The following is a 72089-nucleotide window of genomic DNA, read 5'->3' on the forward strand; positions in this document are numbered from 1 at the left end:
TTCGGTCCACCATCGCCACTTAATAGATTTCAACAATAAAAAGTATCACCTTTAAAATTATCTTTTTAATTAAATAAAAATGCAAGCATTATTTTTTTTATATAATAAAACGAGATTTAGATATAATAGAAACTAAAAATAAACTGTTCTATGTTAAGTTGATTGAGTATATTTCCATAAAAGACAATACATAACCAAACGATGCTGCGTGTAATGGATTAAAAACGTAAAGTCATCATTTGTGTAAATGAAAACATACTTTTTTTGGTAAATGTTGCCATTATGTAAACATTTGAGAATTAGAATCCAGCAGAGATGTAAACAAACACTTTCATACACAATTACACCATAATCACTTACGTGTTCATAATATCATACACATTATTTAACAAGCCCATGAAACCAACTTTATTTTCACGTTTAGATAAGTTTGAAATCAATCTTTGAAACAAATTATTTTGCAAAATACGTGGACGATGAAAATTTGTGAGACTTGTCAAATTGACTTGACGTTTAAAATCATGTGTTATCTCCATATTGTCTATGACTTGTCTCTGACATATCAGTGCTGTAACCTGTGAGTCATAGACAATAATCTGTAAATTTAATCGATATTATTTTAAGTATTCACTTATTCCGATTACTGATTAATTTTAAATAAAAAATATACGATACTTTGTTTAGTTTTCCAGCGATAACTTCGACAATATTGGAGATAACGTAAAATTATTTTTCTACTTTTAGTGTATACTTTTTCGGAGTCAGTTAAATTTTTATAGCCTGACCAGGAACATAAAAACCCTCGCCATGTTGCGGAAATCTAATGGTACCAATTTCTTTTAATGGCAACAATAACTAAAAACTTCATTGACATGTCACCTTGCATGTCAGTCTATTGCTGTCAAAGTGTAAACAAACTTTATTTTAAATGTGCGCAATTGAGTTTGTGAATGAAATTGCTAAAATCTTTTTATAGTCGTGAAAGAAAAGTGGTTCATAATGTGTTAAAGTATTTGTCGAAGAGAAATACTAAGGATTCGGACAATATTTTCATTGAATAATGTTTCCAACAAAGGTTGTCAAATTGACTGACATGTTTATCGTATAGTACAGTCCACTATGAAAATTAGCTGTGGTTTGTTTCAACTACCTATTTTAAAGTTTTTTGTCACTTTCTAAGTGTTGAATTTTATGGAATTGGGAAAGAAGTACCGAGTTTGAAGCGTTCATGAGCAGACATTGCAGTTGAATATTCAAGTTCTGAATTTGATTATTGATGAATAATAAAATAAATCCTACTAGCTCGATTGATGGTTTCATTTAATTTATTTAAACCAGGTTACCTATAATAATATGTTTTCGTTAATTTATGAAAATATTAAATTAGCCCGTAATCCTGAATCCTGATACATAAAGTTAGCCTATTAATTTAACACAGGTACGACTGTACTCAGTGTTGCACTATCAAATGCAATTGATGCGCCTCTATGCCAGGGTTTTTATGTTCCTGGTCAGGCTATAGTCGGTTTTATTTAAACGAAATTATTTTACTTTTTTATGCAATTATGCTTACGTATTGTTCCATTGCTTATTTTCCTATACATGTAAATAAAATTAAAATCGTCTTTCAATTGATGGCATCTTAAATTACCTCCCTAGCGGAATAGAGCAACAAAGAACTGAGCGAGCGCGATGTCACTAGTAGCAACACTGTCAAACAGAACTTTTTGCAACTATTTGAAGTTTAATAACTTTACGGATATCATTGATTGTTTTACTGTCCAGTGTGTTTTTTGATTACATCTGTGCATACAGTTTGTTTCCTGTTCTCGAAAATTTCATAATCAGTTCACATTCAATGTTGCGACTTTGTTGCATATTTTTAGTATTTTGACGATCACCCGGCGATGATACGCAAGTACTACAATAATTTCACTTCGCGATTAACGAGAGGTTTTGTCGCATCACTAGTTCACAGACTAAAAATATTTTTATGTCAGTTGGCCATTTTTGATGACATTTCTGCTGATTTCTAAAAAATTAGACTTTAATACATAGGAAATAGAGAGCCCTCTCTGTCACATTTTTGAACCTACTAATTGACAGCCTGGTGTTAAATTCCCTGTACTAAACCTACGTACGTAACGCTCACATACATACATAAAGTCCACGCACACATACATACATAAAGTCCACGCACACATACACACAGTTCACGCACACATAGGCCCTCATAACCTTCAAGGAATGAGGATCATTTCGATTTTTAGCTGTGAATGCAGATTTATAGGGCTAAGAAATCCTTAATACACAGTCCAAAAATTTTTGTTCTACGACAAAAATTGACGAAGTTATGGCCAAATTACTAAAAAAGTTCACTGACCGCCCGGCGCGGGGACGATGACGTCACTATATCCGATCCGAACGCTGCGGCGTACTGCGTGGATAGAAAATATTTTTTTCTAGCCAAACTATCAGTTTTAGAGAAAAACTTGTAATGACATTTATTCATCAGAATAAAGTAAGCTATCGATAGGTAATTTTTAAAAATAGAAATTGTGAAAAATAACGCAAAAAATCCATACGCTCACACGATTCAATGGAACGCAGAGACGCGATTAGGGTCTCCGCGGTGGTATATTTGGCGATTTATTCAAATAAAGTGTTCATAAGTGTTGTCTTCGGAAGAAGACAACAACTTGGAAAAGTAAAATATAAAAATGTATAAGTATTAATTTATTTACTTCTAAGAATAAGGTATAGCTGAGGCAGATACACTCTGCCTAGGCTACAAGACATTGCTATGAAGATCATTTCGATGTACACGCAATACCTACCTGTTATTTAGTTTTTCTGAGTTAAACCTACGTACCTACCTATCTATTCGCCGTTCCCATGGGTGGGCCAGCCGCAGCTGCAGGAAAGGACAGCTGCTCCCTCCTGGAAATCTATTTAATCTTAGCCTAGAAGCTGGGTATGACTCCCCCGCCCCCCTCCTCTCCCCAGGTCATAAGCTGGGCATGACTTCCCCCTCGGCCAGAAGTTAAGTTGGGTATGATTTACCCCCCCCCCCCCCCCCAGGCCCGAAACTGGGTATGACTTGACCCCTCCCCCTCCCCCAGGCCATAAGCATAAGCTGGATATGACTCCCCTTCGGCCAGAAGCTGGGTATGACACACCCCCCCCCCATGCCAGAAATGCCAGAAACTGGGTATAACTTGACCCCCCCCACCTCCCCCCAGGCCAGAAGCATAAGCTGGGTATTACTCCCCCTCGGCCAGAAGCTGGGTATTACATACCCCCCCCCCCCCAGGCCAAAAACTGAGTATGACTTGCCTCTCCCCCTCTCCCACCAAACTGGTTATGACTTGACCCCCCCCCCCAGGCCAGAAGCTGGGTAAGGCTAGCCCCTTCCCCCAGTTCATAAGCATAAGCTAGGTATGACTCCCCCTCGGCCAGAAGCTGGGTATGACTTACCCCTCCCCCCCCCCAGGCCAGAAACTGAGTATGACTTGCCTCTCCCCCCCCTCCCACCAAGGCCAGAAGCTGGGTAAGGCTTGCTCCTCCCCCCAGGCTATAAGCTGGGTATGACTTATCCCCCCCCCACCCCCCCCCCCCAGGCCAGAAACTGGGTATTATTAGCATCATTATATTATGTATTATTATGTTCAATACAAACAATCATTAAGTTACACTCACCCCAACCGCGTCTCCGCATTGCATCGAATCCTATGAAAATGTGGTTTTTGGACATAGCGATATTTATTTTTCGATTCGGATATAGTGACGTCACGCGGCCCTGCGTACGTTGACTTTTAGCGGCAAAAACGGCCTATGTTTATTACTTAATATCTTCGTAAGTAATGGTCCGATTTGTATAATTCAAAAAGATATATCTTTCTTATGTCTTAATTATGTCTTGACTAACGTAATTACTAGTTTTATTGAATTTTCTACAACAGTACTGATCCTCATTGTTGTTTTTATGATGTACAATGTAGAATTTTTCCAAATCCATTATTTTGAAAATATTTATCTTTATGGTGTACTTATTGTATTATTTTCAAAACAATGGATTTGGAAAAATTCTACATTGCACATTGAAATGCAAATAAACAAATACTTTTGAATTTAATAATTTTACTTTATTTATGAACACACATAATATTATACACCAAAAGCGTCTTTTCGCAAAGTTTTCAACAACACTAAAAAGCATTTGCACATTGAGAAAACTCAGATCACTTGTGAACATAACAGAAAGTTTCTTCGCGATTCACGAAGGAACGAACAAAACTCCGATGAACCAGAACAGCAGCAGGTACGAAGGAATGAACTTGAATTTGACTCGACTCTTCAATACTTTAATAGGGCCACAGAACACTTAAACGATGGCTAAGAAAACAAGAATGCATTTAATTAGCAAAATTAGCAAAAACAACACACCGGCCATTTTGGAGGAAAAACAAAGTTGCCATATGTTAAATAGTAATTTCTACTACTCTATTATGTAAATTATAACAAAAAATGTCACCGTTCAGTTTTAAATTAAAACAAATTAATTTCGTTTTAAAAAAAGTTTTCACAATGTAATTAACAACATTCTCAAATATATTTTAATTAAGAAAAAAATGAAAATATGAAGGAAACAGGAGCAGCGACATCTAGAGCGTTTTAGGGTAGTTAAAAAGTATTTGAATTTATCCACCGATGTCGCTGTTTGGAAGCAAGTTTCACTTCTATGACCGTAGTATGGAAGTTTCCGCACCCTGACTGAGCCCCTAGGCCTAGACAGACGAGTGCCAACAAGTGCCAAAACGTCACAAACGTTGTAATTTCGGCATAAATAGGTACTTCCAGTGGCATAAAGTTAGTTATTCCTTCGGAAGTTCATCTTTACTAAATGAAATACACTGTGACAGTTAGTGTAGTTCCACCCGTGACATTGACAGGGGAGCGCCACCGTCAATACCGAATCGTTGGTTCCGATTTTTGCCATGTTGGAAACTCTATATTTTATAGGCTTTACAAAATTCCATCCTGTATAGTTGAACGAAGGTGGCGCCCTCCTGTCAATGAGATTGGTGGGATAGTTCAGTGTACTACGGTACTACTGTAGTGGTAGTACTGTGTTCACGGCCACACTGTTAAGTACCATCGGCAACAGGGTTAACTATCCATTGCCTGTCATGTCGTCTCGTTCTATCGCAAAGAATCACCATTTGCTGAGAGCGAGAGCAAAAACGGAAATGGATAGTTATAGTGGAGAGGAAATATTGATCTATACAAACATTGCTTAAACAAAGAAGAACGGTCATCTGTGACCCAGGCCCGACAGAAACGAGACATACCTCAGTTTTTTTGTCATGTCTTAATTAGTTAAATTATATATTTTTTATATTCGAAATCTATGTATAACACCAAAATACACTTGCGAGCAAAAGTATGGAATCACTTACATGAAGTTGTTTCCAAGCGATCTTGTGAACTAACGAATTTGTTAGTAATAAAAAAGTGGCACCATTTTAAAGATTAAACTTTTAACTTTAAATTGATACCAAATTCATTTAAATCACACCAGTATTTAAAAAGATATCCCGGCTGATGTAAAGAAGTAAGGAAAAAGACATGTATCAACTGTTTGATATGTCGCGAGTTGCGGCCTATTTACCCCCTATAAAAGCACGTGTTTTCGGATTTTTGCTTTCACACGTTGATCCTTACACATCTCCGCTTCTTTTGACACTTTACCTGGGATTCTACACCTTCAGAAGCAGCACAAATCGTTGCACTATTGCAAGAAGGGCTCAGCCAGCGGGCTGTCGCACGTCAGCTCCACATAAGCCAGTCTTGGGTTTCTAAAGTTTTAAGACGCTTTCAGGAGACTGGTGGCTTTATCCCGAGACCAAGTTCTGAACAGCGCCGGTGCACATCGCAGAGGGATGACCGTTTTTTCATGTCAAACTCTCTATGAAATCGTTATTTGACTGATATCGACGTCCAGCAAGAGCTCAGAAATGTTCGTAGGATAGCTGTTAGCGAGTGGACAGTTCGTCTAAGATATGAGCAATAGAATTTGACTCCAAAAAGGTCTGCCACAGGCTCGAAACTGACGGCAAGTCACCGACTAGCGCGCTTTCAATTAGCTCGCACTTATTTTGATGGGAAGGCGAGTAATGGAGGCGAGTTTTGTTCTCCGATGAATGCAGACTGTGTTTGCAGTGCAGCAGTCGAAGAGGTCGGGTCTATAGGCGGCCTGGGGAGAGATTTGTGCAGTGCTGGTTCGCTGAAACAGTGGCTTATAGGGGTGGCTTGCTCGACTTCCCATCGAGATGTGTACGAGCAAATTGAAATCGTGCTTATCGGTGACCTGCCGTCAGCTTCGAGCCCGTGGCAGGCCTTTTTGGAGTCAAATTCTATTGCTTATATCTTAGACGAACTGTCCACTTGCTAACAGCTATCCTACGAACATTTTTGAGCTCTTGCTGGACTTCGATACCAGTCAAATGACGATTTTATAGAGAGGTTGACATGAAAAAACGGTCATCCCTCTGCGATGTGCACCGGCGCTGTTCAGAACTTGGTCTCGGGATAAAGCCACTAGTCTCCCGAAAGCGTCTTAAAACTTTCGAAACCCAGGACTGGCTTATGTGGAGCTGACGTGCGACAGCCCGCTGGCTGAGCTCTTCTTGCAATAGTGCAACGATTTGTGTTGCTTCTGAAGGTGTAGAATCCCAGGTAAAGTGTCAAAAGAAGCGGAGATGTGTAAGGATCAACGTGTGAAAGCAAAATCCGAAAACACGTGCTTTTATAGGGAGTAAATAGGCCGCAACTTGCGACGTATCAAAGAGTTGATACATGTCTTTTTCCTTATTTATTCACATTAACCGGGATATCTTTTTAAATACTGATGTGATTTAAATAAATTTGGTATCAATTTAAAGTTAAAAGTTTAATCTTTAAAATGGTGCCACTTTTTTTGTTACTAACAAATTCGTTAGTACACAAGATCGCGTGGAAACAACTTCATGTAAGTGATTCCATACTTTTGCTCGCGAGTGTATTACCCTTTGTTTTTGTTCAGGAGTTATACAAAAACTAATACAAAATGCCTATTTATCACTAAAATTGGTAAATGTATGTACCTAAATGTCTATTACAGCTGCTAGCCTGCTATGGAATGTATCTAGGTGACCTGGAGATACAGCCGGATTATACAGGGTGGAAACGAGAAGTTACAAAATCCAAAAATTCAATGTTACCAGCTTCCACATTTACCAATACCAATTTTGTTGATAAATAGGCATTTTGTATTAGTTTTTGTATAATGCCTGAACAAAAACAAAGGGTAATATTTTGGTGTTATACATAGATTTCGAATATAAAAAATATATAATTTAACTAATTAAGACATGACAAAAAAACTGAGGTATGTCTCGTTTCTGTCGGGTCTGGGTTTTTTTGTATGGGGCGTGACCGTTCTTCTTTGTATATCAAATCGACATTAATGACAAACGGCTGTTTATCTCTTTCTAACTTACCCATGGTGACGTATGAAAAAAGAGATAGATAATGTTTGATCAGTACTCATTCTGGCAACATTTTCATGTGACGTGCTGATTGCCATGAAACGATTGCCTATATTGCGGCCATGTTGTTTTCTTAAATCGTGTATGTATCTTGCACGTTTATTTTATGGTTACGCAAAGTCCATGAGATATAATACGTCAGTGGATTCTGTGCATCCGCGCCTCCCTCCCCTCCAGAAATTAATGCTTCCCTCCCTCCGATAGTTGTCTGTGGTTGTTGTCATACTTGTCATCTCATCTGTGCCTCTGTCTGTGGTTGTCTTGTCTGTCAGCTGTTGTTGACATTTTTTTACAATAGTGATTGTTGTTCATCACAAGCAAAAAATTTAATTTAATCTTACCAAACCTAACTGGTCTTATTTTTTAAGTAGATAATTATATACAGTATGGAAATGCTTTTGTTGTGATAGTTTATTGTAACGAATCATTCAGTGAAAAGAATAAAATAAGTTGTTCGTAACTTCAGTGTTCAGTACCTACAATGTTTACAATTCATGAAGGCGAAATTGTTGTTAAAGAAAAATATGGTTCAAGTCCTAACGTTAGGTATTATGTTAAACCTCCAGGTAAGACACTTTCATGTTTCACAGGAAATATCGGTATGCTGAAACATTAGTTTTTTTGTGTCAGCATATCTTTTATGTATATACGTGGCGATTCAGAGTAGGCGCACACCGTTGATTTTTAGTTGGCCGATAGTTGTGCCCGATTTTAAATTGTATGAAGAATCGGCCAAATCGAATCGGCGTAGTGTGCGCACTCCCATACATGCCCATACTGATCAACTGCCCGACTAAACTATCGGCCGACGAAAAATCAGCGATGTGCGCCTACTCTTAAAGTATCAGTAATGTTAGTTTACTTTAATTTAAAAAAAAATATTATTATTTCAGAACAAAGTAACATAGTTGTATTAGATGAACAGAAGTTAAGCGATGTTGCTGGCTGGTTCACCAAAATTTTTTTACCACAAGGTTACCCGGATAGTGTGAGCAAAGATTATATAGCTTACCAGGTTTGGGATACTGCACAAGCTTTTTGTAGTACTATAACAGGTAAGACTCGCTTTACTTTGAACCTGAAATTCTAGTTCATGTTTTACTGAAGTCAATGTAAACTTTTCAGGCACTTTGGCCACACAGGAAGTATTACGGGGTGTGGGAGTGGGAGACACGGCTGCGACTCCCCTGGCTGCCACTGTCACTTGGGTTATTAAAGATGGGTGTGGTCATCTTGGTAAAATATTCTTTGCTTTCAGTCATGGGTATGTCATTTACCTTTTAATGCACTCCTGCTCTAGGGCAGTGTTCCGCAAAGTTGTTCAAGGTACATCTAGGAAATCAATTTTTTTTAAGGTACAGTAGAATCTCGATTATCCGGATAAATTAAAACCAGGGGTGTTCCGGATAATCGAAAATCCAGATAATCGATTTCAAAGTAAAATCAAACAATATTTAATAGAAAGGCTTTTCAATACATCATTTAGAGTCTAAAAATATAAATTTTAGACCATTGGATAAATCCATTTCTTTTAACAATGAACTAAGAGAAGTCCATACCGTGTTATGGTGGCGGCGCCTTCCGTTTTTATGGGTCCAGACCCTAAATCGGTAATTAGACACTGTGAAGAAAGAGTCCGTATAATCGGATATTCGGATAATCGAGATTCTACTGTACACCATGAAAAATCAATTTCAAGTAATTACTTTTATTAGTCTTACCTTACTTACTTACTAAAAATAAGTTTATAAGATAGTCTTATTTCTCCAAGGCATACCATCTAATGATGACCACGGTGCACCAGTGTGCAGCGGAACACTGCTCTAGGAGATTACGAAAAATATAAATTGACATAAATGTATTATCGGCTTTGTAAATAATTTAAAAATTTCAAACTTACCTGCCTATTTATTGTTTTAGTACCTACTTGGATGCCTACAGTAAGAAATGGAGGTTATATGCTGATACTCTCAATGATGCTGCAATGTGTATTGAAATTGCTCTACCATTATTTAAAAACTATACAACATTCGCATTATGTGTGAGCACAGTAATGAAGGCGATTGTGGGAGTGGCAGGTAAAACTAATTTCTAAATATTATTATGTAACATTTAACATAATTATATGAATAGTCCAGTAGAATTAGCTTTTAAATCGGAAATAATTCCTACAAAAGATTTTATTGTTTTAATGGCTTCATTGGTTGCCCATTAAGACTCTCCTAAGTTTTCGACTTCGACGGAGTTGTGCTTAAGTGGTGGGGGCCCCCGAAAGAGGCATTTTTTCGGTTTTCCAGTTATACCGCGTAAAGGACTTACCCTATCAAAAAGTGGTCTTCATGACGGTTGAAGGGCACTTAATCTTGCATTGAATAAGACCAAATTCATATGTTTTGGACAAACCGTTCTCGCGCTAATGTTCGGCAAAGTAGAAAATATACGTATAATTAATGACCCTCTCCACGTCCAATGGTTTGTTACCCACAGGCTTCCAAGTCTTGAAAAGGGCCACCTCAACCAGTGTAACCCTATCAAGGCTTACGAGCTTGATGCGCCTATCCTTGTTCGTCCCAGCCGTTCCTTAACTGCGGTTGCTGCACCTCTTCCTGGCACTCACCTGAACGACTCTGTGTTACCTACTGTGGCTGCCCCTCTTCCTTGTATCCTCCTGCATGACTACGTTGCCTAGCCGTATGCCTGGTCTAAGGTTCGACGCCAAAAATCAACAACAACAAGTTCATATTAAAACGCTGAAGAGTTTTTTGTTTGTTTGTTTGAACGCGCTAATCTTAAGAATTACTAGTGTGATTGAAATCATTATTTTTGTGTTGAATAGCTCATACATTGAGGAAGGCTATAGGATATATACAATCACTCTACGACTAATAGAGGCGAAGCAGTAAAGAAAAATGTTGCAAGCACGGAAAATAGTATTTAAACTATTTTCACGCGTACAAAGTTGATTTTGTGGCGTCGAACCTTGGACCAGGCATATAGCTAAGCAATGCAATCGTACAGGAGGGTACAAGGAAGAGAGGCAGCCACATTAGGTAACACAGAGTCGTTCAGGAGAGTGTCAGGAAGAGGTGCAGCAACGCAGTTAAGGAACGGCTGGGACAAACAAGGATAAGCGAATCAAACTCGTGAGCCTTGTTAGGGTTACACTGATTAAGGCGACCCTTTACAAGGCTTGGAAGCATGTGGGCAGTGGCGGGGCAAGACCTAAATTTGATGTGGGCAAGACAGATTTCGCGAGGCCTTGTTCTGTGGCGACCTGAAGACGGATTTTATGAAATAATAAAAAAAAACGGGTCAATGGTCTATTCATTGACAGTTTCTGATTTCTTGATTCAGTGATTATTTTTAAAGGAATTTTGCGCCAAAGAATAATGTTTGTCACTTAAAACCGTGTTGTTGCTTAATTTTGTGTCTGATTATGGCTGGATTTGTTTGGAAAAAAAAAAATTTAACTACATTGTTTAGCTATCAATAATTTATCCTACTAATCCTACTAATATTATAAATGCGAAAGTTTGGATGTCATGATGTCTGGATGTTTGGATGTCTGGATGTTTGTTACTTTTTCACGCAAAAACTACTGAACGGATTTTGTTGAAACTTTACAGTATTACGGTTTATAACCCAGATTAACATATAGGCTATAATTTATGACGATCTGTGACATACCTACTAAATTTCACGCGGGTGAAACCGCGGGCAAAAGCTAGTATTTAATAGTATTTAAAAGTTGAATTTGACATGTGAGCAAAATTTTTGATGCGCGAGGCCCCTTGTTCCGCGAGGCCGTAGGCGGTGGCCCACGTCGCCTACGCCTTACGCCGCCACTGCATGTGGGTAACAAGCCATTGGACGTGGAGAGGGTCATTAATTATACGTATATTTTCTACTTTGCCGAACTTTAGCGCGAGAACGGTTTGTCCAAAACATATGAATTTGGTCTTATTCAATGCAGGATTAAGTGCCCTTTAACCGTCATGAAGACCACTTTTCGATAGGGTAAGTCCTTTACGCGGTATAACCGGAAAACCGAAAAAACGCCGCTTTCGGGGGGCCCCACCACTTAAGCACAACTCCGTCGAAGTCGAAAACTTAGGAGAGTCTTAATGGGCAACCAATGAAGCCATTAAAGCAAAAAAATCTTTTGTAGGAATTATTTCCGATTTAATCAATTTTTGTGTTTAATTCTACTGGCCTAGAAGTCTTTGTACTGTAAACTGTAATGTGCATTTCCACTCAAAATCTAAGAGATTCTAATTACAAAAACCATTACAAAGAGACTATTTTGTTTTTCTCAGGAGGAGCCACCAGAGCTGCCATGACCCAGCATCATGCTATAAGAGGCAATATGGCTGATGTATCTGCTAAAGACTCTGCTCAAGAAACTGCAGTAAACCTGGTAGCATCTTTTGCAGCATTGCTGATCATAACCGTTTTTGGGTATGTATCGTATTTAATAAGTCATAAATAGACAGTCACATTTCTTTTACAATTACGTACAGACTGATTGCCATAAAGACAAGAAGCTTAAAGCATCTCAACTTGATACCCTCATGTGAGACTCCTGATGGTGACATGTTGGTATGTTACGATAATACGATACAAGAATGCAACATTACACCTAGGGTGAAATTCGTGTTCATCTCAAAACATGTCCGATTATGAATCTTACCCTTTTAAATAAAATCAATATAGTCTAGCACTGTCAAAAGGCATTAAAATTAATAAATGGCAGCTCTGAAGGCATTTTTCACTAGTAAAAAGATATGAATATGAATCTGGTTTTTGCAGTCAAAGGTGGTTTTGACACGCTCTTTGGCACGCTCTGTAGCCTGAACGGCTTGATGGAAACAGAAAAGATAGAAACAAGACTATGTTTTCACAAATGTAGTCAGAGGCATCAATGACTAGTTGTTTTGTTGGTGAATTATGTATTTGATGTTTCCGAGTCGGAGGCTCCGACTGCATTTTGTGAACACTAAGTTGTCTTGTTTCTATTACTATAATTTCTTAAAAATTGATAAACTTTTCCTCTAAATTAATTAAAGGTAATTAATTTATCCTAATTGTGTAATTTCAAAGTTAATTTTTTTAGGAACTCTCTTGTAATATTTCTATTAATGATGGTACTACACATAATTTTCAACTACTTTGCTGTACGTGCTGTGTGTTTAAGAACACTAAATGAGCCAAGATTTCTACAAGTAGTTGATACTTATCTGAGGCAAGAAGTTTTACCTACACCATGTGAAATCAATCGTAAAGAGCCCATCATATTTTATCATTTGGGACCAAATTTACTAGGTATCAAATTCTTATGATTTTTTAATACTCGTAGTACTTACTTACCATACATGCTATACTTACCAGATATGCACATCATTACCTTCACAGATTTAAAGCTTTGTGGTTTTCAAATACGGGTGGGATGTTCTATAAAGAAATTCATTAGTCAGCGACCCAAAGCTTCGTACATGATGAGTATCAAGGAAGTTTATAGCGAACGAATGTATGTACTGGTCCCGTGTATCAACAAAAGAAAAATGTATGTACTTATCAAGGATGATGCTACAACTGATGACATTTTATGTGCATACTTCCATGCTGTTTTACTATCTATTATCGTCTGTGCTATAAACGATTTCCCGTTGGTGAGTTAATTTTTATTTAATATTAATTAAAGAGACTGAGTTTCTTTCGCTGCGTCTTTTCAGCATTTGTTGTCCCGAAGCAGTTGGTAGGGTTAAAGAAATACTGCAAAATAAACTAATTTTAATTTGTTTAAAAAGTACGAAATACGTGTTATTTAAGGTGTTATTCTTTTAAAATGCGCTCGTAACGGCAAGGCTTCCGCGATATTAATTAAGATTTATTTAAATTTGTAGTCAATGTACCACAGTAATGGCGACTCACGTCCGTTTGCCCAAGTGTGCCAAACCTTGCAATCTGCGGAATGGAGCCGGGAGCCAACAGAGACTCCGGATACATTGAGTGGTTTTCTCTACGAGCCAACTCACGAGCTTATAGGATATGTGGATAAAATTGTACAAACGGAATGGCGCAGAGTCCGAGCTGGCTTAATAACTACTGGTAAGTATTTTTTTTTAATTTTAGACTATTTTTTTATAATTTGTAAAAATCTAGTTGTCTAAGGTGGGAATCGAACCTACGACCCTTCGCTTGTCAGGCGACTAAGATATTGTGACATCATATATGAAATAGTAGGTACCCAAAACATAAGAATTGAGAATGTTACTAGGTATGCAAAATCACTTGAAACCTATGTTACAGTTAAGCTTTTACATTTACAAATACATTAGTTTTTATTTCATTCAAAAATACCCAGTAGTTATGATTTTATAGGCATTCAAAGTTCGCTTAAATATTGAGTCCCGCCGACGGTCACGTGACCCCGTGTGACGTACATTCACAGCGTCCGCTCACTAGAAAACGGATATAAACATACTTAAATAATTTTTTTTTTGTAAATACAAACTTATTATACATATTAACACCCAGACCCATCACAGAAATTAAAATTGAACCAAACCCAAACTTGATGCGATTGTGTCGTTTTATTGCGAATTACCTTCCAGCTCCATCATTAGACCCCGATTACTATATAGAATTAAAATACTCATCAATACAAAACGAACGAGCCCAAACTCGATGCATTTAAGTCGTTTTATTATAGAGTTCCTATGGCCACCTTCCAGCTCCATCATCAGATCAGCTCCATGTCATCATAATATTGCATGGTCATCCAAATCACATGTGTTTGCGAAATTTCAGCTTAATCGGTTGCCTGGAAGTGGGTCTTAATTCAGTTTGCAAGATTCCACCCATACAAATATGAGCCAGTCGTTGTAATATGACGTCACGCGCATAAAATGGCGGGCCGGCCGCCGCCCGCACTTTTAAAATTCAATATCTTGGAAAGTAATTGACGTATCGAAATAATTCTTTCACGTGTATTTTTTATTTTTAACAGAGAATACAGAAAGCTAAAAAACAAAATTAGTGAACATTCTTCATTGAAATGTAACTCTAAAGTCATATACTTAAGAGTTTACGCGTGCATTTGAGTTTACGAGTGCAATGAGTTCAACCGGTCTTAGAGCTCTTTCAAATTAGGCGTTTTGAGCAGGATGTCAGTCGTGCGGTAATTGATTGTCATTTTTTTTCCAACGCAGTTGTAATACAGTGTACGGTATTACCGTGGCACGGTCCTGCAAACGGACAACAAACGTCGTCTCAAAACGTCTAATTTGAAAGAGCTCTTACTTTATCCTTTAGGGCTATATTTCACCGGGACACCATGGCGGCGTAACCAGTCGCCGGCTACCAACAAAATGTATACGGCTCTATAGAGAGTAGGTAACTCACCTGGTGTCCGTTTGGTTGCGCAAAGCAGGACCATGGTGTCCCGGTGAAATATAGCCCTTAGACTAGGCGCAGACCATCGATTTTTAGTTGGCCGATAGTTGTGCCCGATTTTAATTTGTATGAAGAATCGGCCAAATCAAATCGGCGTAATGTGCGCACTTCCATACATTCCCACACTGATCAACTGCCCGACTAAACTATCGGCCGACGAAAAATCGATGGTCTGCGCAGAGGCTTACTGATTAAAAAAGCACAGGGTAAAATAGTCATAATGTAGGTTCATTTTGCGATTCATCATTTCAGCCATAGGACGTCCAGCACTGCTGAACATAGGCCTCCCCTAATGCTTTCCACGTTGATCGATTGGTAGCAGCCTGCATACAGCGCTTCCCTGCTACCTTTACGATGTCGTCAGTCCACCTTGTAGGTGGACGTCCCACGCTGCGTTTTCCGGTACGCGGCCTCCATTCCAGAACCTTGCTGCCCCATCGGCCGTCAGTTCTGCGTACTATTTGCGTACCATCGGCCGTCAGTTCTGCGTACTATTGCGTACTACATTTTGCGATTGCACTACCTAAAATTATATCTATTAAGGAAGCATCTCAAAATCATGTTAAAGCTTGACTGAAACCTAAACTATTTATGTGATATTTAGTTTTATCTCACCAGGTTGGGATCTAAGTAAACATCTTATAATGGTGGATGAGTGGAGAGTGTGCAGCAAGAAAATAGTGACTGAATCGATACCAATGGAGAAACCAGCTGTGGGTTCACTTATGGAATTCGCTAAAATCATACCATTTGGCGATGTGCTCAATGATTTTGATACCTGTGAGAAAGAAGACAAAGATGCATTTACTATAGAACCAGAGACATCTATGTTGAAGCTAGCTCAAGCATCGAAGTTGTCGGTGAAACCAAAGCTGGAGACTGTGGACGACGAAGATGCGGAAGGTAATGTTACCACTTCTGCAACCAATACACAAACCAGCAGCGCTCATCTCAAAGAAGACTGACGATGACGATGTCACAAAGTATACAAGATGAATTTTACAAGACAGTGTGCATGCATGAATTATGAAATTAACGAAATATACTTACCTACTAAGTCTTGGGGATTGATGGTTAGTTTTTCAAAAAATGATTCGTAAGCAAACCCGGAAATCTGATCCTTTATTTTTTTAAGTTTGATAAAACTTATGTTCTTTTATCAAGATCGAACCGCGTTTGGTTATTTCCTCAGATCATAGATATTTCAGTCCAATTTGATCATCCATGCACACTAAAAATTCGCCTGTACTTTTGTACGTGCTCATAAAATTATTTTAATTAAGAAAATTACTTTTCTTAGAAAGTAGCGTTAGTCGTCACTAGTAAAGCTAGTTGTTTAATAAATGAATGTGTTATTGAAATGATTAATTATGTAAGTAACTTGGTTGTAATTTAGCAATAATCGTATTCTAAGTAAAGTGAGTCATGTGGTGTTTCTTGCGGGCGGATATAGCTCGCCTTACGATATCTCCCTGTTGGTGGTCAACTCGGTGCACTCGTGCAGGAGGCCGCAACAGCAGTTGCAGCAGCGAACGTCTATGTGACTTCATGCCCTCCACTTTGCCCTGCACCATAAGGTGTACAGTGTACACGTTATCCGAAGAAATTGGGAATACGAGCTTGCTCTAATTTAAATTGTAACGTACATAATATTAATGGCGTTGTTAAGAAAAACAAAAATTACTACTTAAAAGTACAATCATTTATCCTGCCTCAGTGCAATGTCCAAATCAACATTATTTTATCGTAATTCACTGAATACGAGTAAATCGAAAACTAATACATTCCATTTTAATGCCGCTAAGTTAAGCTGTGGTAGTACAAATTTAATTATTGATATTATAAAATATGAACCCTAATAAACGAATATTAAGACAACGAAGTAAACTTTTTATTAGTAAGTAAAAGTAAATTCGGGTGTTTTCACTTATTGTACAACAGTTTTTAGACCAGCAACGACCTGATTTATGTTGCACTAAGTAGGTACATGTAGAAATACATTATCTAGCCAGATTATAATAATATCAGTTAACCCCGAATGAGTCCAAAATGAACTACTACTACTTATCTTTAATGATAAAACGTTATGTTGTGATAAAAATAAAATGATAATATGAAGTAAGTTAAAGGTAACGTAGCTCCAATAGCTGTATGCAATTCCACGCTAGGAATTTTACTACTTGTGAAGATATTTCCATATACTTAGCAATAAGAAACGAGCAATATAAACTTGTTCATTTAGCATAAATATTTAATTATAATTATTAAGATTGGTTTGTCTTAAATATATTGGTAGTTTTAATAGAATAAAACTTATTATCTATATATACAGGGTGACTTTTGTATCAGTATCCAAATTTTAATATAATAATCTATGAAGCGAAAGACAAAACACGTATTTTTTATTTTTGTATCGTCCAGTACAAAAATGTCAAAATAAAGCACCCAGAAACAGTCTGAAAAAACACTTACACCGTGGTCACGGCTCACTCGCTTACGCACGCACACACGTACGCGCCTGCCCGCGCCGCATTTCATTCATTGCGATACGATTTATAAGTTGTCGATTTTCCCTTCATACTTTCACGGGCTTAGGACCGTCAAAATGCAAAAGATTTCAAAGTGGTAATTAGTTTTAATTAAACAGACTTACTAATTTATAGTAGAAAAATTAAATACCTACGACAATAATTACGCTATCAAAAAGAAAATAAAATCACCGAGAGCGGTAACACTACTTTTCTTGTGTACCTATTCGGGGGTATTTATCGTTATTTTCATGTGCAATAATTGAGATTGCTTACCAAACCTACCTAACCTAACAACAAACTAACAAATTATGAGTAGTTATTTTAATAATTGCCCAAAGTGCATACCATTTTTCTCCAGACAGACTTGCACGCTTTTGTACATTGTCTTTGAGTTTATTTAAAACTACAGTGTCATTTCGCACTTCGCGTCTCGTGTAGGTACTTACCTACTTGCTCGCGGATCTCGCTTCAGTTTGCCGCTAAAATCGTTCACCGGTTTGGCACTGTTGGGTTTAGTCCTTGGTTACGAAGTCGAGGTATTCCTCTGGGCCCGGTTCAAACTCTCTCCACTTAAAATGTAGCACCGAATCATTTCATAACACTCGCGCTGCGAATACATCGTTACGTTGACCGCACGACGGAACGATCGGCGCGCGCAGTGATACGCGCGTCTCGTAATGGGTTGCGCGGGCGACTGATTGAAGCGCCGCGCGGCCAGGCCGGCCGGTCGAGCGTTGCCACACGTTGCCAGCTCTCCGCTCGACCAGCTCTCCCGCAAAATGTTTACGCGCTAAGCGCGGTAACCACACTACGTGATTAATTGGTTAGGAAAAAAATAGTTGATGTTAAAATTTGACCTACCTATTTTTTATTAAAAATGTCATCTATAAACGATACCTAATGTCAGGAAAAAATTTGGATACTGATACAAAAGTCACCCTGTATAAAAATGAAACCCGTTTTCCGTTGTCACGACATAACATGAAAACGGCGTGACCGATTTGGCTGATTTATTTTTTGTAGTTTTCTAATACTCTGTACAAGGTTTTTACGGAAAAAAATATAAAGAAAATCTCTACGCTAAGGCGGTACGAAGTTCGCCGGGTCAGCTAGTTCAGAATATAAAGGACAGGTTGGCACAATAGCGTTACAGTTAACTGTTACAAAAACCATTTATCACTACCGTATATTTTTAGGGTTTCTTTTTCACTCGTTATTCCAGATTAAACTCCCATCGGTTGCCAGTTTGTAAGTTATTTTCAAGCCCTACCAAATACTGTCACGTCATATTATTAGATAGAATTTTCTGTAAGGTTATTATAGGTATTTTAAGGGTATACCTATAACTAGTTTTCAAATAAACCTAATGTAATTTAACAGAGTAACTATGTATTTAATAATGTATTGTTTAAGTTTCTTTGCCAACTTGTCCATAACATCCTGTATTTATTTTTAATATCGCAATAATATATATGTTACAGGAAATGTATGAAATCCGTCATTGTACACAATTCCTAGGAATTGTGTATTATTCCTAAAATCACCCGGAAATGTGTGATGTAAACTATATTAGACACATTTCCTAAACAGCAATCGGAAATGTAATTTAAGATTTCAATGAATACGCGTGGACATGCGGTGCGAGGGAAGGGTATTGCATCATCCGATTACGCGGGGTGTCTATCGAATCGCCAAATTTTTTGTACGCCTAAATTGTCTATGGCACACAAATTTTAAGCCTAAAATTTTTTTACACAAAATTATTTTTATTATTTTTTTCTTCGAAACTTAAAAGAGCGCTCGGCGGCCGCTTCCGCGGCAGCTGTGTATTTGTAAGGTCGCAAGTCTAACCTAACCTAACCGAGACTTAGTTATCCAGCTACAGGAGTATTGAACCTTTATGCCAATAATAGTTTAATAACAGAGATGTTAAAATTAGGGATTTCCGTAATATGCGTGATGCCGAAAGAAAGGTATGCCAATAAATTTTAGGCAAATATTTTTTTCGCCCAAAGTATAATAGTGCGAAAACAACAAAATAATTGTGAGTTAAAAGTACCTATCGGCCAATGTGGCACCCGATCACGCTACAACGCTAGCGCCGCTTAGTTTTATACATTTCCTAATACAATATTGGAATTCTATAAAATTCCTAGGAAAAGTATACATTTCCTAGGATATGTGCGTATTAAAAAATCTCTGAAGCAATATTTTATACATTTCCTAAATAGCTTCGGAATTGTATACATTTCCTAGGAATAGTATACAATTCCTAGAATTCATACATTTCCTGTAACATATACACCACTAAATTTTAATCACCGAAAAAAAAAATTCTGGGTAATGAGTTATTGATACTGATCCCATTTGTGCAAAAAAAAGAGAAAAATAAAGTGACTCAAAATATCCTCCTAAAATTGGTAATTTATTGACACACGCGTCGCTAGCACTATTTAAGTACGATAATGTAATACTTATTAGAATTAAAACTGGTCTAAGTTAGCTAAGTATGTAATAATAACACTGGAAGCGTGGTCGAGGCGTGAGCGAGACAGACAGATCGATGCAACGTGCGAGCGTGTACGACTACTCTAGCGAGCAGCGGAGTGACCCAGCTGTGACGCGTAAAATACGGACTAATGAAAATTTAATAAAAAAATTAACTTCATGAAAACCATTTCTTTTTCTTTTGCTTTCAATATTCCACACGTTTCTACATAACCTGTTAAAATTTTTTCGGTGATAAAAATTTAGTGGTGTATATTTTCACAGTACATAGATGCATATATTTTTTGTTAATACATAACTAAATACCTATAGCTAATGTTTGATTTCAAATAAAAATATTTTAAATGAAGTGTAAATGATTTTACTTTAATATCCCTTTGCAGATTATGTTTCCCTCAATAGAACAGCAGTTATTATTTTTAGCCTACCTGCCCTATCACAATAGAATAGAAATCTTTTAATTCAATTCAAAATGCTAATTAAATATCAATACCAGATTGAAATTACTATTGGTAATTTAAATAGTTCTGTTTAAGGCATCAATTAATTCCTAAGTAAAACGTGTTAAAAGAAACATCATGACTTTTTAAAATAAGACTAAATGAGTAGGCGTTTTCATCAAGGTTTCGTGTCACCCACTGCTGTAAACATTACCTTGAAATTTTTCCTCTAATACATACCTACCTCTGACAACGAAAGAACATAAAAACTTGCAAATGCCATGTTGATTGCGAAATTTGCGAATTAGATATCTTTGAAATCTTTTTTTACAGCTAAGAATGTGTTAAATAAGGAACTTTAGTTAATTTTTCAATCGTTAAACGAGAAAATAATTAATTATACACAGCAACATCTACAACTTTAGATGGAAAATAAATAAAATACTATTTGGCAGTTCATTCACTGTTATGTAATATGTAAAAAAATATGTTATAGGTACTATGAAATAAATAGTAATGACAAGGTTCACTGCTTCTTCTTATTTAATTTGTTTGCTGTTTTCACTGTCTTAAAAAAATTTACTCATGCTTCTTCCGACACTTCATAAAATTCTGTTTACTTTCATACGCTGTATTCCTGTAAAAATGCAAAAAAAAAATTGTTACTTTCCATTCGGCTATTAGGGGGCTTATTTCCTTTAACCAGTAACTTTTTGTTACTTATGATAGTAATGTAGTACTTATGATACTACAGATTGTTAAGCCAAAAACGTCTCACATTATGAATGTTCTCGGTCGTTGGTAGGGCCGTACTGAACGAGGTTTACCGATGAAGTCCCGCGTTCCCGACTCGCCTGGTCCACGCAGGAAACTGTCAGGGTTTAAGTGGGAAACCCCTGCTTTACTAGTAGGGAGAGCCCCAAACTTAACTATCTGCGCTGGCGGGTATGCAAGAAGACATTTTCCTATCAAAAAATGTGTAAATAGTGTCGCTGACAATTGTGTCGTATGTGGCCTGTGTGGGGTCCCAAAAAATTATTATAAAGAGAGGTACACCTAGATGGGTAAATAAAACAAATAAGTACACTACACCGTACCAATTTATTTTAGTATTGTCAATTATTGAATGCGATGCTGTTACAGCTACAGAAATGTGGCACCGTCACATATTTAATTAATAAATTAACGTCCACACTATACTCAGCAAATCCATACATACTGTCGAAAAACTACTAAATTAATGTTCAAATAAATATGGATGTGCTTCGCTAATAAAACAAATGAGGGTTCATGATAATAAATATCTAAGTTATATCAACAAGCAAAATGATGTCGACAATAATTTTGGGTCTTATAGATAATAATGGCTACCCAACATAGAACTATTTCACAAATCAACAATAATAGTGTATCCGTTAGGTACATTATACATGTAAATACTTTGGTAACTTGAAACTAAATTAAAGTATAGCTAGTGCTTCCTGAAGAAAATATACCATAGTGAAAAGGGAAAGTATAACGAAGTATGACATTGCTTTGTTTATAGAAGTACTCACTCATCTAACTTACTAGGCCTTTCCTATTGTAAAATCTACTTTACTGTTACAATTGACCTACCATTGTAACTAAGTACAATAAATTAGTATTCACTGTAAATGTGATTTTATAATAATTCTACTAAAAATTTGTAATTATTAGCCACATTACAAAGTGTTTCTCAACATACTTTTCAATTGCTATTAAGTGTTCTACATCAGCCCACTTGTTCATGGTTTGCGGATCTGGGTGACTATGTGAGGACCGTGTTGAATCACACCACCATATTAGTCAATTTGTTCGATTTTATACATTACTTCGATCATGGACAACAATTAATAAGGTTAACCAACATTTACATAATAAATAATAAATTATCATCACAGAAATAAGTACACAAAAGCATCATAATTGATTTAAAATATACACAACATCAAAATATTTATACATAAATAACGCGATAAAAAAATGCATCACTTACGCTTAATACTAAGATACAAAAATAAGTTAAAAATTCAATTTAAACAATTTCGGTCGATGATTTTTCTCGTTACACTTCACAAAATATAAATTGACTATTGGTGTTTTGTGTGAATCAAACAGAAGGAATCATGGTGATTCTAAGCCCTTTGATTGTTTGTAGGGGATGATTTACTTGCCAAGCTGTTTGATTAGCAGCTCGGTGCTGAGCGACTTGGGCCGCTCGATGGGCAGGCCGAGGGCGCGCGACCAGATCAGCTGCGCCAGCACTCCCAACGCGCGGGAAACGCCGAACATCACGGTGTAGTAGTTCATTTCTTTCAGGCCGTAATACTGTAAAAACATCATTACATTATTACTTAACCTAAATGTGCTTTACAACAAATAATAAAAGACAAAAGAAAGTACTTTCTAATTTTAAAAATGGTTTCGACTCGTTGACAAGACATACCTGTAAGAGGACTCCAGAGTGAGAGTCTACATTGGGCCACGGGTTCTTGACCTTGCCGAGCTCAGTGAGGATCGGGGGAACCACTTTGTAGACGGCAGCCACCAGTTTGAACAGAGGGTCGTTGGGCAGATGCTTCAGGGCGAATTCACGCTGGCATGTGTATCTATGAAATTACAAGACAACACAATGTCAAAAACAGTCACTATTTTGTACTTAACTTTTGTACTATTACATACTTAAAAACATTAAAAATTGTTAGGTCCAGTTCTATAAAATGTCATTGAATGAAAAATTATTACCTGGGGTCAGTCTTTCTAAGTACAGCATGTCCGTATCCAGGCACAACTTGTCCAGACTTGAGCGTCTTCCAGATGAACTCTTTCAGGCCTTCCTCTGTGAAGTTGTCGCCAACTTGCTTGCGAAGTTTCTCTAACCAGACGAGCACCTAACAAAAAGCAAGACATCCCTTTAGTAGTGATTGACTTGAAGTTTTGGAATCAGTTTAATTCTTCTTATACCTCATTAAGGAGTAGAAGCAGTCACATCGATCTTTATTACCATAGTGGTGGTTTATCCTATTCTAAATCTTTTCTTATTTTTAACCTAGGTACTTCAACTAAAGAGGTTCTTAATTCGGTTGATATATTCGGCTGTTATTTCTGAGCATATTTTTTTTTAATTACCTCCTGGTTGGCCAGTCCGTGCAGGGGGCCGGCGAGACCGTTGAGGCCGGCGGCGAACGACAGGTAGGGGTCGCTGAGGGCGGAGCCCACCAAGTGCGTGGTGTGCGCCGACACGTTGCCACCCTCGTGGTCACTGGGGACAAAACAAACCAGTGTAAAACAAACAACATGACAAATAGACTAAGAACTAGTGAACGCCAGACCTACGTCTACCATAATAGCTGATTTTTATGTTATTTGGACAATAATTAGAAATAGTTTCCTCATCAGCCAGGCAGTTTTGACAGTTCCAACTCCTTGCCAATCTTTTTTCTGCCAAAGCCACGATGACCCAAACTTCATGATGCACCAACATTCTAACCTATATTGGGAGCATACGCTGACAAACTTTCAGATTTTATAAAATTACGTAAGTCTAGTGTTCACCAGTTTTTAGTCTAAAACGAGCTGTCTGAAACGCGAGCACACACCGTATGTATGTAAGGAAGGAGACTAGTTGTTGAATTTTAAACTACTTATTCAATAATTCAACAAATATAAAATAACCATGATAATGTTGCACCAAGATGTTTTGTTAGCTTCTGAGTGCAATGAATAAAAATTAATGGACACATAGCTTGGTTTGTCTACAGACAAATTCAGATGGTCATCATAATACTTTTAAAATGAAGTCAACCTCACTTTTGTTACGAATATTGATTACGATTAATATAATCTAGATTGAGGATTGATTACAGATTCATCCGACCAGGTGTTCCAAACCTGTCACAGGTGTTCCAAACTAAATCCATTATGCAAGGCTAATAATATTACTCAACGAACAGCACAAATCGTATTGGCAACCCTGTATTCAATGACACTGAAGGACAAAGCTGTTAGATCACAATGGAACATAATTTCGCCAAGCAAAAATCGTCAACATCTACATTAGCACCAATGTGGCACATAACAACACGCTTGCAATGGAGTAGAATGACGGTCATGCAGGAAGTTTTAAATTCTTTACAACGTCAACGATGACCGGCCAGCGATCACAGCACTTGGGCTTTGTTATGGAAATGGGGACAAATCATAAAGCCTTTTGCATGCTCCAATGTCACGCTAAATTGAACATTTCAATGAGCTCAGTTTTAAAAGTTTTTTAAGAAACGTTTCGCATTTTGCAAATTACACGAACATTCGCCAAGCTTCAACTGTTTAGCCAAATATATTGAACGAATTGGTGTTTTGTTTATTTTTTTGAATATTCAATTTGGTAATGATTAAATTATAAAAAAAAAACAAGAATTATCATAAAGGACAAAATTCAAATAAAAGTATTACATGATGTATTTTGGTTAAGTAGGTACTTAGAGGATACATAAAAATTACTAGCAAAAAATAAACACACAAAATTGCCTTGAAAGGTTTAATATAGCTGGTAAGTATTATTGGCAAACATTGTGCAATTGCTTAAGTGGTGACATAACAGAAGCTTATTTTAAGAACTGCTCGTTGCTGTATGCGAGTAAAAGCGTAGGGTAACGTGAATAGAATATTCTCGTTCCTGCTGCGACTGCTGTCTAGCCAGGATCTACAGCTTGCCAATAAAACCCAACCAGTGAAGGCCAAGATTGTCCCGGGGGAAAGTTGAGCTATCATTGGATCCGAAATTAACAGAAGAACATAGGAGTTAGATGTTTAGGATCGACTTATCCAGTGCAAAGCGGATGAGGGTGAAAAACAAAGATATAGAACAGGGTATTTGGGAAGCCCCACAGGATGGCGTCATCACATAAAATGGCAATTTCCCAAGGGCGTCACAGTGTAAAAAAGTTTGGGAAGCCCTGTAGGCCTAGGATGCGCGTCATGATAAAATCTTATCGAGTTTAGACGAAAAATGTATGGAACCGATAAAAAGCCTCGACAAGTATATCGTGGCACGCATCCTAGGTCTGCTGGTATAGAACATGACGTGGTAGGTACCTGTGGATTGTGAGGTAGAGACGCATCAGCTCCGTGAACTGTTGGTCCTCGAAGCCGAGCATGGTGCAGTAGTTGGCCGACCAGTCCTTGTTGTCGTCGATGGCGCCGATGCCCTTGCCGTCGCGGTATGTGTTGCGGTAAATGGTCGCGGCGATCACGGGCAGCTTCGCGATCAGGTTCATCGAGTCCTCGTATACGTACTGGTGGAAAACAATCAAAATTTGTACAACCCGGTCGAGTTAACTGAGCAACAGGCAGCCGTGTCGTCACCTCGACGCTCTGGTAAGTGGGAGGGAGAAACGTATTCTAGCGAGGTGCGCAGTTAGCTCGATCGGGTTGTATTGTTTTGTGCGTGCACTGTATCATCATCATGTCTACAGAATACGAGTGGTCTTAATGTACTCTTTTTGACTTTTTTAAATGCAGAACAGACCAGGTTATGACCACAAGAGATGCAGTCTAGGATGGACATACCTGCCTTATGCTATGCTGTGCCTATTCACTCTCGCCTTGAAGAGGCCCGGATTATAGTGTTTGGGGAAAGAAAGAACAATTTGTATTGTTTTGTGCATTCATTGTATCCCTCTCTCATGTCCACTGGTATTCAGCAGCCTTGGCTTTCATTCATGTTAGGTAGTATTTGCGACACGGCCTCGTACTGACAACAAGTGGCGCAGATTTCTTTAGTATATTAAAGAAGTAAGGTTGTTTTTTCATGTGTTATTTATGTACCAAATACCTAACCGTTTGTCTTATCCTTCAACCGTTGGTGTGATTGAAGCTATAAACAGTACCATAAAAACTTGTAAAATATTTATTGTTATGTAAACTCGTAGAACAAAATTATTGTTGCTTATGGTGTGATGTTGTGTTTTACTAATAACCATGTATTTAAGGAAGGACACTAAAAACACGGACGTTGCGCAAATTGCATACATGTATGTATTTTAGAAAGCAGCCCCCCTCAATTGAATTGCAATTTGGTTACGAAACTTAAGACAAAGGGAAAGTGACAAAAATTCGCGTATTGAGGATCCTAATTCCATTCGTGTCTGGTTCTGGTTACCATACGCTTAAAGATTTAACTTTTTTGTCTTTATCAAAACAGAAAAGAGGCACGCGTAGAGTTTTTTGTAGGTGTTCAACTGAACAACTTGGAACTCCAAGTTCAACGAGCTAAAAAAGGTTTTAATGCTTACCTCCCAGTATTTGGACTTGTGCACGCCCTCGGAGTATGCCTTGGCGAACTGTGACTCGCTGTTGAGCGCGGTGACGGCGGCAGAGAACTGAGACATGGGGTGCAGCTTGCTGGGCATGTTGTTGAGCATGGTCACCACGTGCGCCGGCAGCTCGGCCCTAGAACCACAATGGTGTTTTACCCGTCTCATCAACATCCAGTCGCGGATCTAGGGGGATAAGCCCGGGCGCCTGCCCCGGGCGACATGCAGTCTGAGGGCACTAAATGGAAAGAAAAGGGACGCTTTGTGAAAACAAAAGTTCCGCGCGAAGAAAGAGCGTTATTTCATTGATAAGTCACAAATCAAAATTAAACTCATGAGCCACAATAAGATTGGGTCCCGGTAAAAAAAACTCGTAGATCCGTGACTGTCATCATCATCATCATCAGAAGTCTCTCACTTTCCTGCACGAGCACGACCCTCTTTAATTTAACAGAGGCAAATAGCCTACCCTCCTCACACTGGAAAGATGGGCTTGAGAGGTAAACCCATATAATTATGAGAAAATACATTACATATGTGATAACTATTCTTTGTCATCAATAATAATGTTGGTCGGTCACAGAAAGTAAGTTAGTTTAAGGTTTAAGCTTGAAAGGAGTACCAAACATCCATTCATCCTCACTTTACCTTAAATGAGAATAACAACTTTTAACTACCGAATTATACAAGCTGAAAGAAAACTAAGCGTCCGGGTCGTCGGTTAAACTTGAACTATACAACGTGTCGCAGTTAAATAGAACTAGAATCACTAGCGTTTAACAATTTGGCGTATTAAGTCAGTTCTTGAAGATGATTGACCAAGACTCGGCCAAGTGATTCTTTAATTTAGTGATACGTTGCGCTCAATGACTTCGCTAGTAGTCCTTCAGGAATTTAAGTGAATGCTGTGTTAAATAAACGGGCGTCCAATTAGCCGGTAAACTTAACCACATGACTGCGATAACACGAATGTTTGCAGAGTCAAGTATAAATTAACCTTGGGACATTTAAATCTTGAAGGTGATTTCAAGCTGTTCAAAAAGATGTGATTCCAAACGGTCTCAAGGGAACACGTATAATAAACTAAAACTAACGGCCTTTTTGCTCCTGTTGCAGATTAGAAAATAGATACGAAATAAACGATGTTGTCTGCCAGATAGTGTGGTGATAAGGTGAGAAATGAATTAATTATACCCTGTCTGATATGATGCATGAACACATGCGTGTTTTATCTACCTAATGCAGTGAAGTTATTAATACCTTAAATACTTATTATCAGCATGACGATATTGACTCTTGCATTTCATTATTCTTAGTTAAATGCTATCTTTAACTGAATTGTTTTCTGAAGGCTAGATAACTTTAATTAAATCAACATTGAGGCGCCAAGCTCTATTATAGTCAATTAATTGATCTATACAGAGATTTTCAATAAAATTAGCTAATAGACCAATTACTTGATTAAGAATACTCAAAGATGACTCTATTTCATTACAGAATGAGATATTCATAAACAGAACTTGTAGTTAGTGGTAAATAAAAAATCAGTTCTCTCTAACTTGTTCTTATATTAATTCTAACCATCAGTAAAATTATGAAAACTCTTTTATTTCTACTAAGTACCTACTACTTTATCTTACATATTTTGATACGTAAAGAGAATCTTCGTAAAGTATGCAGTTACTCAGCGGTGTAACGACACAACTTTGTATTTATACAAACAACTATTCAATATTTCAATTTGGTTTTTTGCTTTGGCGTGACGCCAGGGAAGTACGAGATGTTACGAGTAGTCAGACGTCACGCGGAAGTGTGCTCAATGCTTGTTGGAAGGTAAACCGCAATTCAGGGTTCAATTGACTAGTTAGTCACACCGAAACGGGGATTTTTACGCTAAATTACGAGGAAAATGTTATCAGACCATTAATACAGTATGCGTACGTTTAAGTCGTTGTTGAAGTAATCGCATGATACTAATGCAAAGTATACCTACTTAAGTTGGCACGAAGGATGTTTTTAAAAGCAATTACCCAATTGTGTAGAATTATTTTCTAGTGTGTGTGTGTATTATCAAACAAATTACAAACCTCTGTGCCCATTCCTTGGAGATAGCTTTTACTTGAGCTTCGGTGGGGATTTCTCCGGTCACCAACAGCCAGAAGAGACCTTCAGGGAGGGGTTCCTCGCCTCCCTTGGCTTTGGGCAGCTGCTGTTGGCACTCGGGAATGGAAAGACCTCTGAACCTGATACCCTCATCGGGGTCCAGCACAGATGTTTCCCAAACCAGACCCTTGATACCGCGCATGCCTCCGTACATCTATAAAGACAAATTTAAGCTTTTAAAAACATGGGTAGTAGGTAGGTGTGGGCCTACTAGAACTCAGGAGATAAGTAAACTATAAGACAAACAATGGAAATGTAAGTTGAAAATGTCAGAATACGAATAATTAGCAGGTAAACTAAGTATTCAGACGTAGGAACGTTATACAACTGGTTGGACTTTGTTTTACGAATACTTATGTTTGTTGAGTGAGCTGGCCATTATCCATTATGGCGTGATTGTTCAGGTAACTTGGTCACGAAGAGACATTCTACGTGTCTTGGCCGTGTACATGTGTTACACAATATTATCATTAAATAAGAACAAAGCTATTTGAGTCCACCCAGAATCAATAGACACGTTGACGAAAAATATAAATAAGTTTACATAACAATTAAATATTCAAATTCATACGCGTTTAATGTGTCATTAGCATAAAATGCACATGTTGCAGTCTGCAGACCTGCATACAAGGAAGGTGGGTTATTGACCCGCGGAGGGGACCAATTTTTTTATTATGAATTTATCAAGTTCCGCGAACGTTACGGTAACATGCTACGTAAACTGTTGATGCTATAGATAGCCGGATGACGTCACGCGTATTGAATGGAAAATTTAACACGCCTCAGGAGTCGTGTATTTCGCTATGGTACAACATAGTAGAAGTATCTTTAGTTAGGCATTACTTTGTTTGATGTTTGTACGAACTGTGTGAGACATGTGTAATGAACGCAGCTTTTCTGTTGGCGGAACAAAAGAAATAAATAATCAACACACGTGACAAACCTCCATAAACCGAGAATTTAAAAACATCCGTTATCTAAAGGCTAATGTTAAACAATAGATCTAAGAAAAGACTGAACCATGTGGTTTATGAAATGCCACAGTTATCGCCACATACACAACTATCATTTGACTTTGTTTTCTCCTTTATCCATCTGCAGTCTGATAGTGTGATGTCATAGATATGTCGAGTGGATACATTTATTACTCTTATCTGTTATCTAGTGAATTCCAATGTGCAAAGTAAAACCTATTCACATGTTCACGTGGCGGCCATTACACGATTACATAAGCGCCAACAATTCCAGTCATCATGTGCTGTAATGGAAGACTTAAAAGTACAGTACCTACCTAGTTACTTAAATTAGTAATCTGTGGTACAGTTTTAACTTCATGCAAGCAGTCGTGCACGTTCGTGCATCCGCTAACTAAATCATATCGTGACATGGAATTGCTAGCGTGTGCGTGAAATCGCGTACAGGAATTTCAGTCTCCATTTGTCGCTAATTCAAGGGACCATACCTTCTTCTGGGACACTTGGCAGGGAAATACTATTCTTGTGGAAATTATTGCACCGAATCACATAATTATTTATTGAATACTTGTATACTTGATAGCTCGACCTTATTCTTCGGTTTGTTGGTTATACGCATCGTGTGACGATCACATGTTAATAATTCGAATACTACATAAAGACCACATAAAAACTATGTAACACTAACCAATTTAGAGAATAGTCAATTACTTCATTATTATTCACCTCTAAAAAGTTCTATTATTCGTGAAATACCTACGTAGGTTCTGATTTAGTGCATCCTATGGGTCCGTCCGTCATCTAATTCAGTTTGCATTGGTCAAGTGAAAAAGATATCCAATAATATAAGGTGTGTAATTAATTAAGTACTGTATTTTCCACCACTACTTACCTAATTAAAATGTAGGCTAAGGATAAAGTCAATTAAGACATCCACATAACTATGACGTAGGTATAGGTGGTATAGGCAACGCAAAACAATGTATTAATTATGAAATTATTATTTTTTAAACTTTTAACCTAAACACGATTTCATTTTGTTTGTTTGCATTGAATTAGCTCCGAAACTACAAGACTGATTTGAAAAATTATTTCACCATTAGAATCCTTCCTACATTATCCCTGATGAACATAGGCTATAACCTATAATAATACAAAAAGTTAGGGATCTGTATGACAACTTCGATAATGTAATCGCACCTCATGACCCACATAGACTTGGGCGGTACGAAGTTCGCCGCTAAATTGTCACAGCTAAATTTTATAACAATGTAAATAACTATAATATCTAGTCGATATTAGGTAGGTACATACCATGTCAACAGTGACTTCTCCGACTTTGGTGGAGCCATGCTTCTTGCGGAACTCGCGGATCTTCTCCTGCTCCTTAGGGATTTTCTCCTGCAGGACGCTCTTGAGGTTGGTTGACTCCGCACTTAACCCCCGGGACAGCAGAATCGATGTCGTCGGGCATGCTTTCTATTAGACAAACGAAATAGTTTTAAGTTAAAATATGCAACAACTTTTTAAGTCACGAACCAGCAAAATCATTGATTATTATAAAACAAAGGCACCTGTTCTTTCAATTCTTGTTTAGTTAACACTGAGAGCATCATTTTAAATGCAGACAGTAGTTGGACTACATACGGGAAGTGCAGTCATATATTTTATATGTGCTTCGTAAGGCTATAGAAAAACCTGGTGTCAACTCAATGAAAACTAAATACGAACGATTACTAGTAGTAATTTACTACGATTACTTGCCAGCTGATATTCCTATTTTGTGCTGATATGGAGCGAACAAGTAAACCTCATTGGACGACTTCAAGGCGATCCACTAACATCATTATCCTCTAATTCCATATACATAGGTTTGTAGGATAAATACACAACTTAAGACTGTTTCATAAAATATTTTTGTGATGTTTGTATCGTATGTATTTGGTTCTGCAGTAATAGAGCGGATGGTATCATTTAGCTGGAGATAATAGAATCGGTAACCTGATCGACGCAACCAGTGGTGACCGTTTAATACCAATTAACTTCATAGCGCCAGCAATACAATTAAATCTGAAGCGTTTTAATTGAATAACCTGATTGGAAAATTTGCAATTAGGCCATTTATTTAAACACTAGCGGCCGCCCGCGACTTCGTACGCGTGGATCCCGTTTTACCCCCTTCATCTATCTTACGCGGTTTAGATTTTTTCATACAAATGTTTTTTCCCGCTAACACCCGTTCCCGTGGGAATTTTGCAATATCCTGTTGTAACTAAGCTTTAAGTTTACTAAGGTACCTGCAGGCCAAATTTCAAGCATCTAACTTAAGCGGTTTAGATTTTTCATACAAAAGGATTTTCCCGCTAATTCCCGTTGCCTTGGGAATTTCGGGAATTACTTGTTGTAACTAAGCTTTAAGTTTACTAAGGTACCTACATTCCAAATTTCAAGCGTCTAACTTAAGCGGTTTAGATTTTTCATACAAAAGGATTTTCCCGCTAAATCCTGTTCCCGTGGGAATTTCTAAGTATACTATAACCTGCCCAGGAGTATGAAGAATAATTGTACCAAGTTTCGTTAAAATCCGTCGAATAGTTTTTGTTTCTATAAGGAACATACAGACGGACAGACAGTCAGACAGACAAAAATTTTACTGATTGCATTTTTGGCATCAGTATCGATCACTAATCACCCCTGATAGTTATTTTTAAAATATATGTCATGTACAGAATTGACCTCTCTACAGATTTATCATAAGTATCTAATAGATTTAATTTTACCGGCATTTCCGACTACTACTGTAACCAAAAGAAATACGTAGTTCGATCTACCTACAAAAACAATGTGACGAGTGTCAATACGACCTTTTAGGTCAACTAAAACGTAAGTAGTGGTTTTCTTTATTCATGAAACGGAGCTAGAACTGAAACTAAAATCAACTAAGCTAAGGCCATCCCGGCAAGTCATTATGGAAATTCCTCATTCAATGTCAAGAAAAGCAGTTTCCTTCAATTAGGTAACTTAATATCTCTTGAGGAAAAGTTAAAATAATCTGCTTATTAAATAGGCGATATTTTTTTAATAATATTCGAACAAAAATATAATTAACTGGGACACGATAGCGAGAGTAAAGGGGCGTTAAGATAAAGCTGAATCATACGCATACCCAGTTACCTATTTCGTGGTTTCTGTGTCATAACATAATGACAATCACCTTGAAATTACGCGGTTACGCAACGGACAGTGATGGCAGTAAGCTGTGAATTCGCCTGATTATACATAATTTTACACGTATTTAATATTTTCTATCAGTCATTACAATAAGGAATAAACTATTTACCTTGTTTTATTGAATGACTGTCCAATGGATAATGAAATATAATGAAAATCACGTTTTCTACTATAAAAACACGTTATACCTACTTTGAATTCAGTTTAAAACAATGATACAGACAGTAGGTATTTGATTTAAATGTAAAATAGACGATAAGTGAATCTTATCTACACGTTAAAAGAATAGAATGTGAGGTCATCCATCACTTATTTCTTTAAAAGTTTGTTTTGTCATAAAGTTACGATCATTTCTATTCATCCTATTACTCGGTAATGGACCACATTTAATGGGTATTATTTTCATTTAGAAAAACCACTTTCAATAGATAATTCAAAACTACTGACATCAATCGTAATCATCCAGGGCATGGGAAGCTATGAGGCCTAAAATGATAATGATTACTATTTTTGCTAATAAAACAGTTATGAATTAACAATTTTTCAAAATAAAAAATACCTATTTTCCTTCTTTTTTTATTGCAAAGTTCGTTGCAAGGATGTCGTTCGAGTGATCTCGAAAAAGGCAACGATTCGAAAATATGGCCTGTGTACAAGGGCCCGTATGCAGACGTGTAATTGTAAGAGTAATAGGCATACATTATCATGTCTCCAATAGTTCATGGCAGACTGACTACTACAGATTAAAATCTGTATAGGTAAGTAAGTACATTTACATTAAAGGGTTATAGGTCATATTTCATTTCGCAAGGTGTTACTATGTTGGCGGCAGCGTGCTCAGATGCCCTCAATGTGCGAGGGGGTTTGCCGCGAAGATCGGCTACGTAAGCCATCTTCGGGCATAGCAGCGCCGCCAAGACAGCTAGGAGTCAGAGTGGTCGCCCTGGCCGAAATCGGTCAGGCCGGTGTGGTGGATCAGAATATGGAAAGAAAGAAAGCTTCAAACGTTTTCAACAAGACTCCAGTTTTGATAAGATAATGGAAGTTGATAGTAGATAAAGAGATTACTTACGTAAAAAGTCCCAATAACATTAAACCTTGATTTTATGAAACGCACAAGAAATTGGTTTACTTATCGACACGTACGAATTTTGTAACTTGTATGATAGTAAGTATGTAGTTACAAATAATGTAAGTATACGAGTAAACTTATTAACAAACACTGCAACTAAAAGTAGCGACAAGTAGGTAGGTAAGTAGGTATGCACCTTAAGAGTTAGAAAACCCTTGCTCACGCACGTTGCTTGCGTCTTACGTTTTGTTACGTAGCGTAAGGTCTACGTGGTACAAACTGTGTAGGTTTTTCAGGAATTAGCAGTATTTACCGAATTACAAATGAGTAGGTAGCACGTGTAAAGTGAGTTAAATTAGCATTATAAATAAGACGTGTTCCTATTCTCCGCGCATGACATCTTCAAGTAGTAAAAAGCATAAATACGAGTAAAATGCACATTAAAACCTTTCGATATCAGTTTAGTTCATTATGTTAGAAGCCGTATGTTAACGGCCCTGAATCATGTTCTACCTACCTGCTATGTATTGTAGGTATCGAGCGATGTATTTCTACAAAATAGTTTATGAATTAATCAAATTGAGTAAGGAACTAACGATTACCCGCGTATAATGTAGTGAGTTCCAGCTCTTTCCCAAAATAGTAAATGTAAAAGACCAATAGATATGGTGTTTTATTATTAATTAAAATAAAAGAAGAATGCCTATTATGCATTAAGCTACCACCCCACTTGGGCGTGTGCCCGCGAGAATGACCTGACTGAGTTTATCTTTAGACCTGGGACATAGCAGAGGACACGCTATGAATGTCATTGCGAAGATTTCCGAACTTCGTGCGTACCCTGCTGATAACAGGTCATCACACACGCGGTAGTTAAAATCAAATAGCAAGCAGCCTTTTATGCACTAAAAATATCATTAGAGCAGGAAGTTTTCACTGTAAAAAATTATGGGCCAACAACTTGCATATTGGGAATTAAATTTTAGTACACTTATTTAATTAAATAAATTGTTTAGAAAACCTTACAAGTTAATTATAAGAAATAATAGCTTTCAAAAACCTAAGTTGAATCTTTACATTAAAAAATACATTACAGCAAACACAGCATAATGGTTGGTTAATTCAATCAAAGTACCTACCAGAACTATTTTTCTAAAATATAAAATTCTTTGATTCTCAAAATTTCAACCAGTAGGTACCTACCTACTTTTTAAGGATGAAGATCAGTAATTAGTTTTATATACCAAATTTAATTTCAGATGCATAATATTATACCTTATACCTATGTTGTTTGTTGATAATAAACATACCAACAAAATTATTACACTCATTAGGATTATCATGGTAACAGTTACTAGCAGGGCTGGCTGCTAATACCATCATGACACTGACATAGATAAGTTTCCTAAGGCCACCAACTTATACTACAATTTATCCTTTTTGTATTGTTAAGGCCAAATGATGAATCTTTGATATTACACTGGTCAACAAAAAATCAAAATGAAAATGGTGCCGAGATTCTGTTGATAGTTTATTATTAGGTGTGTATTAGTAATAATAAAAATATTTTTCTTTTTTTTTTCCTACGTGTAGTTTTGGATCTACCCTCAGTTTTAAAATTTAGCTTTAATCGGTACTCTGGTTGCACAGTTTGTAGTGTTATCGGTACATTTTTATAAATGTATTTATTTTAATATCATGTCTACATTGCCAAGAAGTTGTCTCAATAATCAGAATGTATTTTTGTTACATTTGTGGTGTGTACACAGTTAAAAAGTTCAAAAATTCAGGCAATATTTCATTAAAAGTGCTTATTTTTCTTACTTTAAGTCGGAAATTGTGGTTGTATTCAAGCCGTGGATACCCAAAATTGTTTGTATAATCTGCTGTGAATACTTAAGGCAATGTTACAATGGTCAAAGAAGCCGTAACATGAAGTTCAGAGTGGAGAAAGTGAGGAAAGAACAAAAAAAAAATCCTAGTTTGAGCATATTTTTTAAAAAAAATAATTTATTAAGTAATTTTTAATGGTCCATAAATAACAATATTAATAAAAGATACTGATTTCTTAAGTTCGATGGACTATTTGGAACGATTTGCATAGATTTTGTTAATTGAAATTACAATTTTTTTTTTCGGAAATCACTAGTCCAGTAACTACTCTGAAATTGTGAGACATGCCTTAAAAACTCAGGATGTCATAATTTTCATCAAAGAGCACTACCTCCACAGTCATCTTGACCAATTGCCAGATAATCTTGGGTCACTATAGCATGGTATAGCTAAGAATAGGAAGAGCGATGCTATCAAGACCTAAAAACCATTGGAAGAGAGGTACCAAGGCAAATGGGATCGGTATATGATGGCTGATTACTGCTGGAGGATGTAACGTGATAGTTCCATTACACCTCATTCACAAAAGTCGTGGAAAATAAAGTTTTTAAGCATTTCAAAATATTATAAACGCTGATTTTGGTGAAATTTTGTATTTTTCTATACACGTCAAAATCTAGAAAACCACACGTAGGAAATCAACAAATTTGCTACTAAAGCAACCAGCATAAGGTCCTCAATCAAAAAATATATACAGTTCCTTGGCACCAAAACCACTGTTGACCAGTGTTATCAGTGAAATGATTTTACTTTTATCATGTCAGTCATGTGATAGATAAAAATTTAATACTATCTTTAAATATTTTTTTTTATTCAAATCAACTTAATTTATACTTATGCAATTGCCTAATACATCACATGAATATTTCCTATCTAGCACTTCACCAGTTCATGATTTTAATACTAGTGAGCAGGCACAATAAAAATAACACTTGTAACAGTTTAGTGTGACAATAACCTAACATGGGTTAAATTTTAAAATCAATCATCATTATAATGTTAAGCTATTTATGAACACATATCAAAGTATTGTAATTATCTGATTTAGTATTATGGCCATGAAGCTAATAAGTACATCTTTCATGCACACTAAAATACAAAAAATTACAAAGGTGCATTTGTTTTTTAGAAGGATTATAATTTTGACTTAAGCACATTTTTGAATAAATGAGTCTTAACACTTGGTTTATATGAACTTGTAATTTTACGCATTGTAGTGATAAAATATTTATAAACAGGGAATTTAAACATTATTGTCACAAAACTCCTGGAGAAGTTCCTAGTAAAAAACACTGATAGAAATTATCTACATTGTTAGTACTAAATGAAATTTAATTTACATTAATTTGTTTAAAGCAATAATTTATTAAATTTAAATGAAATAGGCTACCTACCTACCACCAGCGCGGTGAGCGCGGTCACTGACGCTAGATACAACACGAACACGACACAGCGCTTAGTAGCAATACTCATTTACCGGGAAAACAAAAACTTTTTTTTTCTTATTAAATAATCCTCAACACAATTATTTGAAGAAGACACCGTAAACAAAAAATAACCCTCTAATACTTTTTATTCACATTACATAATATCTTCAGGCAAAATGTGAGTAAGGTTATAAAAAGAGATCACTGTAATAAAATACACATAACAACAACACGCAATTATAACTAAAAATATGTTATATAAAATGGTTTATTTACCTGCAATTCAACCAATTTCGTTGAAGTAATCCTGAAAAGAGCCATGTTAAAAATCCCACCGAGCGCTAACTACCACACAACCACCTAGCTCGCGATCGATCGCATTCGCAAGTGGACGTCGGACGGACGGAACGTGAACGAACGGAACGGAACGTGACATTATCGTCAGTTGCTCAAAGACGTTGATTTTTTCCGTCACGTGATATTTATGACATTTGCATCTCATTTTCATTTCAGTACCTCGTAGGTACCTACTTATAAACTCTGAGTTAGGTATGAACCGACGAAATGATTAAGTTCACATTCCCATGTAGAACTCAATATAGTGCAACTTAATCGTATTGATTCCTCTTAAGTAATAGGCAGCTGCCTCTCCCTTGCTTGACCCTCACAACTAGAGTTCATGATTATTTTCAGCTATTAAGCGTTTAATTAAAAGGTAGCTCAGTTGTTTTGCTGTATTCGGATTTCATTCGGTCGGTTTTTTGTAACTTCAAAAATATGATAATAAAAATTCAAATAACTATTTTGAAATGATCAGTACTTTTTTACGCCTTAGTTTTTTAAGTGAAACCTTAAATTCAAGAAAGGATTATTTTTTAATTTGTGAAAAAATGCTCTCCATTCTTAGTGGGAATGTTTTAACGTTGGCAACACTTCTGAAATGTCAAAATTCCGTCGAATTAAATACCATAAAGGTACCCTCCATGAAGCTATAGGTACCCACCCATTTACCTAACACCCTGTATAGAATGCCGGATTAAACACACTGCGCCGGTATAGTTCCAAAATACTGGACTGTCCTGTCGATGACATTGACAGTGGGGCGCCACCGTCAATACCGGATCGCTGGTTCAGATTTTTGCCATGTTGGAAACCATATAGTTGAACGATGGTAGCGCCCCCCTGTCATTGAGTTTGGTGGGACAGTTCAGCGTGGGTCATCTATAACAGCGTGGTAACAGATACACCATGGAAGCCATATTAGACAGACAGATTAATATAGATGACCCACGCTGAACTGTCCCACCAAACTCAATGACAGGGGGGCGCTACCATCGTTCAACTATATTGTTTCCAACATGGCAAAAATCGGAACCAGCGATCCGGTATAGACGGTGGCGCCCCACTGTCAATGTCATCGATAGGACAGTCCAGTATTTTGGAACTATATTTCATTTTTTTTTGTAGTAAGACAGGATACTTTTTCTAAGATTATGATTGAGACCAAGGATATGATTAAAGGAAACCAGCAATAGAGGACTGCTGGCGGGTGACCTTGCCCGCTGGCAACGTAGTAGGACTTACATATTTTATAACTGACTAGTGCTCTTTCTCGCTTGGACATACTAAGCAAGAGTGAGAGCAAGAACGAGTTATGCTTCATTCATTACGCCATTGACTATGTAAGTAATATGGCGCAATTAAACTATATGGGAAATTGACTGAGTCAGTTAGCGTAAGCGGGTATTTCGCCAAAAATGGTCAATTTTGCCTAATTTCCTTGGTACGAAATATATTTTTGTTTTTAACTATTTTTAGTTTCCCATTGTATTAAGTAGCAAAAACTAAGCTAATATAATCTAAAAGGGGTGTCATAATTCGTTTTAGAAACAAAGTTATAAGGTCATGAATTTTTGGTAGCCAAGGAAATTATTATAAATATTTTTTTCTCTAAGTTTTCTTCTGTGGTTTGCTTTTTTTTTGTTCGACCCATTTTTGTGTACCTTCGCAAGCAAACATACCAATGAATATTGTATCATTACGACCTTTTTACACAACTAAGGAAGATAAATTCAGTAGATTGAGTTAAGAGTTAAAAACTAGTTGTTCTGTATCTATTCTGATATCCATTTCTTAAAATGTAAATTTTAAACTTATTCCAATAAAGAAATACTCAAAATTTGACTTTACGCCGAATTAAAAATGGTCTTTTATAATTTCCTAAGCCATTTTATGCCACGGAAAACAAGGAAATTAGGGCCAAAGAAATTAGATTTATGCCTAAAAGACACCACAGACAAAAACCTATTTACCCTATGCATTTACTATTTAAATCATGGGTTTACCCCTACAGACACTACATCTGTGTAAATAAACAATAAAATTAATCCATTGTATAGCTGCAAAAAACCGTCCAAAGAAATTGACTTTTTAGTAAACAAAAACCCAAGGAGGGACCTACTTATGCGATTTGTCGCGAAACTGATCAACGAAGTACTGTCCTGCCTCGATGGCCTCTTGGGACGAAATGGCCGAGTGTAACGGTGCAGTGCATTACATTCTAAGTTCTTTCGTTTCGTTACTACAATGGTCGAAAAGAAGACCCAGGGAAATTATACTTTTGACTCGGACAAGAACTTAACTTCACTTTATTTCCTTCCTTTAAGTATTTGACATTTAAAGTTTTTATTTTCCGATAGCCAAACGTTTCTCAAATATAAAGAGAGTGCTATTAGAATGAAATTACGCTTCAATTTGTTATAATGTGCCTTCATTTTGGCAAACAACAGTAATGGACATAACAAGGAAATTAGAAAAACGACTTTTGATTAAGTTTTTCTACGGTATTATTTGTAGTTTCTGCTATTGTAATAGCAAAAACAAATAAAACTTTTGATTAACTTTCCCATAAAAATAGTTTTATACATATAAATATGTCGGCGCCGGACACAGATGCTGCAAATTATTATTGATGATTAATAGTATATACCAATCTTAATATTATGTTATCTGTAGAAATCTGTAGAGCAGAAGGTTTGTGATTCCTAAACGTAACACCCGACTGATGCGCAGAAAAAGATAACTGTCAATGAGTTGTGTCATGTCAAGTGTGAGCAGGCGGCTGCGAGGTTATCTTTGAGAGCGTGTTGAGTTTGGTGGAACGTTAAATTGTAGGAAAAGTGATTGTCAACCATCCAAGATATTATCTCCTTGCCCGTTAACCCACGCCTATGGAGATTCCACCCCTAGAGTTCCTTCTGATAGAGACCCAGTGCCTTTATCAGAAGTGGGATTCGAAGGGCACTATTCAAAGGAGATAAATCTTTCAGCATGCACACCTACGCTACGCAATTCATCAAGTTTTACATGGAGGATGCTGGCTCAGACATTGAGAGTTGGTGCAGGTTGACGGAAATTATTGTGATTGACGTAAACTGGAAGGGCCTTTGTGAGTGAGTGAGTTGAGGGGGCCGGGCCAAGGGCGCCCGGGCCACCCTGTTGCCGTGGTTGAAGGGGCTGTTTACGCCCGGGCCACGCTGATGTAATGTTGGTTTCCTGGTCGCATGGCTGCATGCCTGGATCAGCAGTAGTAGTGGTGCGGTTTGAGGTAAATGGTTGAAGGAGCCTTGGCTTAAGCCTTGCGCGTCGGGCCATGTTACCTAAACCCTGGTTTCCTGGTCGCATGGCTGAATGCCTGGATCAGCAGTAGTAGTGGTGCGGTTTGAGGTAAATGGTTGAAGGAGCCTTGGCTTAAGCCTTGCGCGTCGGGCCATGTTACCTAAACCCCGGTTTCCTGGTCGAAGGGGCCTCACGCCCGGGCCAGCTGTAATGTTTTGGTTTCCTGGTCGGGCTTCGCGCCCGGGCCAGCTGTAATGGTTTGGTTTCCTGATCGAGGGTCATCACGCCCTGATCAGCTGTATTTATTGTGATTCTACGATCTGATATTCGCACTCTCTGTAGTCAGGAATGGACGAGCTGTGATAATGAGAAATTGAATGTTTACAGATGGACAAACCCTGGACTAAGCGCACGAGGCCGTGCGATAGTCAGGCTGGCCGTGTCGGCGCCGGACACAGATGCTGCAAATTATTATTGATGATTAATAGTACCAATCTTAATATTATGTTATCTGTAGAAATCTGTAGAGCAGAAGGTTTGTGATTCCTAAACGTAACACCCGACTGATGCGCAGAAAAAGATAACTGTCAATGAGTTGTGTCATGTCAAGTGTGAGCAGGCGGCTGCGAGGTTATCTTTGAGAGCGTGTTGAGTTTGGTGGAACGTTAAATTGTAGGAAAAGTGATTGTCAACCATCCAAGATATTATCTCCTTGCCCGTTAACCCACGCCTATGGAGATTCCACCCCTAGAGTTCCTTCTGATAGAGACCCAGTGCCTTTAAATATAAAAAAACATGTGTTCGCCTGCCTGGACACAGAAAATTTACTATTTCGGCGAAATACCCAAGCACGCATTTCAGTTAGTTTCGGCATGCGTCGCGCCGCGCATACTTGTGTTTAATTTTATTATTTTATTTTATTTATTTGGACAACCAACCCGACTGCGCCCCGATTGTGCTAATTTGTATAATATTTCCAATTTGTTCGCGTTTCATCTGGTCACGCTCCATTTAGGCCAGTAGAATTAAACACAAAAATTGATTAAATCGGAAATAATTCCTACAAAAGATTTTTTTGCTTTAATGGCTTCATTGGTTGCCCATTAAGACTCTCCTAAGTTTTCGACTTCGACGGAGTTGTGCTTAAGTGGTGGGGGCCCCCGAAAGGGGCGTTTTTTCGGTTTTCCGGTTATACCGCGTAAAGGACTTACCCTATCGAAAAGTGGTCTTCATGACGGTTAAAGGGCACTTAATCCTGCATTGAATAAGACCAAATTCATATGTTTTGGACAAACCGTTCTCGCGCTAAAGTTCGCCAAAGTCCAAAACATATGAATTTGGTCTTATTCAATGCAGGATTAAGTGCCCTTTAACCGTCATGAAGACCACTTTTTGATAGGGTAAGTCCTTTACGCGGTAAAGTCATGTGCAAACAAAGACGAAACAACGGATTTAAGCACTTTCCATTTAAATCCGAACACCTTAATTTTTTTACTAAAACACAGCAAATGTTCGTGCAGCGTTTGACTGCGTTTGAGAAAAAGTAGTTTTCTGTCAGAGCCCCGATTACGGTAATATTTAACGTCTCCAATCCAGACACGCTTCTTCATATTGTCTCTAAATCTAATCTCTCTGTATAAAAACAGAAGTCGAACTAACAACTATAATCACTCGCAAAATTCTACTGAATGCTCCATACATGCTCTATCTGCGAATGTGTCTTGTCTCTCGGACCATGCAATACCATCCAGGCGCAAGTACACTATGCAGGAAATTGGCCAAGACGTGATAGTGTAAACAAACACCAACTCGTCTACTTTCTCCTCTCTTCTCGCGTACGTCGCTCATACCTCGGTGTGTGTGTGTGGGACGTGAATGTCAACAGCTTCCTCATTGGCCCTAGAGCAATTCCAAGTATACCATCAATAAAAGCCTAATTAGAGTCATCAAACCTCTCAGTCATTCAATTAGAGCCATTAGAACTTCATAACTATGAGTTGTTTTCTGTGTGTAAGCTGAGGACACGTGTCCCCAGCTGACACATCTGTATCTTCGTAAATATTTATGCTACGATAATGTATTATACCTCAAAAATTACAGTCGAATCCAAATAGTAGGCTTTCCAATTTTCAAGACTTTAGCTCAAATACTGTTAAAACCACGATCAAAAAACTATGTGCGAGCTGGAGTACCGTGTCTCCAGCTGACACATCTGTATCTTCGTAAATATATAAGCTACATCGATGTTTTATAATATCTCATAAATTAAAGTCAAATAAAAAAACCCGACTTCAAATCTTTCAAAGCTTTATTTCGAACCGTTTTCGAACTACGAACCGATATGTATGTGTAAGGTGGTGACACGTAACACACGGTGGATTATTAAAACCGTATAAGTTAGAGTTGCGTTTTAAAGACCAAATAATTCGTTATTATTAAAGTACACACGAGACATAATTTCAAATCTCTAGGCCTCTTAGTTTCAGAATTAAAAGCCAAAAACTATTTTGCCGCCAAATAATTCAAATAATATGGGTCGACTGCGACGTTGCCGTTCCGTGCGTCCACTAGAGCAGTCGAATTTGAACCTAAAAACTAGTACTGTTTGAATCATTTATATTTGTAGTTTAAATCATTTAATTTCGATTATAAGAATTTTAGACTAGGAGCCGGCTGATTTGTGTATTGAGTACCTAATAACCTATATTTTGTTAATAAGTTTTTATTTTGATCACAATGTTTTTATTTAATCGAGGCAAAAACATTGCATCTATACTAATATTATAAATGTGAAAGTAACTCTGTAATGTGTTGTGTGTTGTTAGACTTTGTAAAAAAAACTTTTTCTCAATTGCAGTCAACTGTCATCTTTTTTTTTTAATAGAAGTTTTACGGCTTTGGATATAGATCCTTACGGCCAATTCTGTGCAAATGCTGTACAAAATGCTTCGTCTATTTTGTGTTGTCTTATTATGTGATTGTGATTTGTGATGTCTTTTTTGTTTTAGGTCGTTATGTTCGCTTAGTCTTGTAGTTAAATTTTTTTTTATTTGATTCTTCAACAAAAGAAGAAGAATTCAATGAGGGTTTTCGCGATTGAAAAATCCGCCAGATGGCAATACGTAGACGCGAGGTCCAAATGCTGCATGATTGGTTATTTTTGACATGACATTGACAGATATGTCAAAATCCACCAATCACGCAGCATTTGGACCTCGCGTCTACGTATTGCCATCTGGCAGATTTTTCAATCGCGAAAACCCTCATTGTCAGCTGTGTTTGTCATAGAGCAAAATTTGTTTGTAACCATAGAGCAAAATATAGTTGTTGCCCATTTTTGCCACTTGACGTGGCAGAATCGTGGGACTTCACTGTATTTAAATAAAAATTAAAGTGGTTGCGTTTAGAAACGCCACAAATATTTGAGCCTTTGGAAACAAGTTCGTTACTTGTTTATTAAAATAAAATTTTGTTTTACCTAGCTTTTTCTTATTAATAAAATATAGGTTATTAGGTACTCAATACACAAATCAGCCGGCTCCTAGTCTAAAATTCTTATAATCGAAATTAAATGATTTAAACTACAAATAAAAATGATTCAAACAGTACTAGTTTTTAGGTTCAAATTCGACTGCTCTAGTGGACGCACGGAACGGCAACGTCGCAGTCGACCCATATTATTTGAATTATTTGGCGGCAAAATAGTTTTTGGCTTTTAATTCTGAAACTAAGAGGCCTAGAGATTTGAAATTATGTCTCGTGTGTACTTTAATAATAACGAATTATTTGGTCTTTAAAACGCAACTGTAACTTAGACGGTTTTAATAATCCACCGTGTGTTACGTGTCACCAGCTTACACATACATATCGGTTCGTAGTTCGAAAACGGTTCGAAATAAAGCTTTGAAAGATTTGAAGTCGGGTTTTTTATTTGACTTTAATTTATGAGATATAAAACATTGATGTAGCTTATATATTTACGAAGATACAGATGTGTCAGCTGGAGACACGGTACTCCAGCTCGCACATAGTTTTTTGATCGTGGTTTTAACAGTATTTGAGCTAAAGTCTTGAAAATTGGAAAGCCTACTATTTGGATTCGACTGTAATTTTTGAGGTATAATACATTATCGTAGCATAAATATTTACGAAGATACAGATGTGTCAGCTGGGGACACGTGTCCTCAGCTTACACACAGAAAACAACTCATAGTTATGAAGTTCTAATGGCTCTAATTGAATGACTGAGAGGTTTGATGACTCTAATTAGGCTTTTATTGATGGTATACTTGGAATTGCTCTAGGGCCAATGAGGAAGCTGTTGAAATTCACGTGTGTGTGGGCTAGCGCTTCGACTTGGACAATTTGCTGCATAGTGTACTTGCGCCATCCGGTCCGAGTTGGATTCTGTGGTAAATTGGATGCAGCATGTGTCAAAAATTGTATGAAGCCGAGCGTGCCACTTTTTAAACGTCATTAGTATCATTTTAGCGAATTTTAGTGATTGCCGCAACGTAAAAGTAATCGTATCATCGTACTGCATTCGCAAAGTCATCGAAAGATATCGTGTGACACGATTCGAAAATTAATTAATTCCGATAAAACTGATATTTTGTTAAATTTATAGCTAGTCTGACTGTGGATTAAAATAATTTTGTAGCGGTAGACGTTATTCTACATTATTAATTTACTTATTAATTTGCAAATAATATTTTCGTTGCGCCTGATGTTTATGAAAGTAATGATCGTTATTCCATTATGTTAAATAGTACAACTAGTAATTCATACTTAATTCCATACTTTTAAATATCCTAGTAAGTACCTGACCTAGTTTCATAAAATAAAGACTATTAACTCAAGCTTTTTATTTTTAATAAATGTAAAAATACGTAGTTTTGCCAATACGTATTGTTTTATAAAACTAAGTCAGGTAGTACCTAGTTTTGAAGATATTTCTAAACGACAAAATTCAATGTGGTAAAAAACGTTCGAAGTAAAATGAAACACAAAAGATTTTTCTTCATAATTAAATTATAAGTGCAATGAATAGTATTGTGCTTTAGACGAGCCCTATAAAATAATCAAAACACATCAAAAGGTTTGAATAAAATTGTTCTTCCGCCGTCATTTAAAAAAAAAGGTAATGGTAAAATTATAGAACTTCCTTAGGCAGATGCCTCTACTCTGTCTATTTGAAAAAGTCTGGCACTAGGGGTTTCCCGGGGGCCCGATACAAAACCAAAAACATCTTTATTTTCCTCTTTAAATAAATTGATTCTTACAAATCGTCAAATCTCATTATTTTTTCACCCTACCAGCGTTTCAATACAAAAACTTGTCTGGTGTATGAATACACGGATCAGTGTGTGTCATAATGTTATGAGTAAGTATGGTTCCTTGGGATCGGTATGAGTGCACCACATACAGGGACCAAGGTTTTACTCTTAATAGTACTTACTACCTACTACTCTTAGTTCAGGATATGTATTAAAAACAATGCTATTTTATACTTTTTCTACTGCTACTTTATTCTAATTAATTATTTGTTACTTGTGTTGTTAATTACAATTCTCAATCCGTTAATAATTTATTCATTTTACCGTGTTCGTACTACTGTCCTCGTAAAATCATCGTTACCGATTGTTGTAATCGGCTTACAAATAACAACGTGTACATCACTCGACCATGTATGTCCATTTGGACATATCGGAATGGCACGCTTTGACGAGCAACTTGCTGCATCTACTCTAATCCATATCTGTGATTGGCCTTCTGCTATTGGTCCATATCCTTAGTCTGAGGTCCATGAGTTATTGATTTGTTGTGTTGGTACTGCATCTCTGTTGTTATCGTGTGCAAACTTAGATTAATAAAACCTAGATAGATAGTCAGTGCACGAAAGGTGAGGCAATTTTTAGGAAGCCGGCACGGCTTACCCGTAAACGTCACATGAACTGTCAAAGTGAAAAATTGGTAAACACGTCCGACGAATTTTAATTAATTAAAACGGTTTGTGCTGTGAAAGGGTGTCTAAAATACATCAGAAAAATGAAAGAAAGTGACCAGTGTTACATTTCATAAGTAAGTACTACAATTCGACGCGTATTTTGCTTGAATTTGGCTTTCAAAAATTAAATACGGGAATGATACCAGTAACAAGAAAATTTATTTCCCAATTGTTCGCCGTACAAATACACTTCCTTTTTTATGAAATCGAGACTTTTAAGTCGATTTATCTTATTGTTATTAGGTCGGTACTTTGAATTCAATAAATAAGTAAGTAGGGGAACCTGTTGTACTTAGGCCAGTTTTTCGAATTTTGATTTTTTGAAAAATAATGGTGATAGTTAAACTTGTCTACTGCAGTTATATTTAAAGATCATTTAATTAACTACATAATTCATTCATAAAATTGTGTATAATTTTAAAAATTTGGGCACACTAGCTGCTAGAAAAAAAAAGGGAAAACTGTCCTAGGTACAACAAACCAGGTGTACCTTGGACCGTGTACGTTGTACCTATTTAAATATAAAAAAATGCTTATATTCGCTTCAATTTGTTAATTTTCTGTGAAATTATTATTTGAAATACCAATTATTACAGTTATTAGCAACAATATCTAAGTAAAAGTATTTTTTAAAAAAGATCCTCATCCATATTTTTTGTACTAATTATTTTTCACAATTTTTTGGCAACAAATCACTTAAGTTTAAGCCGGCTCTCCAGTCCATGTTTAGCCTTACACAATCAACAAAAATATGACAATATTCAACATTTTTTCTAGAAAATTTTATTGAATGTTGATATGTTATGTCGTGTAGGACAAAATACGCGCTGGAGTGGCTTTAACTTGCAATCTAGTTTTTTTTATTTCTTATCATTTAACATAAATTCTAGCAAAATATCCATTAAAACCGCTTTATCAACAAAAATAATCTTAAAAAAGTCATATGAAGATACATTAAACGTAAATTTAAAAAACATTAGAAATTAAAAAAATATATATCAAAAACAGACTTTAAATTGCTATTTTGAGGTCTTCGGGGCATTGTATCTATAACAGTATAATATGTTGTTTTATTACAATAAAATTCTAATTAAAACGTAATGAAAATCAGTGACCAAGGTACATCGCTAGTTGGGTGGTCAAGGTACAACATTGCGACTACTTCACTTAATAAGCTTAATAAACCCACTTCCATTTGAGCTTAGGATCTGAAACTCATATCGTCCAGTAGCTAGATATATAAAGATTATGTTCTAACTATAACCGTTTTGTCAAACATGCAACATTTTTCATAAATTGACATGAAGTAAATCTCCAAAAACTCACTGCGTCAGTGTAAAATATTAAATTACCATTTTTCTTGTACTTGCACGGCGTCGGCGAATCTTAGCTAACTTCACGTTAATGTTGACAAATAACGTATGTAATACCCTAGACAACTTTTCATAAAACCGCATAATTTAAAAAATATATACAATTGTTTTAGGTACAACTCTGTCCAAGGTTCAACAGGTTCCCCTACATGATGCGTTTTGTTTTTGTTAATTATAAAATAATTAAAAACGTATTAAAAATTTCCCTACTTTCGGGAAAATCGCCTTCACTGTCTACACTCCCCAACAAAATTGACACTAATGACATAAGTTTTTTGCCTCACTCTTGACGAAGCGTTTGTATGAAGACTATCCATCTAGGTTTTATTAATCTAAGTGTGCAAATGAGAAACAGCGAGATACCTACCTATTTAATTTTTTAAATCTATTTTTTAATCAGTTGACGAATGAAGGATCGCCTTCCCCTCCTCCTGTGTGATAGATTTGTTTGTATTGATTTTCATTTCTTGGACATATCGCTGCGCAGCGCACCACCCACGGCACTTTGTGACGAGTGCGCTAGAGAGTAGTTGCTGCTGTGCCGGTCATAAAGTATTCATTTAATTCAGTGTATGCATTAATATCTAAGCAAGATGCGTTTATTAGTTTGCTTTTTGTTACTATTTCAAGTGCCAATATTGGTACTAAGTCTTAAAGACTTTCGCCTTGGTCGAGGAAAAGGAGGCAGTTTAGGATCACCAGGTGGAGATATCAATGAACCATTACCAGCAGCCAAGTGGTTTAAGCAGAGGCTGGATCACTCCAGCGCTGTGAATCTAATCACCTGGAAACAGGTAAGTACCTAGATAAGAAAGTAGGTAGGTACTTACCCCCTCTCCCTTTTTCCAAAGCTCTAAATTTCACTCGCTGTGCAGCGAATGCATATTAAAAGGGTACATAGCTCGTAAAATTGGCTCCGTAGATTTTGATTTTTCTTTGCTTTAGCGAGAAAATTTTTTTCCATCCAACACCCCTTCTCCCACCCTTTGCCGCTCGGATCAATATTCATGTTGACCCAAATGCAATTATTATCTTTACAATTTTTTATGTTGATAATTCATCAACAATATATGTATTATTAATACCATCAACAACGGCAGATAGCTATTTGTTATTTTCAACAATGACAATGTTATGTTTAAACTTTTTTTAATCACATATCGAAGATTAGATTCTGTCTATAATTTATTAATGTTTATTATAACTCGCTCAATGTAGTTGCTATCGGTATCTAGTTGCTATCGGGTAGCTATGCAATCAGACATTTCAGAAAGTCCATTAACACTAGAGTGCTCGCGCGGGTGACATATGTCACCCAGGGTGTAAAATTTGTAAATATTTTTTCAATGTATCGAGCTACAGTGCTGCCTTCTCATGTATTCTTCAAGCATGTATTGTCGCACATTTTAGTAGTAACGCCATCTTGCTAGACGCATCAACGTGAGTGCAGAAAACATTTAAAGTGTTTGGGTGACGCATGTCCCGCGCGCGAGCACTTGAGGAATTGTTTGATCCCCTATCGTCGCGGTTTAAAATCAAGTTTACTTTCATGTAAGCTCAAAGTTATAATATTTAACCATTTTTTAAACATTTACAATAATTATATTGTTTTATAGGCATAAACTGATGCAAGAAAGTAGTTGTTTTAGATTGTATGCAATGTAGTAATAACTTACCTAGGACTATAAAATTAAAAACCAGGATTCTTCTGGGCTTGCGAGAACACCAACTAGCACAAAACTTGCCAGTATTGTGGCAAAGGACGATGTGTTTATCGCACAAAAGCAAGAAATCGAAGCACTCGTAAGCAAATCTAACAAGTGGAATAGGCGTTTTTGTCCAGATCATCAAATCATATCGTGCCCGAGTTGTGATCAAAATATCACAGAATAAGATCAATCTATTGATTAACTTTCTAATTAGGTGATATTTTTCCCAAAATAACGGGTCAAACGACTATTTAAACTACTTTGGTCTCTTCGACTCTAAAATATTTGAAAAATATTGAAGTATTTCTTTTCTTTTATTATTTAGTAAGAAATATAGTTGATGTTTAATATTATAAATTGTTTTACTTGTATTAAATAAGATTAGCAAAAATAAACCCATATCATAATGGGGGACATATCGATGGTGGAAGTATCAATTAATGTAAGGGACATTTTGGCCAAAATGAGTTATATATACCAACGCATTCAGAATTTTCGGCTCTATCGATTGGTATACTTGAAATGTTGATATCTTTAAAAAAATGTCCCTTACCTTAAACATTTTTAGTCGTCTGAATACGACTTTTGGGGAAACAAATGATTTAAAGGACGTAAATTCCTTTTAATAATACAATTCAGCCCTTACCCTAAACTGTTGGTTTTAACTTTTGAACTCATTGAACCTTACTTCATTTTAAACTTTTTGATTTATCATAATTAGGCCCTTACGTTAATATGCATATAGGATATCAATTACTTTTTTTGGTGGTGATATGCATTTAATGCCTCCCACTCCTACTACTTATGAACACTAAGTTGTCTTGTTTCTATCTTTTTTCTGTTCATTTTTACGCAGTTGTGTTTTTGACCGAGGGGCTGAAGGCTCTTCAGAAGCTGTTCAATTCCGTCATCCTCGAAGGAAAAAAAAAACGCCTACGGTATGACACAGAAGTGTGGTGACACTCTTCTTCAAAAAAGGCGACAAAACCTTGTTGAAGAATTATAGACCCATCTCACTTCCGAGCCATGTCTACAAGCTGTTTTCGAGAGTCATTACGAATCGTCTCGCTCGTAAGCTCGATGACTTCCAGCCTCTCAATCTCTCAATCGCTTTCGCACATACATACGCCACGGCAGATTATACAGAAGACCGAGGAGTATAGTCAGTCACTTTGCCTGGCGTTTGTGGACTATGAGAAAGCTTCGATCGAGACCTGGGCAGTACCTACTACAGTTTCTCCAACGGTGTCAAATTGACTACCTATATCGATACATCGAAATGTTGAAAGGCTTGTACGAAAACGCCACAATGTCGTTCCGTCTCCAGGATCAACACTCGAAACTCCGAAACTGTTTCTGGACTGGAACGGATTCGGCATAAATATCAACGGTGAGTAAATAACCCACCTTCGATTCGCAAACGATATCATAGCCATATCTGAGACCGTGGAAGATCTAGGCACAATGCACAATGGCCTGAGTCGAGCCTCTCAACAAGGGGGTCTTAAAATGAAACGTGGACAAGACAAAATCATGTCAAATGTCCGTGTTGCACCCACTCCTCTAAAGGTTGGATACTCTACACTCGGCAGTTGTTGACACTTATATATACCTAGTACAAACAGTCCAGTTAGGCTGGTTATAGTGTCACGCGGACCGTCCAGTGCGGATCCGCTTCACACAGCCGATCTGTAAACTTCGAGGAAGCGTTTTAGAGTAATGCGGTCCGCAGGAATCGCTCGCTCCCTATCAGTTCATACAGATTGGCTGTGCGGAGCGATCCGCACTGACGGTCTGCGTGACACTAAAACCAGCCTTAGGTAGTCTAACTTCGAGGAAGAGGTCAATCGTCGAATCCAACTCTGCTGGCAACGTTCAGGAAGCTTCGTGATATTCTCACGTCTGAAATATCGCACTGTCTCAAGACAAAAGTCTTTGATAACTTATGGATCTGAGACGTGGTCGCTTACTGTGGGCCTCATAAGAAGACTCAAGGTCAAAGGCGATGGAGCGTGCTATGCTCGTAGTGATTGAACCAGAAATGACGTGATCCGCAGGAGAACCAAAGTGACTGACATAGTCCGCAGAATCGCTAAAATCAAGTGGCAGTGAGGTTGTTGTGGAAATCCTTGGGGGAAGACCTTTGTCCAGCAGTGGACGTCATTCGGCTAAAACGAACGAACGATGATTGAAAAAAAAACCTAACTGCGTAAAAATGAACAGAAAAAGATAGAAACAAGACAACTTGTTCACAAATGCAGACGTAGGCATCATCAGTGACTAAATGTTTTGTTGGTGATGTGTATTTGATGCCTCCAACTGCATTTGTGAACACTAAGTTGTCTTGTTTCTATCTCTTCTCTTCATTTTGTTAATGAATACTCGAATGCAACCTCTACTTACATCAGGTTTCAATGTTAAAATTGTCAAGTTACAATAATATTACTGTCGTGTTTATTCTTAAATGTACCTTACAGCATACATGACATTCCATACTGTGAAATTTCAACATTGTAAGGTACAGTCAAGCTCGTTTTTTTAATGTAAGGGACATGCTATCTTTTAAACTACCCATTTTTCGAAAATTTGGCGTTTATATTATGAAAGAACAGAAAATTCTAAGAAACTTTGCCATAGAAACTATTTAAATCGTAACATCACATAAAAAGATATTGAGGTATAAAGAAAAAAAAAATCGTTTTTTGGCTCTCCTGAAAAGTCGTGTTTTGTCCCTTACAGTAATTGATATTTCCACTATCGATATGTCACCCGCGCGAGCACTCTAGGAGTATTTAGGGGCGCGAGCACTCTAGTGTTAAGCTTCTGAGAAGAAGAGGGTTGGTGCGCTTCGAGCACAATGATAGTATATTAATGTGGAAAAATTAAATAGGTACACGCTACATATTTTATATACAGGGTGGTTTTCTTTTTAAATATTTGTAATTGGTTGCTCGCAGAAATTAGACTTAGTTACATAATCTCATACTATGGTAAAAACATGTATTAGTAGCCAAATCCATGTACTGATATAAAACAAAATTAATAAAATTATTAAAAAATATATCATATAGTACCTACTTAATCCTTTATTTCGCGCCGTCTTGCTGCGCCGATCGATACAGCTAAAGGGCGGCGGGGTGCTGGCGGGGCACGGTCGGGTCAATGCGGGGTGCGGGCGGGGCACGGTTCGGGTTAAAGCGGGGTGCGGGCGGGGCACGATCAGGACAAAGGCGGTGTGTAAGCGGGGCGCGAGGGGCAAGCGTGTCGGCGCGCGGCGCTCTCAAGCATGCGCGGCGGTGTTGTCGAATCCCAGTCGCCCTCAGTCTGTTCTCGAAACATGGCGGACACAGAGGATATAGTCACTACGATGGCAGACACGCTGCCTTTGGTGACATCTTCCCGCAAAACAGCTGCTGCTGTAGACCTCGAGGTGACATCTTCCCGGAAACCAGCTCCTACTGTAGGCCTCGAGGTATCGGCTTCATTTCTTACTGAACTGGATTTTCTTTGTCTTCATACGTAACTTAAAATAGTGTAAATTATTTTGGTGCTGTGACAGTACTATCCTCTGGCTTGTTGTCTCATATTGTGTCCATTCAGCTTAAAGGATTAATAGATTATGTTACTAAAGATTATGTCAATATTTTCTGTAAATGAACCACTTGTATGTAGCTCTTGTTGATGATTTAGTTTCCCAGTCATTCGTGCTTATAAATAAATAAATTTTTATCAACGCTAATACAGTCTTTGTCTTTCAATTTTTTCACTCTGCGCCGCGCTACTGCTCTGATCGATACGATCAAGGGTCGGGCGCGACTCGTGGGTAGCGCGGCGGGTGGGGCGCGCATGCTCGGGATTTTCGCGCATGCACGCCTTTTTTATCGAATTCAGTCGCCATCGGTCTATTTACGAGACATGGCGGACACAGACGAAATAGTCACTACGATAGCAGACAAGCTTCCTTTGGTGACAATGTCATCTTCCGGGAAAGCAGCTACTGCTTTGGACCACAAGGTATCGGCTTCGGTTCTTACTGAGCTTGAATTTCTCTTGTTCTTAACCTAACTTAAATAGTAGATTTTAATCGATATTGTGACAGTACTATCCTTTGAATCAATCATCGGGATTTGTTGAATGTTGTCTCATATTTTATGTATTCAGTTTAATATTAAAGGATTGATTGAATTATGATATTTAAATACATTTATAGTCAATATTTTCTGTAAAAATACTTCTGCCTTTGAGATAAATAAAATTGAATAATAAATGCTAAAAAAAAGTCTGTCTTTTAAATGTTTCACTCTGCGCCGCGCTACTGCGCAGATCGATATGATCAAGGGTCGGGCGGGACTCGTGAGTAGCTCGGCAGGCGCGGCTTCAGTCGCCATCGCGATCGGTCTGTTTTCGAGACATGGCGGACACAGACGAAATAGTCGTAATCACTTGTAGTTCTTGTTGATGATTTAGTTTCCCATCCATACCATTCGTACCATATAAATAAATACATTTTACGAACGTACTAATGTACAACATAGAATGCAATAAAGATTTTGAATTTGAATTTGAACGCCAAAAAAGTCTTTGTCTTTACAATTTTATCACAATGTGTCGCGCTCGCGCAGCGCGGCCTGCGGCCTGCGCTACTGCGCTGATCGATACAATCAAGGGTCGGGCGGGGCTCGTGTGTGGGTAGCGCGGCGGGCGTGACGCGTGCGCGGTGTTTTCGCGTACCTATGCACTACTTTTTTATCATCGAATTTAGCCGCTAATCATCACTTCGTATTCGAGACATGGCAGACACAGAGCATAGTCACTACGATGGATGATACGCAGCCTTTGGTGGCATCCCGGAAACTTTACACGAAAGTAGAGAATTATAGTCAACAAGCCGTAGAACAAGGCTCAAGTAGTTTTAAAGCAAGATCTTAGTCGAAATCGACCACTTTCTGTCTCATTCCATACAACGTAAAGGAAAAAAAATTCCAGCCCAAATATTAGTTTTGCAGAAATACGTTTAATGACATTTATTAATCAGAATAATGTAACCGATCGATAGGTACCTAGGTATATTTTTTAAATAAAATTTTCGTTCATTTTCGATCCATAGTGCGGCGGGGTTTGGAGGAGGGGCACGGAGGTTACATATCGAAATTGTTAAGTAGAATAGCCTCATTCCCATATTAAGAGAGTCCAACCTCTTACACCATAGAGGTAAGCTTGTGGCTATCTTGATGCTGAATGTTTTTTTAAATTTTAGCGCTACTTCGTCAACGATCAATTCTACGACCGCGAGCGGCCTGGGCCTGCCTTTCTCATGATTGGGGGAGAAGGCCCCGCCGATCCTAGGTGGATGGTGGCAGGCGCATGGTTCGCATATGCCGAGAGATTCAAAGCTATAATGTTCAACTTGGAGCACAGGTTCTACGGTGAAAGTCATCCTACAAAGTAAGTTTTTTAATTTAACATTTATAGACACACTCTGTATAAATAGCAGTCCAGTGACATTAAAATTATACAGATACTTATTTTCTGTTACCAGTTGAATGAGAGTAAAGGTCATAAGATAAATGTGAACTAGCAGTTGATATTTAATTATTGATAAACGATGGTCGTGTCATACGAGCTGAACATTATATGGGCTACGATAGATATTACGGGCTTTGAGATGATTAATATGACTCCTTTTCAGGGACATGTCAACAAAAAATTTGGTGTACTTATCGTCGAGCCAAGCATTAGGGGATCTAGCAGCTTTTATTAAGGCTATGAACGTTGAGTACAAGCTGCCTAAAGATCAGAAATGGGTGGTGTTCGGCGGGTCGTACCCTGGAGCCCTGGCGGCCTGGATGCGCCTCAAGTACCCGCACCTCGTGCACGGCGCGGTGTCGAGCAGCGGCCCCCTTCTGGCCAAAGTTGATTTCAGAGGTACCTACAAACCTCTTGCTTTCTACCAAACTTTTCGAATATTCTTAGTCGATCTGCGCATACGCTCATCAACGAGCAATTCGTGCAAGTTAATTGTATTTTTTTGTCAAGTCGGTTGGATGCTAAAGTTCTTTCTTTTATACAGAATATTTTAAAATAGTCGTCGGGGCCTTGCGAGAAAAAACTGGTGATGACCAATGTTCCAATGAGGTCAAGTTAGCCCACAACCAAATAACAACTTTGATGAAGACTCAGCCTGAAGTTATCGAGGCGGAATTCCGGTACGTAGTAAATAAACAACTGAAATTTTATGAAGAGTAAAATACTTGACAATTACTCTTTTGTTTGGGTGTCTTAATTTTTTTGTTCTTTAGGGTCTGCAAACCATTTTCTGGTGCGTCGGTCAATGACATCAAAAATTTTTATAACTCAATTGCGGATGATTTTGCTGATTTGGTCCAATATAATGAAGACAACAGGATTGGTGCTGACAAGAAATATAGAAATGTGACTATCAATTCGGTAAGAATTATTTATTGTCAGGAAAAACTTGTGCCTCGTAACATACTTACTGCATTATGCATACTTATTTACACTATCGGTTTTTGTTTGAATAGGTGTGCAAGATGCTCACAAAGCAAAACTCGTTGCCTGCTTATAAGAAACTGGCTCAATTCAACAGTATCATGTTGGATAAATCCAACCAAACTTGCTTGGATTACAGTTATAATAACATGATAAAAGAACTGAGGAATGTTACGTGGGGAAGTGACGAGGGTAAGATTTCTATTTATAATTTTATCTAAGTTGTAAAATTTTGTTAAATAAACATTTAATTCACGTAACATATATTTCAGCTCGTCAATGGATGTACCAAACCTGTACTGAATTCGGATTTTACCAAACGTCTTCAGACGAAGTGGAAGTATTTGGAAATAATTTTACGGTTGACTTTTTCATCCAACAATGCCAGGATGTGTTTGGAAAGAAGTAAGACTAGACTATTTTAAATATTCTGAAATAAACAACACATCCTACCTAAAAATGGGGTTTTATGGCTTTCTGACTGGTTATTTTATTGTAGGTTCGACGGAAAGTTCTTGAAAGCTGCTGTTGATTGGACCAACAATGAGTACGGCGGCTTGGACCTGTCGATCGCTCGCATTGCCTACGTCCACGGCTCGGTGGACCCCTGGCACGCGCTGGGAATGACCAAGTACACGGACAGTGCTGCCCCGGTCGTCTACATTCGTGGTGAGCGATGTTTTCAAAATTATAATCGAAATACTTGTCTCTGAGTAGCTTTAAGAGATGGTGGACGACAGCTATGGAACATTGTTATTCTAGAGGATTTAGTTGAAGGATTCTATCGGACTAAAGTCTGAGATAGCTGTGTTATTTGTACTAAAATAAAGATAGATTATTATCCTTTTAACTCACAGACAACATTCTCGCAAAGCGTTCCTGTTTTGCAGCCACGGATCTACGATTTTTTCTAACCAGGGCAAAATTTTACTGTGGCGCCCCCTTCCAGTACACTCAGTACAGTGTTTCACAAAGCACTACCTTCTTTCCATGGCGGCCCGGCTTGCTCCCGAAATTTGATGTATTGAAATGAATTTTGTTTCTTATCCTAGGTGCGGCCCACTGCGCCAACATGTACCCGCCCGCCGATAGCGACTCTGAGGAGCTGAAGCAGGCCCGTGAGGCTATTCTGTCGTACCTGGGCAACTGGGTCTCGTACCCCTGACTCACATGGAAGGAGTGCATGATGCGTGTACTCTCCACGAAGTCGCCCCGGGACTACTCCAACGCGGAGTGTGCCAACTTCTACCTGGCCCGCAAGATTACGCTCATGACCGTCTACTGGATGGGCAGCCTCGCCGCGGTCTCGTCCATGCACCACCTGTACGATGTGTTCGCCGCCCAACAAGTCATCCGTATGATAAACCAAGAATAGCCCCAGCCGCCGGCTATACGGGCTGGGCCGGATGATCCGGCACTATATCTTCGTTTAATGCGATTATTAATGGTTTACTAAACGGTCGATTACAATTTAGGCTCAATCGAGTCAATTTATGTATTAGCAGTAAGATTTGCGCAGTTCGTCAATTACACGACTGCTTGGTTTATTAGATGTATTGTGTAGCACTAAGCATTATGTGTGTGACCTATTTATTGTTTACAGATTCAGACTGTTTATTATGAGTTACCACAATTTTTTATTTTCTATCGCATGATTGGGCGTTGGGAAAAACTATGGCGGCGAGAAAAGATAAGGGTGGGCTTCGTGGGATGTAGTCGATAAAATGTTGAGGAGAGTAAGGTAATTAGACTGAAGAGTGGTGCAAAATTTATGAGGGTGGAGAATTTTCTCATTTTGGTGCTGTTCTTTTAGAAACATTTCTCTTTTTTACTAGATTTTACAAAAAACTTAGTTATGATTTATAATATTTCCTATCTACTACCTACTACTTGTAAGTTTTCTAGCATATGATGTTCAATATATCGATCAACTTCGATGTCTTATATGCGTATACTTGGCCAAACTGGCAATCGACTTGATGAAATCAAGATTTGAAATAGTTTTAAGCAGGCAATTGATATTACAAAACAACGTTTTACTGTAATGTTTTTGAAACGTTTGTCTTTGTAATAAATTGTATTTGACATGGTTGGCAAATCAACCTCGTAGTTATATTACTCCCTGGCTTTTACAGCCATTATTATTAGGATTAGGACAGCCACGATAACCGAACGGTGAACGCGGGTTCGAATCTCGCCGCCGATCGATTATTGTGGCGAGCCCACTCGTAACACGAGGGGCTAACTGGGATATTAGTTATTTGTAGAATACAAATGACTAATATTCTTAAAAAAAATATTATAAAAAAAGTAAAAAAAATTAAAAAAAGGAAAAAAAATAGTTTTAAGTGATTGGAAGCAACTTGATGTGAAATCCAAGTTTATTATGCTTCAGTAGTGTTCAATGTTCAGTGTCTATTATAGAAGAAACCGATTTTGGTGATCTCTTATTGTCGAGGGCGCCTGGCCCTGCGACTCGGGCCGCGGTCCGCCGGGCTTGAAAAGTCCATCATCACTGCGATGGCATGCCCTCGCAGGAGACATCTGCCTCAGACACACAGGTGCGTCACCAGCCCGTACGCCCTGTCTGAGGCTTAACGACCGTACAAGATAATCGCATGATTTACTCAATCAATAGTCAATAGTTGTAAGTCTACGAGAACCCACTTCATTAAAGACTTTGTTTTAAATAGTTTTGGAATTGATATCTTCATGCTTAGTATACAATATTTGTTATAAGTTCATACTTATTATTATTCTGTGGTTCATTGTTACTTTTACAATATTATGGATTAAGTAAGCAACTTCCTATGTAAGCTACTTTCGTGTAACGTTATGCTTAAGTGCGCCGTCCGAGAATGGAATCTCAAATAAGTTCCGTGTATTTTATTTGCGAAATAAATCTATTCATGGGTCGACTTTCGTCTTATTTATCACTCATCCCTTTAATAATATTGCCTACTATAAACCATCTCTAAATATAATTAGGGAAGGTCATAGAAGATAATAATGAACTACGGGGTCATAGATAAATGGTATCAATCCAATTTCAGAACTACAGGGTTCACAGGGCGGCGTTTACCCGTGGTCCCCCTAACATGTCCCCCTGGTGGGTCCACGGGTAATTTTTTTTACCCGTTGTCCCACCGTTCTGAACAGTTTTTGCCAGTGGGTCTACGGGTAATTTATTTTAACCATAGTCCCACCGCACAGTGGTAAACGTTGCATGTCACCTAGGTATAATTATAAAAAAATCTATTAGTTAGAACTGGCCCCATAGCAGACATTTTCCTACATCTAAAGGCCTTTTGAAATATATATTGGTTATGGCTATTGGAGCTGGTACCACTTTCCATACATTTGTGCCCATCATCCTTTACTTTCAATTTTATTCCAAGAAGAAAATTTATTTTATTTTATTTTATTTCCAATTATTTTTTAATTAAAATTGATGTAAAAAAGAATAGACTTTCTATTTTATTTTATCGATTTTTTTCCAAGAATATGAGGTGACATGCAACGTTTACCACTGTGCGGTGGGACTATGGTTAAAATAATTTACCCGTAGACCCACTGGCAAAAACTGTTCAGAACGGTGGGACAACGGGTAAAAAAAATTACCCGTGGACCCACCAGGGGGACATGTTGGGGGGACCACGGGTAAACGCCGTCACAGGGTACACATGAAAGTAATTACAAGAAAAATATAAATAAAATTTTGGTGCAGTCCTGTTGTCCCCCCTGCTTGGCCCCCCTGGGGGAGCCAACAGGATTTCGAAATCCTGTTGTCCCCCCTGGCTAGGGGAGACAACAGGACTAGATTTTCAATCAATGATTTGAGGACTGTTGTCCCCCCTGGCAAACATTATTTAAAAGCCATGTATTTTTATAACATAATTTGTGAAATACTGAAGTACTTGACTGAATGCCAAATTCCCAAAATGAGTGAATACCTAAACGTTTGTTAAAAAATAATTACCATTTTGATAACGAAAAAAGTAAGGTTGGTGCCGGTTGCCGGTACTGACGACACCTACAAACTTGAAATTTGGCAGGTAGGTTCCTTAAAGGTTCGGACAAACCAACGCGTGCAGCGATGGCGATGGCGACCACTGCGCGTGCAAAAGTTGTTTCACACTGCCGCGACCGCGATGGCGATCACTGCGCGTGCAGGTTGTCACTGTCACCACAACTGTCACGCATATTGTCAATCACGCCTATTCGGCAAAATGGAAACTGAATTAAATGATTTGTTTGGAGCTTTTGATGCAATTGAGACAGTGGAAACACTTTTTCTCTCAAGTTTATTCAGGCGGCCATATATTATAGAATGAGACAGGATTACATGCGGTATAGGTAGCCTGGTTACTCATAACCAAGCTATATTTCTGGCTTCGTTTGTAGTCCCTAGAGCCCTAACAATACCTTTTAATTAGATTTAAAGAAAGGTTTGATAGGAAGGAGGACTGCACTAAGGCTTTCTTGGCCTCAGTGGGGGAAATGAAACACAACGCGGACGGTTGATATCTGGTTTATTACTGTTATGCTATTGCTATATACAAGATTTACATAATGTACACAATTCAATGTGTCCAGTCCAATGTGCCGTCGGTGTAGAGTGCCTACGGTGCACGTTCGTTCAGGGTTCATGGGCCAGTCGGCTAGCATGTTGTAGGTCGCGGTCGATGCTGACGTGCTTGTACAGTATCCTTGTGGGCAAGTAAGACTAGGTATAACCAATTCATCTTTTTCCTTGAGGGAAAAAATTTGCCCCCATTACCTTTTACCATTGTCGTTCTTATCGTTAAATCGCACAAAACTACACAGAACTCAACACAACATCTATCAAAATCAATTTTCATTTTCATTTTTGGTGCAACAGTCATCTTGACATTTACTTTTTTTAAGGCAAAGGAATTACATTATGCACCCAAACCACAGAGTACATAATAGTCCAAATATCTTTTTTGTCTTTAATAATAACCCAAAAATACAAAAAGACATCAGTTTTGGTCAACTAGGTATTTCTAGTGGCACTAAATTAATGACTGAGACGTTTGATGACTTTAATTAGGTTTTTAAAGTTTATTTATGGCATACTTAGAATTGCTCTAGGGCTTTTGAGAAAGCTGCACACATGTACATTCTTAATTATTTTGTTCTGCAGATAATATCCCAATTTTATTTATGAAGTTGAAGAAGCAGGTTCTCGAGAAAACTAGAATATTTTTTTTATTACATAAAAATAAATTCTGATATTGATACTTTATTCTAAAGCCTTTTTTATTATTCAAGTAGGTCAGACTAGTGGTATGTTATGAATAATTCATTTTGAATTGTGTAAAAACTTTTTAACAGATCCTACTTACTATTTATTACATCGATTTTAAAAAACAGAAACGTCACAGTGACAAAATATGTCGCGATGATCGCTGATCGCTGCGTGCAGACGCTGCATAGATCGCCGCGACCAATGACAGGACGCGTTGATGTGAACTCATCGCTACAAATTCATACACGCTGTCTGGTCGCCATCGCCATCGTCATCGTGCACGCCGGCTGCACGCGTTGGTCTGGTCTAACCTTAAAGGGTGTAGACATCTGCCAAGAACGAATTTTATTTATCTATTTATTTAAGGATAGGAAATAATACGAAACATATAATAGGATTTTACGAAATTCCACACATTAGGGGGTAAAACGGAGTCCACGCGGTACGAAGATGCGGGCGGCCGCTAGTTGAATGATGAATCACTGAGCAATTAATTTGTTGAATATTATGACTAATTTAAAATTATGCAGTTTTAGCGTCCTACCAACTAATATTACAAATGGGAGTATGGAATAGTATAGATGTTTGATACTCTTTCACGTAAAAACTACCTACTAAACGGATGTTTAGTCAACTTTACAGAAGACAATATTTTTTATACATGAGAATAAAAAATATTGTCATTATACTTAGCTTTTGCCCACGGCTTTGTCCGCATAAAATTTTGTCTGTTACAGAAAAAAAAATATAGAGCGCATTCCTGTTTAAAAAACCGGGACCCGGCACTCAAAACTATCTCTTTACCAAATATCAAAATCGGTTCAATGGTTTATGCGTGAATTCGTAACAGACAGACAGATAAAGTACTGTTTCATTTACTTGTATAATATTATTTAGTAGGGATAATTCATAACGATCTGTTAAAAGCAAGTAAAGCAGATTTTGCAATAGTCATAAATATTACCGGTACCAAAAACTTATATTTCTTTCGTTAACAAGATGTTAATTATTATTTGACATACGTTTAGGTATTTAGTTTGTCAATATGGCATTTAGTCAGGTAGGTACTCCAGTACTTCTTAAATGTTACAAAAATATATGGCTTCTAAATACCCAATGTTTGCCAGGGGGGACAACAGTCCTCAAATCATTGATTGAAAATCTAGTCCTGTTGTCTCCCCTAGCCAGGGGGGACAACAGGATTTCGAAATCCTGTTGGCTCCCCCAGGGGGGCCAAGCAGGGGGGACAACAGGACTGCACCAAAATTTTAACTATTATTTGTTAGTAAAAAACCTTGTTTAAACGTCTCCTAAAATTTTCATGACGGCGCTTGTTACCGCCCGCACCACCCCCGCGTACACCGCTACACCACCGAGCACGATACATGCGACCGCCGCCACAGGAGAGCGGGGGGACTGTCCGATAGCTCGCCCGCGTAATATTACCATTTTCAACCGACTTCAAAAAAGGAGGAGGTTCTCAATTCGACCCGTATGTTTTTTTTTTTTTTTTCTATGTTTGTTACGCGATAACTCCGCCAATTATGAACCGATTTGAACAAATCTTTTTTTTGCGTATAGGTAATACCTCAAGGGTGGTCCCATTTAAATTTAATAATAGAAAAAACAATCCCCAAGGGTGGAAAATTGGGGATGAACTTTTTTATACGCAATATCTCCGCCGATTATAAATCAATTTGAACGATTATTTTTTTGTTGAATAGGTATTATCAAAAGGGTGGTTTCATGCGAATTTGAAGAAAATATTTCACCCCCAAGGGTGGAAAATTGGGGATGAACTTTTTTATACGCAATATTTTCAATTTTTAGTTTTTTTTTGTGTTCACGCATTTGAAGTCGGTTTTATTTTTTTTAAAAGTTGATTATTATCTGATTTGAAAATTGAAAATATTTTTTTGGCATCAGTCATCAGTCATTCATCTCAGAGGTACCTATTACCTATACTCGATATTCGGTAATACCTCTGAGATGGGCGTTATTTTACAAAACCACACCCTGTATTACATTGATGAGTTGGAAGATAGCGTTAGTTAGCAATTAATTTATTGATCCGTAGAGGACAGGCCGCTTGGATGTGCTTTTTAACCTTACTCCATTCGGAGTCAAATCTTTCTATTCAGTAGCTAATGCTATTCAGCTAAGGTCGATTTAAAAATAAATACTTATTGGACCTGGGGCTAGCGTTGCCAGGTCCAAAAACACAAAAGCCGGACTGTGCTTAATTGGCCGGACATTTTTCCCTAAAAGCCGGACATATCACGGGGGGAGGGGGGTGCAATTAGTGTCATAGCTGACGAGTGAGTACTATCATCATCGGTTGCCCAATATCCTGATGCCGTGCGCTTTATATTATTCTGTGACTCGAATTTCGCCTGGCGCGGCAGCCACATGAAAAGCCTAACAAAAGCCGGACAAGACCGTAAAAAGCCAAACATGTCCGGCTAAAGCCGGACACCTGGCAACCCCACCTGGGGCCCCTACATGATGAAAAAAATTCGTACTCTTGTGTCCAAGTCCGTTTCTGCAATCAAGCAATTCCGGGGCAAGCAATTCAATCAAGGGTCTCGGACACAATCATCCACCTAGAGTCCTAGACTATCAGGTAAAAATGGTGTAGCTGCGATAACGTTATCCTAGCAGAACCAGTTATTCTTGAATACTGCTGAAACGGCTGAAGGCTCTAATTTCGGGCTCATTTACACCAGATAGGGCCCTAATTATTTGCATCATTAGATTTTCAACCGACTTCAAAAAAAGGAGGAGGTTCTCAATTCGACCCGTATGTTTTTTTTTTTTTTCTATGTTTGTTACGCGATAACTCCGCCAATTATGAACCGATTTGAACAAATCTTTTTTCAGCGTATAGGTAATACCTCAAGGGTGGTCCCATTTAAATTTAATAATAAAAAAAACAACCCCCAAGAGTGGAAAATTGGGTATGAACTTTTTTATACGCAATATCTCCGCCGATTATAAACCAATTTGAACGATTATTTTTTTGTTGAATAGGTATTATCAAAAGGGTGGTTACATGCGAATTTGAAGAAAATATTTCACCCCCAAGGGTGGAAAATTGGGGATGAACTTTTTTATACGCAATATCTCCGCCGATTATGAACCAATTTGAACGATTATTTTTTTGTTGAATAGGTATTATCAAAAGGGTAGTTTCATGCGAATTTGAAGAAAAACTGGTCATGGTAGGTACAACTCCTTAATGCTTAGGAGTTGTAGGATAATTCTTTAAATATTATAAGTACAAATAGACCAACAGTTGTATTCTTTAATGTTTTTAAGGTGGGCTGACGGTTTAAGGTCTTTTTAGGTTTCCTATATGGTAACCTGTATTTTGTAGGGAATATTATTTTACACTAGACATTAAGAATATGGTCTCAATGTACTGCCTACCTTCAGTGGTATCATCAAGGTAATAATTAGTTAACTAAAAAGCAAGAAATAAGTAAAATTTTATAAAAAAAAAAACCGACTCCAAAAAACCTACACTAAAAAGTAGAAAAATAATTACTAATTACCTACTTATTTATTAGGACGAATTATTAATATTTATGTAGGTATACCATGATTGATACTTTTGGAGTCGGTGCAGGCAAACTTTACATGTTTCATAATCTTGGCACCGACTCCCTAATTATTTGCATCATTAGATTTTGAAAGGAGACAACATTTTGCTGGGATAACGCAGACATGAAAATTGGTTCAGTTCAGTGGATTAAGCAGGAAACTTAACAAACGGACATTCTTATTTTTATTTTCATTCATATTAGTATGGATGGGTCTAGGTAATTGATAAAACAAAGTGTTAAGTAACATTGCATTTATTCTTCGATGTATCACAGCCGTAATATTCGATAGTACTAAATTAAACAGAAAATATAATAATAATAAAAATGGAATTGACAACTTCATACTTATGTAGGTACTAGGTATACAATATCAAATATAATAAGTTCATTCTTTCATTTACATTACATTATTATGTAATGAACCAATAAAATTTTTTCATTTATCCTTGTTTAAATACTCAATTGCCATGCAACTGGCATGGCAGTTAAAAGTTGCGTTTTTCTTTGCATAAAACAGATAATGTTACGATTCGTCAGTAATTTGTCTCTCTTCAGGCATGATTGCTTCCAGCCTCTTCCCTTTGAGTAGAATATCCATAGTGCTGAAACAGAATTAGTAAAAATTTGAAAGGGCTTAATTTTTTTGTTACAAGTTGTTAAACCACAGCGCGAAGGCCGCTTGCGTTAGCTCATCATAGGTAAGGCCGATTTTATTTCTGGCTTGACTAACCTGATTGGTATTAAAAGCTGATTATATAGCTTAAAACCTATCAAACTTTAAAAATAACATTTGGGGATTATTATAAGATACGATTAGTGTCCCAGTATTCAGTCAATAAATATGGAGAAATCGGCGGTCTTCTTATAAAATGCATAGAAACTTAATTCGTCCAAGATAGAAACGTATGTAAGAGGCCGAGATGTAATCCATTGTTTATGGCTCAACAGCTAGAAACTGAAATAATAAGATTCGATGGATTCCATTTAGTCGATAAACTTTAATAATTATATTTTCGCAGGAAACCAAAATAAATGGTTAATTTAATGGCCTGCAGAATTGTCCAACTTAAGTGGGCGGGGCACTTAGCTCGTAGGACTGACTATTAGACAGAAAAGTTCTCGAGTGTCGACAACGGGACCAAAGTCGTAGTGTGGTTCCTATTAAGTGGACCGACGATCTTGTGAAGATCGCGCGAAGCAGCTGGATGCTTCGCGTCGTCGTGGAGGCTTTTGTCCAGCAGTGGAATTCATTTGGCTAAAACTAAGTGTATTTTAAAGTAAAATAAACTTACAAAGACAAAACGAACACGATGACTTGCGTGGTCATGGTGAGGTAGAATATGGAGTTGATGTAGTCGGTCTGCAGCGTGGCCTTGTACAGTTGCGAGTACACGATGGAGGCAAACATGGCTACTGCGTTCTCCATCACGGAGAGGAAGGCGTAGGCTACACCTGGAAACGGAATACAGAATTAACACACACCATTTTTTCGCGTTACGATGGATTAGCATTAGGCTAGATTTGCTTTATGACCGCTGCTTTACAACTACACTTGCAGACTAGACGAACGATTCAAAACGAATATAGTAGCAGGCTTTGATGAAATCATTATGGCCCTCTCACTGGGAATGTTCGATATCTTTGTTTTCCAATGCTCAGTGTTTCTTTATGAGATTAATCGAGTTAAAGTTGCTGGATAGCCCGATGGATTAGCAAAGTGAACTGGCAACGGGCAGGACACATAGCACACAGAACCGTAGCCGATGAGGCAGCAAGGTTCCGGAATACGTATCGACAAGCGAAGAGTGACTTCCATCCACAAGCTGGATAGATGAACTCACAAAAGTTTCAGGAAGGCGCTGGATGCAGGTTGCTGCCAAGCGGCCAATCTGGAAGTCATTAGGGTAGGAAGCTCAGCAGTGGAAGTCCTGTGGCTGAGCGGATGAGATAATGGACTAAAGTCGCTGGCATAGCTCTACGGATTAACACGCTGAAGTGGCGTTGAGCAGGGCACAGCATGCAGAACTGATGGCTGATGGGGCAGCAATGGGGCTTTTGAAATGGAGGCCACGTATCAGCAAGCACAGCGTGGTACGTCCACCCACAAGGTGCAGGCGTAGCAGGAAGGCGCTGGAACTAGCTTATCTGGAAATCATTGGGGGAGTCTATGTTCAGCAGTGGCTGAAATGATGAATTCACTTCTCTCCGAAGCCGGCACGCAGCACTTTAGACGTCATGGAGCGAATATGCGGTGCAACGCTTGAGCTCAGCGTCGCAGCTTATTTTTTCTGCGCTTGCGTCGTTTCGCAATGGGTAGGGCACATAGCACGCAGAACTGACGGTCGACGGGGCAGCAAAGTTTAGGAATGGAGGCCACGTGCCGCATCAAGATGGGCAGATGACATCATAAAGGTCCTCAAAGCTACAAGACAGGCTGAAAAGATGCTTATGATGATGGATTAGCTGCGTTGCGTTTGCGTTGCTTCTCACCTCTTTCTGAAGCCAGCAGCACCTTGTACTTCATAGAACAGATGGGTTGATGAACTTTAGTCGCTGGCATAGCTCGACGGATTAGCAAGCTGAAGTGGCAATGGGCAGGGCACAGCCGAACTGACGACCAATGGGACAGCAAAGTTCTGGATTATGTTTCGGCAAGTGCAGCGTGGGATGTCCTCATTAAGGTTGCAAGAAGGCGCTGGATGCAGGCTGCTTATTGGCCATTTTGAAAATCTTTGGGGGAGATTTACGTTCAGCAGTGAACATCCTGAGGGTGAAATAATGATGATGATGAATTCACCTCTCTCCGAAGCTGGCAGCACCTTGGACGTCATGGAGCGGATGAGCGGCGCCACGCACGGGCCCAGCGCCGCCGCCGTCGCGCCCAGGTACATCAGCTTCTCGTCCCACGCGTGGGCGTAGATGAAGTGCCCGGTGATGTGCGCGGACGCACCGATCATCACGATCACCTGTTTGTTGAACCACAAAACTATTAAGTTTTTAAATTTACGTACAAACTGCAATTAATCAATTAATAAGTCAAACATTGTGGCCTAATTACGTAGTTAGTTTTTACGTAGAACAGGGACTCCCCAGTTTACCAGAGGCAAATGAATGGTCTGCGCTACACTCCCCACGTTGGCCAGACGGGTTAGGAAGCCCGATTTTCGCGTATTTTACTCACTTAGTCTGCGACACCTACGGGGAGAGGGGTTGGTCCTATTATATTCTGCCGGAGCCAGTATAGTCTGGCAACTTCATACGCGATTTCCTCGAGATAAGACGGTGGCAGGGACGAGGTATCAAGATGTCAGGGGGTTGGAAAGTCAACGCAGGGAACTGCTACGTGTTACCTCGTTCCCGCCACCGCAGTACGGTCGCGAACAAAGTTGTCGAACTATAGAAGAAAAAAGCTGATGCGTTAGAAAGCCACTATCAATACGGTGTCTATCGCTTAACTCAGTCAGTGCCTAAGGTATGGGAGCGGGAGGGGTGATTTTGACATATTATTATTATGACGCGAGATAACATACGATTCTGAAGTCTCACTGTCATTTGACGTAACAAAACACCATCCCGTGCCGCTCTCATACCTCAGGTACTGAGTTAAGCTATAGATCGTGCCATCCACAACGCGCGCCACCAATTTTTGGTCTCGGTCGCGCGGGGTGCGGGGAGTTTGATCCGAGCAATCCGAGCGTCATTATTGTAGTGTGCGTGTGCACTCATGGATGATTTAGCGTGTACCGATAACACTCAAACATTAGCGGAAGAATAGTGGTGCGTCTTCGTGGATGAAACGATCTGTATAGTACACGCACCGTATCTCTCCAGTTGAGGAGCCTGGTCATCAGCGGAATACCGCACAGCATCACGACCACGTACGCCGTGCTGAGATACGTGCGGAAGTAGCTGAAGTCCGTCGCGTCCCATTCGAACACTATCGTCGTGTATAAGTACATCACGGGCCGTTCATCTGGAAATATCAAATACATTTATAAAATATTTAATAATGTATAGAACATTGAGAAATCTTTATAGGTCGCGCAACGAAAGTTGAGACGAACTCACACTGTTGTAATATTTGAATACAGAACACACACATTACTTTATTGTTAGTCCGACAACGCAATACGTCAGAGCAGATAGCTTAATACATACACAAATCTTTGCTTGTGTTGATGGCCTCAACTCTCGTTGCGCGACCTATAAATTAGCAGTGGGCGGGGCGTACCTCTTTGGAATGTATAAAATGCCATAGATATAAGCAAGAACCAGAGGAACAGGCGTCTGTTGTTACATCTAGGTTTCGTTAACGTCACTAGTGTCCTTTTAATGTTGTTAACGTCGAAGAAATCCGTGATTGGGTTCTTGACTCCTGCCTCCCTCAGAGTTTTTTGAGCGGGACTGGTCTGCCATTTGAGAAAAAATATGCAGTGCAGTGTTGCCAGTACCATGAGACACGTGTTTATTGCAAACATAACGGTGAAGGATCTGTTGACCACTTTGTTGAATAACACATTCCCTGAAACAGAAAGTAATTGTGTTGTTGCAACGTTACAATACAAGTACATGGAACGCTACGGCTTTGGGCATTGTTCCTCCAAATGTTATTACAATGGGACTCGTAACATTTGTGCAGGTGGTGAAATGAGTTCTCGTCGAAAATTGTTCACGAGTAAAACCCAATAGCAGTGTTTCATACTTTTGTAATGTAGTATTTATTTACTAGAACTGTAGTTCACTACATAATTAACAAAATTTGCATTATTTTTAAAACTGCGTTACGGATAGTTATTTATTAGTAATGCCACAGAATAATAAGTACTACGTACAGAAAATTATCTTGGCGAAGGTATTTAAAAAAAATAATGCTCAATGCCGTCAACAGTATGGTGTAATTTAGCTTATCTCTAGAGTCGAGCACCGCATCGTTGACATAATGTCAGTGATCGGTATTGTGACGGCGCCATAGGGCTGACTTCGGTAAACTAATGTGTGACGTGAAGTGCCAAACTTCGGAAAATGGCGGTGGAAATACATGATTAATTAATTTATTATTCAGGCAGTTAAATACTGCACAGTATTTAATACACCACCGTTTTTTTTCTACTTTCCATCATACATAGTTTGTCTTTACAATGCAATTGGGTGAAGAATACGCGTGCGTGCGTCAATGGTCGCTCGTGATTGTCCTGTCGATTAGATATCCTAGAAGATGTCGTCGCGCGTATTTTGTTTTCCACGCAATTCGCGGAGTTGAACAGGCCTGGTAATGCTGAGTGGCACCATCTTACTTTAACTATAACAATCGTCAAGTCTGTCAAACTTCATGCAAAAACACTGGTACAAGTTATAGTTCCGGTTAAAGTTAAGACGATGCAACTTATCCTTAGATAAAAAATAAATAAACAAAAGACTAATGCGTTGTTTAACGGATTAAGTAGGCGGACAAACGAAAGAAGGTATTTTACGTACGAGAGCAGTCTATTCGGCACTCGATATTCAGATAGTTCTTACCAATAGCGACTCCAGTGGGCATAGTGCTCAAATAGACGACGTCCAAGATCCCCACTCTCAAGGTCCGATTCTTGAGCGAAGACACGTCAGCGATGTAGGCGAAACACGCGGCGAAGATCGATAGGTCCGCGCCCGTGAGTGCGCTCGGGAACGTCGCTACGTAGATCACGTACTCCAGAGGCCATGCTGGAATCAGTGGAATCAGGATTTTGAAGGAGTATCAGTAATTTGCGAGAACGAATCACAAATGAGGAGATCCGTAAACGAACTATAGTCGCTGACATAGCCCGACGGATTAGCAAGCTGAAGTGGCAATGGGCAGGGCACATAGTACGCAGAACTGACGGCCGATGGGGCAGCAAGGTTCTGGAATGGAGGCCGCGTACCGGAAAACGCAGTGTGGGACGTCCACCTACAAGGTGGACCGACGACATCGTAAAGGTAGCAGGGAAGCGCTGGACGCAGGCCGCTACCAATCGATCAACATGGAAAGCATTGGGGGAGGCCTATGTTCAGCAGTGGACGTCATTTGACTGAAAACAACGAACGAACGAAGCTCTATAGAACAATTTAACAATACAACTTTATCTTATTTATTTTTAATCGTGGTATTTTTCGATAAGGCTTATTTTCGCGCATCATTATGTCTATTAAGCTTTGCAGTTAACTGTATGTAGTATGTACGTACTTTTCTATGAACGAATTAAATTATCCACGTAAGCCAATTTTGAAACGCTGCGCAAATTAAACATGAAAAAAAAAATTGTTTTATTTACGTAAATCGATTAAGTTACTGATTCTGAATTTCTGATGAGTCGCCCCTAAAAGTTTTGACACTGATGATTGCAAATTCACCTTGT

The 72089-nt window shown here is 38.1% G+C and overlaps 4 protein-coding genes across 9 annotated transcripts in view; 2 read left to right on the top strand and 2 right to left on the bottom strand.

Moving 5' to 3' along the window:
- Positions 1-7832: 7832 nt before the first annotated feature.
- Positions 7833-20433, top strand: LOC135086800 (RUS family member 1). 3 transcript variants are annotated; one of them, XM_063981593.1, is made up of 9 exons: positions 7833-8188; positions 8483-8644; positions 8715-8853; positions 9510-9667; positions 11906-12047; positions 12703-12911; positions 13002-13258; positions 13493-13697; positions 15663-20433. In XM_063981593.1, the coding sequence occupies exons 1-9, from the start codon at positions 8071-8073 to the stop codon at positions 16007-16009; spliced, it is 1737 nt and encodes a 578-aa protein (XP_063837663.1). In that variant the 5' UTR covers positions 7833-8070; the 3' UTR covers positions 16010-20433. The 3 variants fall into 3 exon arrangements, with proteins under 3 accessions (XP_063837663.1, XP_063837664.1, XP_063837665.1); XM_063981594.1 differs by having other exon boundaries at positions 7833-8155; XM_063981595.1 differs by having other exon boundaries at positions 8064-8135.
- A 1172-nt stretch (positions 20434-21605) lies between these two features.
- LOC135086702 (probable citrate synthase 2, mitochondrial) lies at positions 21606-38026 on the bottom strand. Its single transcript, XM_063981477.1, has 9 exons — positions 37895-38026; positions 31310-31474; positions 28946-29175; positions 26838-26994; positions 25639-25838; positions 23674-23806; positions 23290-23435; positions 22991-23153; positions 21606-22872 (listed from the first exon to the last, which is right to left on the bottom strand). The coding sequence occupies exons 1-9, from the start codon at positions 37937-37939 to the stop codon at positions 22711-22713; spliced, it is 1401 nt and encodes a 466-aa protein (XP_063837547.1). The 5' UTR covers positions 37940-38026; the 3' UTR covers positions 21606-22710.
- A 10739-nt stretch (positions 38027-48765) lies between these two features.
- Positions 48766-59751, top strand: LOC135086799 (putative serine protease K12H4.7). Its single transcript, XM_063981592.1, has 9 exons — positions 48766-49410; positions 55583-55770; positions 56015-56250; positions 56396-56531; positions 56625-56772; positions 56868-57027; positions 57108-57240; positions 57335-57504; positions 57888-59751. Exons 1-9 carry the CDS (start codon positions 49210-49212, stop codon positions 57998-58000), a joined length of 1485 nt encoding a protein of 494 aa, XP_063837662.1. The 5' UTR covers positions 48766-49209; the 3' UTR covers positions 58001-59751.
- A 6197-nt stretch (positions 59752-65948) lies between these two features.
- Positions 65949-72089, bottom strand: part of LOC135087212 (probable peptidoglycan muropeptide transporter SLC46) — an 11857-nt gene continuing 5716 nt past the window's right edge. For all 4 annotated transcript variants that reach the window (XM_063982054.1, XM_063982052.1, XM_063982053.1 and 1 more), the window contains 6 exons: positions 71230-71415; positions 69944-70234; positions 69531-69685; positions 68510-68678; positions 67005-67164; positions 65949-66314 (listed from right to left, as the gene is read on the bottom strand). In XM_063982054.1, coding sequence (XP_063838124.1) covers positions 66236-66314; positions 67005-67164; positions 68510-68678; positions 69531-69685; positions 69944-70234; positions 71230-71415 — 1040 coding nt within the window. In that variant the 3' untranslated portion in view covers positions 65949-66235. The remainder of the gene's footprint in view (positions 66315-67004; positions 67165-68509; positions 68679-69530; positions 69686-69943; positions 70235-71229; positions 71416-72089) is intronic.

This window comes from Ostrinia nubilalis, chromosome Z (assembly GCF_963855985.1).
Source record: "Ostrinia nubilalis chromosome Z, ilOstNubi1.1, whole genome shotgun sequence".
Lineage (NCBI taxonomy): Eukaryota > Metazoa > Arthropoda > Insecta > Lepidoptera > Crambidae > Ostrinia > Ostrinia nubilalis.

Coding starts and splice junctions, on each gene's coding strand:
- LOC135086800 (XM_063981593.1), top strand. CDS start 8,071: ATGTTTACAATTCATGAAGGCGAAATTGTTGTTAAAGAAAAATATGGT. Junction 13,259..13,492: donor CTATAAACGATTTCCCGTTG/GTGAGTTAATTT, acceptor TTAAATTTGTAG/TCAATGTACCACAGTAATGG. Junction 13,698..15,662: donor AGCTGGCTTAATAACTACTG/GTAAGTATTTTT, acceptor TTATCTCACCAG/GTTGGGATCTAAGTAAACAT.
- LOC135086702 (XM_063981477.1), bottom strand. CDS start 37,939: ATGGCTCTTTTCAGGATTACTTCAACGAAATTGGTTGAATTGCAG. Junction 25,839..26,837: donor ACAAGTCCAAATACTGGGAG/GTAAGCATTAAA, acceptor GTTTTCCACCAG/TACGTATACGAGGACTCGAT. Junction 22,873..22,990: donor ACTCTGGAGTCCTCTTACAG/GTATGTCTTGTC, acceptor ATGTTTTTACAG/TATTACGGCCTGAAAGAAAT.
- LOC135086799 (XM_063981592.1), top strand. CDS start 49,210: ATGCGTTTATTAGTTTGCTTTTTGTTACTATTTCAAGTGCCAATATTG. Junction 49,411..55,582: donor ATCTAATCACCTGGAAACAG/GTAAGTACCTAG, acceptor TTTAAATTTTAG/CGCTACTTCGTCAACGATCA. Junction 57,505..57,887: donor CCCGGTCGTCTACATTCGTG/GTGAGCGATGTT, acceptor TTCTTATCCTAG/GTGCGGCCCACTGCGCCAAC.